This window comes from Polistes fuscatus, unplaced genomic scaffold (assembly GCF_010416935.1).
Source record: "Polistes fuscatus isolate 324 unplaced genomic scaffold, CU_Pfus_HIC Scaffold3, whole genome shotgun sequence".
NCBI lineage: Eukaryota > Metazoa > Arthropoda > Insecta > Hymenoptera > Vespidae > Polistes > Polistes fuscatus.
Genome location: NW_025113107.1, coordinates 16146453 through 16218541, shown reverse-complemented (window position 1 = coordinate 16218541; position 72089 = coordinate 16146453). Strand labels below are relative to the sequence as shown.

General features: G+C 43.9%; 1 protein-coding gene across 4 annotated transcripts; it reads right to left on the bottom strand.

The window, feature by feature from the left end:
- Positions 1-25503: 25503 nt before the first annotated feature.
- On the bottom strand, positions 25504-62047 carry LOC122519325 (putative uncharacterized protein DDB_G0277255). 4 transcript variants are annotated; one of them, XM_043638700.1, is made up of 6 exons: positions 58109-58387; positions 57748-57920; positions 57576-57638; positions 55779-57388; positions 30477-30629; positions 25504-27614 (listed from the first exon to the last, which is right to left on the bottom strand). In XM_043638700.1, the coding sequence occupies exons 4-6, from the start codon at positions 56967-56969 to the stop codon at positions 26538-26540; spliced, it is 2421 nt and encodes an 806-aa protein (XP_043494635.1). In that variant the 5' UTR covers positions 56970-57388; positions 57576-57638; positions 57748-57920; positions 58109-58387; the 3' UTR covers positions 25504-26537. The 4 variants fall into 4 exon arrangements, with proteins under 4 accessions (XP_043494635.1, XP_043494636.1, XP_043494634.1 ...); XM_043638701.1 differs by lacking the exons at positions 57576-57638; positions 57748-57920; positions 58109-58387 and adding an exon at positions 61095-62047 and having other exon boundaries at positions 55779-56179; positions 56345-57388; XM_043638699.1 differs by lacking the exon at positions 58109-58387 and having other exon boundaries at positions 57748-58101.
- Between the last annotated feature and the right edge of the window lie 10042 nt (positions 62048-72089).

The window sequence follows — 72089 nt, the reverse complement described above, 5'->3', positions numbered from 1 at the left end:
GCCAGCGGTGATGTGGTGGTGGTGGTGGTGGTGGTGGTGGGTGTTAGGAGAGGGTGGTAGAAACTCTGGGATGGGGGATAGAACGTAGTACTATGTCGGTGACTGCGGTAGAGCGGCGAGACGTGCAGGGGGGGCAGGGTGGAAGTGGCCGATGGAGTGAGTGAGAGAGAAAGAGAGAGAAACGAGGTTGGGTTGGGAGAAGGGGGAGCTTTGTCAGAAGGTGGATGGCATAGAGAGTGTGTGTGGGGGAAGGGAAGGGTGATGGGCTGGCAGGAGGGAAAGATACGCGCACGGAGGGTGGTTTTCCTCGGCTGAGATATAGGTACCACCGTCGACGCGGTCCTGTGTTATATCCTCGGCTAAGTAATACAAGGAAAAGTGCTACGAAAAGTTTACCTCTCTCTCTTTCTCTCTCGTGCTTACTCTTTCCTTCTTCTTTCTTTCTTTCTTTCTTTCTTTTAGACCCTCTTGCTCTTTATTTTTTTCCTTTTCACCTCTTTTCCACGTACACTTATATACACACATATGTATACGCAAATACACATACGCGCATACACACATACACATACTGTCTATTTCTTTTTCTTTCTCTGTCTATATTTCTATCTCATTTTTTGTTGTCTTTCTCACTCACCTATTTCTTCAGCAATTCTCTTCTCTTCTCTTCTCTTTCCTGCGGCACACAGTGGCGTAACAGCAGCAGCAACAACAGAAGCAGCAACGCAGGTGCACGCTACGATACACATTCCCAAGAGTAACCTGCCGCGTGGGTTCGTGGAATAGATAGATATATGACTTGGCCTTGTTGCTCCATCGAGAAAAGCGCGAAAAGCGGGAAGGAAACTGCGAATAAAGCGGATGGATTGAACGGAACGCGTAATTACGTGATAGACGACGTTCGTTTTCCTCTATCCTCGAACGAATGTACGAATTCCATCAACGGGAACTCAATCGCAATTGGCGAAACACGTTTTCGAATAAAAATCGAACATGGGACGACAACGCGACGCCCGGGATTTTATTTTCGGTGATTTATTTTTACCCCAATTACAAACCCCCCCCTTCCCACTTTCCACCCATCCCTCCTGTTTTTCGTTATCGGGAAAAGAAAAATGTTACGTGTACTTATTTTTTTTTGGGGGAGAGGGCTGGTTTTATCTCTCTCATTCTATCTCTCTCTCTCTCTCTCTCTTTCTCTTCGTCTCTCATTCAATGAGATCGTCATGGAATTAACCTGCCGATTAATTACTAGATCAGAGTGTTATAGTACAAAGAGGCAAGTAATTACCAAACGAAAGCGCAATTAGTAGCCATAAACGTAATTAGTAATTAAACCGCCTATGGGTTTCGAATCGCGTGAGCGACAAGTATATCGTGGAATATGGAATCGTTTAGCAATTACCGACGAATGCAATTGGTAATTAATTGTTTGCGTTGTTAAATCATTTTACAATTCCTCTACAAAGTTTCGTCTTATATTAGTATCATTCGTAATCACCGTACTTAGTTTTTGGCAAATATCCTTTTTTTCGTCTTATACCGATCGTTCAATAAAATGTCATTATATTTGATTATAAAACATATATATATAATAATTTTCATATAATAAATCTTTAAATTTGTATAAATATATTTCGCGAAAAGCAACATGATTAAATACAATTTTGATTTTATCGTTATACGTGTTGCATGATGTAATATATTTAAAAAAAAACAAAAAAGAAACTAATATACTTCATAACACTCGTTCTTAATTTCCGTAGCTCCTGTTCCATATTCCATTCATTTATAACTCATTAATTATATATGTATACATAAAACATCATAGAAGAAAACACTCGGAAGTCGTTAATGGGTTAATGGGTTCTCAATGGGTTCTCACTTTCACTACTTTTCTGACGACGATCGAAACGTAATGATTAATTACCCTCGAACTACAACACATACTCTCGATGCGAACCTTTTTTCAAATTTCACACGTTTGTAGGGTTCCATTAAAACCATTCATAGTGAAAACAATAAGACCTTTCTGATCCTAATACGATTAGTGGAAAACCATAAAGCTCGAAACTATTCAACCCCCCCTTCCTATACTTAAAACTTGTCAACCTTACTCGTATTGGGCTCAGGACTTTTCAACCGTGCTCGTGTTGGGCTCAGAACTTTTCAACTGTGCTCGTATTGGGCTCAGGACTTTTCAGCCTAACTCGTATTAGGCTCAGAACTTTTCAACCGTGCTCGTGTCGGGCTCAGAACTTTTCAACCGTGCTCGTGTCGGGCTCAGAACTTTTCAACCGTGCTCGTGTCGGGCTCAGAACTTTTCAACCGTGCTCGTGTCGGGATCAGGACTTTTAAACCGTGCTCGTGTCGGGCTCAGAACTTTTCAACCGTGCTCGTGTTGGGCTCAGAACTTTTCAAACGTGCTCGTGTCGGGCTCAGAACTTTTCAACCCTGCTCGTATTGGGCTCAGAACTTTTCAGCCGTGCTCGTGTCGGGCTCAGGACTTTTCAACCGTGCTCGTGTCGGGCTCAGAACTTTTCAACCCTGCTCGTATTGGGCTCAGGACTTTTCAGCCTAACTCGTATTAGGCTCAGAACTTTTCAACTGTGCTCGTATTGGGCTCAGGACTTTTCAGCCTAACTCGTATTAGGCTCAGAACTTTTCAACCGTGCTCGTGTCGGGCTCAGAACTTTTCAACCGTGCTCGTGTGGGGCTCAGAACTTTTCAACCCTGCTCGTATTGGGCTCAGGACTTTTCAGCCTAACTCGTATTAGGCTCAGAACTTTTCAACCGTGCTCGTGTTGGGCTCAGAACTTTTCAACTGTGCTCGTATTGGGCTCAGGACTTTTCAGCCTAACTCGTATTAGGCTCAGAACTTTTTAACCGTGCTCGTATTAGGCTCAGAACTTTTCAACCGTGCTCGTGTCGGGCTCAGGACTTTTCAACCGTGCTCGTGTTGGGCTCAGAACTTTTCAACTGTGCTCGTATTGGGCTCAGGACTTTTCAACCGTGCTCGTGTCGGGCTCAGAACTTTTCAACCGTGCTCGTGTGGGGCTCAGAACTTTTCAACCCTGCTCGTATTGGGCTCAGGACATTTCAGCCTAACTCGTATTAGGCTCAGAACTTTTCAACCGTGCTCGTGTCGGGCTCAGGACTTTTCAACCGTGCTCGTGTTGGGATCATAACTTTTCAACCGTGCTCGTGTCGGGCTCAGAACTTTTCAACCCTGCTCGTATTGGGCTCAGAACTTTTCAGCAGTGCTCGTGTCAGCCTCAGGACTTTTCAACCGTGCTCGTGTCGGGCTCAGAACTTTTCAACCGTGCTCGTGTAAGGCTCAGAACTTTTCAACCCTGCTCGTATTGGGCTCAGGACTTTTCAGCCTAACTCGTATTAGGCTCAGAACTTTTCAACCGTGCTCGTGTCGGGCTCAGGACTTTTCAACCGTGCTCGTGTCGGGCTCAGGACTTTTCAACCCTGCTCGTATTGGGCTCAGGACATTTCAGCCTAACTCGTATTAGGCTCAGAACTTTTCAACCGTGCTCGTGTCGGGCTCAGGACTTTTCAACCGTGCTCGTGTCGGGCTCAGGACTTTTCAACCGTGCTCGTGTCGGGCTCAGGACTTTTCAGCCTAACTCGTATTAGGCTCAGAACTTTTCAACCGTGCTCGTGTCGGGCTCAGGACTTTTCAGCCTAACTCGTATTAGGCTCAGAACTTTTCAGCCGTGCTCGTGTCGGGCTCAGGACTTTTCAACCGTGCTCGTGTCGGGCTCAGAACTTTTCAACCCTGCTCGTATTGGGCTCAGGACTTTTCAGCCTAACTCGTATTAGGCTCAGAACTTTTCAACTGTGCTCGTATTGGGCTCAGGACTTTTCAGCCTAACTCGTATTAGGCTCAGAACTTTTCAACCGTGCTCGTGTCGGGCTCAGGACTTTTCAACCGTGCTCGTGTCGGGATCAGGACTTTTAAACCGTGCTCGTGTCGGGCTCAGAACTTTTCAACCGTGCTCGTGTTGGGCTCAGAACTTTTCAAACGTGCTCGTGTCGGGCTCAGAACTTTTCAACCCTGCTCGTATTGGGCTCAGAACTTTTCAGCCGTGCTCGTGTCGGGCTCAGGACTTTTCAACCGTGCTCGTGTCGGGCTCAGAACTTTTCAACCCTGCTCGTATTGGGCTCAGGACTTTTCAGCCTAACTCGTATTAGGCTCAGAACTTTTCAACTGTGCTCGTATTGGGCTCAGGACTTTTCAGCCTAACTCGTATTAGGCTCAGAACTTTTCAACCGTGCTCGTGTCGGGCTCAGAACTTTTCAACCGTGCTCGTGTGGGGCTCAGAACTTTTCAACCCTGCTCGTATTGGGCTCAGGACTTTTCAGCCTAACTCGTATTAGGCTCAGAACTTTTCAACCGTGCTCGTGTTGGGCTCAGAACTTTTCAACTGTGCTCGTATTGGGCTCAGGACTTTTCAGCCTAACTCGTATTAGGCTCAGAACTTTTTAACCGTGCTCGTATTAGGCTCAGAACTTTTCAACCGTGCTCGTGTCGGGCTCAGGACTTTTCAACCGTGCTCGTGTTGGGCTCAGAACTTTTCAACTGTGCTCGTATTGGGCTCAGGACTTTTCAACCGTGCTCGTGTCGGGCTCAGAACTTTTCAACCGTGCTCGTGTGGGGCTCAGAACTTTTCAACCCTGCTCGTATTGGGCTCAGGACATTTCAGCCTAACTCGTATTAGGCTCAGAACTTTTCAACCGTGCTCGTGTCGGGCTCAGGACTTTTCAACCGTGCTCGTGTCGGGCTCAGGACTTTTCAACCGTGCTCGTGTCGGGCTCAGGACTTTTCAGCCTAACTCGTATTAGGCTCAGAACTTTTCAACCGTGCTCGTGTCGGGCTCAGGACTTTTCAGCCTAACTCGTATTAGGCTCAGAACTTTTCAACCGTGCTCGTGTAAGGCTCAGAACTTTTCAACCCTGCTCGTATTGGGCTCAGGACTTTTCAGCCTAACTCGTATTAGGCTCAGAACTTTTCAACCGTGCTCGTGTCGGGCTCAGGACTTTTCAACCGTGCTCGTGTCGGGCTCAGGACTTTTCAACCCTGCTCGTATTGGGCTCAGGACATTTCAGCCTAACTCGTATTAGGCTCAGAACTTTTCAACCGTGCTCGTATTAGGCTCAGAACTTTTCAACCGTGCTCGTGTTGGGCTCAGAACTTTTCAACTGTGCTCGTATTGGGCTCAGGACTTTTCAGCCTAACTCGTATTAGGCTCAGAACTTTTTAACCGTGCTCGTATTAGGCTCAGAACTTTTCAACCGTGCTCGTGTCGGGCTCAGGACTTTTCAACCGTGCTCGTGTCGGGCTCAGGACTTTTCAACCGTGCTCGTGTCGGGCTCAGGACTTTTCAGCCTAACTCGTATTAGGCTCAGAACTTTTCAACCGTGCTCGTGTAAGGCTCAGAACTTTTCAACCCTGCTCGTATTGGGCTCAGGACTTTTCAGCCTAACTCGTATTAGGCTCAGAACTTTTCAACCGTGCTCGTGTCGGGCTCAGGACTTTTCAACCGTGCTCGTGTTGGGCTCAGAACTTTTCAACTGTGCTCGTATTGGGCTCAGGACTTTTCAACCGTGCTCGTGTCGGGCTCAGAACTTTTCAACCGTGCTCGTGTCGGGCTCAGAACTTTTCAACCGTGCTCGTGTCGGGCTCAGAACTTTTCAACCGTGCTCGTGTCGGGCTCAGAACTTTTCAACCGTGCTCGTGTCGGGATCAGGACTTTTAAACCGTGCTCGTGTCGGGCTCAGAACTTTTCAACCGTGCTCGTGTTGGGCTCAGAACTTTTCAAACGTGCTCGTGTCGGGCTCAGAACTTTTCAACCCTGCTCGTATTGGGCTCAGAACTTTTCAGCCGTGCTCGTGTCGGGCTCAGGACTTTTCAACCGTGCTCGTGTCGGGCTCAGAACTTTTCAACCCTGCTCGTATTGGGCTCAGGACTTTTCAGCCTAACTCGTATTAGGCTCAGAACTTTTCAACTGTGCTCGTATTGGGCTCAGGACTTTTCAGCCTAACTCGTATTAGGCTCAGAACTTTTCAACCGTGCTCGTGTCGGGCTCAGAACTTTTCAACCGTGCTCGTGTGGGGCTCAGAACTTTTCAACCCTGCTCGTATTGGGCTCAGGACTTTTCAGCCTAACTCGTATTAGGCTCAGAACTTTTCAACCGTGCTCGTGTTGGGCTCAGAACTTTTCAACTGTGCTCGTATTGGGCTCAGGACTTTTCAGCCTAACTCGTATTAGGCTCAGAACTTTTTAACCGTGCTCGTATTAGGCTCAGAACTTTTCAACCGTGCTCGTGTCGGGCTCAGGACTTTTCAACCGTGCTCGTGTTGGGCTCAGAACTTTTCAACTGTGCTCGTATTGGGCTCAGGACTTTTCAACCGTGCTCGTGTCGGGCTCAGAACTTTTCAACCGTGCTCGTGTGGGGCTCAGAACTTTTCAACCCTGCTCGTATTGGGCTCAGGACATTTCAGCCTAACTCGTATTAGGCTCAGAACTTTTCAACCGTGCTCGTGTCGGGCTCAGGACTTTTCAACCGTGCTCGTGTTGGGATCATAACTTTTCAACCGTGCTCGTGTCGGGCTCAGAACTTTTCAACCCTGCTCGTATTGGGCTCAGAACTTTTCAGCAGTGCTCGTGTCAGCCTCAGGACTTTTCAACCGTGCTCGTGTCGGGCTCAGAACTTTTCAACCGTGCTCGTGTAAGGCTCAGAACTTTCAACCCTGCTCGTATTGGGCTCAGGACTTTTCAGCCTAACTCGTATTAGGCTCAGAACTTTTCAACCGTGCTCGTGTCGGGCTCAGGACTTTTCAACCGTGCTCGTGTCGGGCTCAGGACTTTTCAACCCTGCTCGTATTGGGCTCAGGACATTTCAGCCTAACTCGTATTAGGCTCAGAACTTTTCAACCGTGCTCGTGTCGGGCTCAGGACTTTTCAACCGTGCTCGTGTCGGGCTCAGGACTTTTCAGCCTAACTCGTATTAGGCTCAGAACTTTTCAACCGTGCTCGTGTCGGGCTCAGGACTTTTCAGCCTAACTCGTATTAGGCTCAGAACTTTTCAGCCGTGCTCGTGTCGGGCTCAGGACTTTTCAACCGTGCTCGTGTCGGGCTCAGAACTTTTCAACCCTGCTCGTATTGGGCTCAGGACTTTTCAGCCTAACTCGTATTAGGCTCAGAACTTTTCAACTGTGCTCGTATTGGGCTCAGGACTTTTCAGCCTAACTCGTATTAGGCTCAGAACTTTTCAACCGTGCTCGTGTCGGGCTCAGGACTTTTCAACCGTGCTCGTGTCGGGATCAGGACTTTTAAACCGTGCTCGTGTCGGGCTCAGAACTTTTCAACCGTGCTCGTGTTGGGCTCAGAACTTTTCAAACGTGCTCGTGTCGGGCTCAGAACTTTTCAACCCTGCTCGTATTGGGCTCAGAACTTTTCAGCCGTGCTCGTGTCGGGCTCAGGACTTTTCAACCGTGCTCGTGTCGGGCTCAGAACTTTTCAACCCTGCTCGTATTGGGCTCAGGACTTTTCAGCCTAACTCGTATTAGGCTCAGAACTTTTCAACTGTGCTCGTATTGGGCTCAGGACTTTTCAGCCTAACTCGTATTAGGCTCAGAACTTTTCAACCGTGCTCGTGTCGGGCTCAGAACTTTTCAACCGTGCTCGTGTGGGGCTCAGAACTTTTCAACCCTGCTCGTATTGGGCTCAGGACTTTTCAGCCTAACTCGTATTAGGCTCAGAACTTTTCAACCGTGCTCGTGTTGGGCTCAGAACTTTTCAACTGTGCTCGTATTGGGCTCAGGACTTTTCAGCCTAACTCGTATTAGGCTCAGAACTTTTTAACCGTGCTCGTATTAGGCTCAGAACTTTTCAACCGTGCTCGTGTCGGGCTCAGGACTTTTCAACCGTGCTCGTGTTGGGCTCAGAACTTTTCAACTGTGCTCGTATTGGGCTCAGGACTTTTCAACCGTGCTCGTGTCGGGCTCAGAACTTTTCAACCGTGCTCGTGTGGGGCTCAGAACTTTTCAACCCTGCTCGTATTGGGCTCAGGACATTTCAGCCTAACTCGTATTAGGCTCAGAACTTTTCAACCGTGCTCGTGTCGGGCTCAGGACTTTTCAACCGTGCTCGTGTTGGGATCATAACTTTTCAACCGTGCTCGTGTCGGGCTCAGAACTTTTCAACCCTGCTCGTATTGGGCTCAGAACTTTTCAGCAGTGCTCGTGTCAGCCTCAGGACTTTTCAACCGTGCTCGTGTCGGGCTCAGAACTTTTCAACCGTGCTCGTGTAAGGCTCAGAACTTTTCAACCCTGCTCGTATTGGGCTCAGGACTTTTCAGCCTAACTCGTATTAGGCTCAGAACTTTTCAACCGTGCTCGTGTCGGGCTCAGGACTTTTCAACCGTGCTCGTGTCGGGCTCAGGACTTTTCAACCCTGCTCGTATTGGGCTCAGGACATTTCAGCCTAACTCGTATTAGGCTCAGAACTTTTCAACCGTGCTCGTGTCGGGCTCAGGACTTTTCAACCGTGCTCGTGTCGGGCTCAGGACTTTTCAACCGTGCTCGTGTCGGGCTCAGGACTTTTCAGCCTAACTCGTATTAGGCTCAGAACTTTTCAACCGTGCTCGTGTCGGGCTCAGGACTTTTCAGCCTAACTCGTATTAGGCTCAGAACTTTTCAGCCGTGCTCGTGTCGGGCTCAGGACTTTTCAACCGTGCTCGTGTCGGGCTCAGAACTTTTCAACCCTGCTCGTATTGGGCTCAGGACTTTTCAGCCTAACTCGTATTAGGCTCAGAACTTTTCAACTGTGCTCGTATTGGGCTCAGGACTTTTCAGCCTAACTCGTATTAGGCTCAGAACTTTTCAACCGTGCTCGTGTCGGGCTCAGGACTTTTCAACCGTGCTCGTGTCGGGATCAGGACTTTTAAACCGTGCTCGTGTCGGGCTCAGAACTTTTCAACCGTGCTCGTGTTGGGCTCAGAACTTTTCAAACGTGCTCGTGTCGGGCTCAGAACTTTTCAACCCTGCTCGTATTGGGCTCAGAACTTTTCAGCCGTGCTCGTGTCGGGCTCAGGACTTTTCAACCGTGCTCGTGTCGGGCTCAGAACTTTTCAACCCTGCTCGTATTGGGCTCAGGACTTTTCAGCCTAACTCGTATTAGGCTCAGAACTTTTCAACTGTGCTCGTATTGGGCTCAGGACTTTTCAGCCTAACTCGTATTAGGCTCAGAACTTTTCAACCGTGCTCGTGTCGGGCTCAGAACTTTTCAACCGTGCTCGTGTGGGGCTCAGAACTTTTCAACCCTGCTCGTATTGGGCTCAGGACTTTTCAGCCTAACTCGTATTAGGCTCAGAACTTTTCAACCGTGCTCGTGTTGGGCTCAGAACTTTTCAACTGTGCTCGTATTGGGCTCAGGACTTTTCAGCCTAACTCGTATTAGGCTCAGAACTTTTTAACCGTGCTCGTATTAGGCTCAGAACTTTTCAACCGTGCTCGTGTCGGGCTCAGGACTTTTCAACCGTGCTCGTGTTGGGCTCAGAACTTTTCAACTGTGCTCGTATTGGGCTCAGGACTTTTCAACCGTGCTCGTGTCGGGCTCAGAACTTTTCAACCGTGCTCGTGTGGGGCTCAGAACTTTTCAACCCTGCTCGTATTGGGCTCAGGACATTTCAGCCTAACTCGTATTAGGCTCAGAACTTTTCAACCGTGCTCGTGTCGGGCTCAGGACTTTTCAACCGTGCTCGTGTCGGGCTCAGGACTTTTCAACCGTGCTCGTGTCGGGCTCAGGACTTTTCAGCCTAACTCGTATTAGGCTCAGAACTTTTCAACCGTGCTCGTGTCGGGCTCAGGACTTTTCAGCCTAACTCGTATTAGGCTCAGAACTTTTCAACCGTGCTCGTGTAAGGCTCAGAACTTTTCAACCCTGCTCGTATTGGGCTCAGGACTTTTCAGCCTAACTCGTATTAGGCTCAGAACTTTTCAACCGTGCTCGTGTCGGGCTCAGGACTTTTCAACCGTGCTCGTGTCGGGCTCAGGACTTTTCAACCCTGCTCGTATTGGGCTCAGGACATTTCAGCCTAACTCGTATTAGGCTCAGAACTTTTCAACCGTGCTCGTATTAGGCTCAGAACTTTTCAACCGTGCTCGTGTTGGGCTCAGAACTTTTCAACTGTGCTCGTATTGGGCTCAGGACTTTTCAGCCTAACTCGTATTAGGCTCAGAACTTTTTAACCGTGCTCGTATTAGGCTCAGAACTTTTCAACCGTGCTCGTGTCGGGCTCAGGACTTTTCAACCGTGCTCGTGTCGGGCTCAGGACTTTTCAACCGTGCTCGTGTCGGGCTCAGGACTTTTCAGCCTAACTCGTATTAGGCTCAGAACTTTTCAACCGTGCTCGTGTAAGGCTCAGAACTTTTCAACCCTGCTCGTATTGGGCTCAGGACTTTTCAGCCTAACTCGTATTAGGCTCAGAACTTTTCAACCGTGCTCGTGTCGGGCTCAGGACTTTTCAACCGTGCTCGTGTTGGGCTCAGAACTTTTCAACTGTGCTCGTATTGGGCTCAGGACTTTTCAACCGTGCTCGTGTCGGGCTCAGAACTTTTCAACCGTGCTCGTGTCGGGCTCAGAACTTTTCAACCGTGCTCGTGTCGGGCTCAGAACTTTTCAACCGTGCTCGTGTCGGGCTCAGAACTTTTCAACCGTGCTCGTGTCGGGATCAGGACTTTTAAACCGTGCTCGTGTCGGGCTCAGAACTTTTCAACCGTGCTCGTGTTGGGCTCAGAACTTTTCAAACGTGCTCGTGTCGGGCTCAGAACTTTTCAACCCTGCTCGTATTGGGCTCAGAACTTTTCAGCCGTGCTCGTGTCGGGCTCAGGACTTTTCAACCGTGCTCGTGTCGGGCTCAGAACTTTTCAACCCTGCTCGTATTGGGCTCAGGACTTTTCAGCCTAACTCGTATTAGGCTCAGAACTTTTCAACTGTGCTCGTATTGGGCTCAGGACTTTTCAGCCTAACTCGTATTAGGCTCAGAACTTTTCAACCGTGCTCGTGTCGGGCTCAGAACTTTTCAACCGTGCTCGTGTGGGGCTCAGAACTTTTCAACCCTGCTCGTATTGGGCTCAGGACTTTTCAGCCTAACTCGTATTAGGCTCAGAACTTTTCAACCGTGCTCGTGTTGGGCTCAGAACTTTTCAACTGTGCTCGTATTGGGCTCAGGACTTTTCAGCCTAACTCGTATTAGGCTCAGAACTTTTTAACCGTGCTCGTATTAGGCTCAGAACTTTTCAACCGTGCTCGTGTCGGGCTCAGGACTTTTCAACCGTGCTCGTGTTGGGCTCAGAACTTTTCAACTGTGCTCGTATTGGGCTCAGGACTTTTCAACCGTGCTCGTGTCGGGCTCAGAACTTTTCAACCGTGCTCGTGTGGGGCTCAGAACTTTTCAACCCTGCTCGTATTGGGCTCAGGACATTTCAGCCTAACTCGTATTAGGCTCAGAACTTTTCAACCGTGCTCGTGTCGGGCTCAGGACTTTTCAACCGTGCTCGTGTTGGGATCATAACTTTTCAACCGTGCTCGTGTCGGGCTCAGAACTTTTCAACCCTGCTCGTATTGGGCTCAGAACTTTTCAGCAGTGCTCGTGTCAGCCTCAGGACTTTTCAACCGTGCTCGTGTCGGGCTCAGAACTTTTCAACCGTGCTCGTGTAAGGCTCAGAACTTTTCAACCCTGCTCGTATTGGGCTCAGGACTTTTCAGCCTAACTCGTATTAGGCTCAGAACTTTTCAACCGTGCTCGTGTCGGGCTCAGGACTTTTCAACCGTGCTCGTGTCGGGCTCAGGACTTTTCAACCCTGCTCGTATTGGGCTCAGGACATTTCAGCCTAACTCGTATTAGGCTCAGAACTTTTCAACCGTGCTCGTGTCGGGCTCAGGACTTTTCAACCGTGCTCGTGTCGGGCTCAGGACTTTTCAACCGTGCTCGTGTCGGGCTCAGGACTTTTCAGCCTAACTCGTATTAGGCTCAGAACTTTTCAACCGTGCTCGTGTCGGGCTCAGGACTTTTCAGCCTAACTCGTATTAGGCTCAGAACTTTTCAGCCGTGCTCGTGTCGGGCTCAGGACTTTTCAACCGTGCTCGTGTCGGGCTCAGAACTTTTCAACCCTGCTCGTATTGGGCTCAGGACTTTTCAGCCTAACTCGTATTAGGCTCAGAACTTTTCAACCGTGCTCGTGTCGGGCTCAGGACTTTTCAACCGTGCTCGTGTCGGGATCAGGACTTTTAAACCGTGCTCGTGTCGGGCTCAGAACTTTTCAACCGTGCTCGTGTTGGGCTCAGAACTTTTCAAACGTGCTCGTGTCGGGCTCAGAACTTTTCAACCCTGCTCGTATTGGGCTCAGAACTTTTCAGCCGTGCTCGTGTCGGGCTCAGGACTTTTCAACCGTGCTCGTGTCGGGCTCAGAACTTTTCAACCCTGCTCGTATTGGGCTCAGGACTTTTCAGCCTAACTCGTATTAGGCTCAGAACTTTTCAACTGTGCTCGTATTGGGCTCAGGACTTTTCAGCCTAACTCGTATTAGGCTCAGAACTTTTCAACCGTGCTCGTGTCGGGCTCAGAACTTTTCAACCGTGCTCGTGTGGGGCTCAGAACTTTTCAACCCTGCTCGTATTGGGCTCAGGACTTTTCAGCCTAACTCGTATTAGGCTCAGAACTTTTCAACCGTGCTCGTGTTGGGCTCAGAACTTTTCAACTGTGCTCGTATTGGGCTCAGGACTTTTCAGCCTAACTCGTATTAGGCTCAGAACTTTTTAACCGTGCTCGTATTAGGCTCAGAACTTTTCAACCGTGCTCGTGTCGGGCTCAGGACTTTTCAACCGTGCTCGTGTTGGGCTCAGAACTTTTCAACTGTGCTCGTATTGGGCTCAGGACTTTTCAACCGTGCTCGTGTCGGGCTCAGAACTTTTCAACCGTGCTCGTGTGGGGCTCAGAACTTTTCAACCCTGCTCGTATTGGGCTCAGGACATTTCAGCCTAACTCGTATTAGGCTCAGAACTTTTCAACCGTGCTCGTGTCGGGCTCAGGACTTTTCAACCGTGCTCGTGTTGGGATCATAACTTTTCAACCGTGCTCGTGTCGGGCTCAGAACTTTTCAACCCTGCTCGTATTGGGCTCAGAACTTTTCAGCAGTGCTCGTGTCAGCCTCAGGACTTTTCAACCGTGCTCGTGTCGGGCTCAGAACTTTTCAACCGTGCTCGTGTAAGGCTCAGAACTTTTCAACCCTGCTCGTATTGGGCTCAGGACTTTTCAGCCTAACTCGTATTAGGCTCAGAACTTTTCAACCGTGCTCGTGTCGGGCTCAGGACTTTTCAACCGTGCTCGTGTCGGGCTCAGGACTTTTCAACCCTGCTCGTATTGGGCTCAGGACATTTCAGCCTAACTCGTATTAGGCTCAGAACTTTTCAACCGTGCTCGTGTCGGGCTCAGGACTTTTCAACCGTGCTCGTGTCGGGCTCAGGACTTTTCAACCGTGCTCGTGTCGGGCTCAGGACTTTTCAGCCTAACTCGTATTAGGCTCAGAACTTTTCAACCGTGCTCGTGTCGGGCTCAGGACTTTTCAGCCTAACTCGTATTAGGCTCAGAACTTTTCAACCGTGCTCGTGTCGGGCTCAGGACTTTTCAACCGTGCTCGTGTCGGGCTCAGGACTTTTCAACCCTGCTCGTATTGGGCTCAGGACTTTTCAGCCTAACTCGTATTAGGCTCAGAACTTTTCAACCGTGCTCGTGTCGGGCTCAGGACTTTTCAACCGTGCTCGTGTCGGGCTCAGGACTTTTCAACCGTGCTCGTGTCGGGCTCAGGACTTTTCAGCCTAACTCGTATTAGGCTCAGAACTTTTCAACCGTGCTCGTGTCGGGCTCAGGACTTTTCAGCCTAACTCGTATTAGGCTCAGAACTTTTCAACCGTGCTCGTGTCGGGCTCAGGACTTTTCAACCGTGCTCGTGTCGGGCTCAGAACTTTTCAACCGTGCCCGTGTGGGGCTCAGAACTTTTTAACCCTGCTCGTATTGGGCTCAGGACTTTTCAGCCTAACTCGTATTAGGCTCAGAACTTTTCAACCGTGCTCGTGTCGGGCTCAGACTTTTCAACCGTGCTCGTGTTGGGCTCAGAACTTTTCAACTGTGCTCGTGTCGGGCTCAGAACTTTTCAACCCTGCTCGTGTCGGGCTCAGAACTTTTCAACCCTGCTCGTATTGGGCTCAGAACTTTTCAACCGTGCTCGTGTTGGGCTCAGAACTTTTCAACCTTGCTCGTGTCGGGCTCAGGACTTTTCAAAAGTGCTCGTGTTGGGCTCAGAACTTTTCAACTGTGCTCGTGTGGGGCTCAGAACTTTTCAACCCTGCTCGTATTGGGCTCAGGACTTTTCAGCCTAACTCGTATTAGGCTCAGAACTTTTCAACCGTGCTCGTGTCGGGCTCAGGACTTTTCAACCGTGCTCGTGTCGGGCTCAGAACTTTTCAACCGTGCCTGTGTTGGGCTTAGAACTTTTCAACCCTGCTCGTATTGGGCTCAGGACTTTTCAGCCTAACTCGTATTAGGCTCAGAACTTTTCAACCGTGCTCGTGTCGGGCTCAGGACTTTTCAACCGTCCTCGTGTTGGGCTCAGAACTTTTCAACTGTGCTCGTATTGGGCTCAGGACTTTTCAGCCTAACTCGTATTAGGCTCAGAACTTTTCAACCGTGCTCGTGTCGGGCTCAGGACTTTTCAACCGTGCTCGTGTCGGGCTCAGAACTTTTCAACCGTGCTCGTGTGGGGCTCAGAACTTTTCAACTGTGCTCGTGTCGGGCTCAGAACTTTTCAACCCTGCTCGTGTCGGGCTCAGAACTTTCAACCCTGCTCGTATTGGGCTCAGAACTTTTCAACCGTGCTCGTGTTGGGCTCAGAACTTTTCAACCTTGCTCGTGTCGGGCTCAGGACTTTTAAAAGTGCTCGTGTTGGGCTCAGAACTTTTCAACTGTGCTCGTGTGGGGCTCAGAACTTTTCAACCCTGCTCGTATTGGGCTCAGGACTTTTCAGCCTAACTCGTATTAGGCTCAGAACTTTTCAACCGTGCTCGTGTCGGGCTCAGGACTTTTCAACCGTGCTCGTGTCGGGCTCAGAACTTTTCAACCGTGCCTGTGTTGGGCTCAGAACTTTTCAACCCTGCTCGTATTGGGCTCAGGACTTTTCAGCCTAACTCGTATTAGGCTCAGAACTTTTCAACCGTGCTCGTGTCGGGCTCAGGACTTTTCAACCGTCCTCGTGTTGGGCTCAGAACTTTTCAACTGTGCTCGTATTGGGCTCAGGACTTTTCAGCCTAACTCGTATTAGGCTCAGAACTTTTCAACCGTGCTCGTGTCGGGCTCAGGACTTTTCAACCGTGCTCGTGTCGGGCTCAGAACTTTTCAACCGTGCTCGTGTGGGGCTCAGAACTTTTCAACCCTGCTCGTATTGGGCTCAGGACTTTTCAGCCTAACTCGTATTAGGCTCAGAACTTTTCAACCGTGCTCGTGTCGGGATCAGGACTTTTCAACCGTTCTCGTGTCGGGCTCAGAACTTTTCAACCGTGCTCGTGTTAGGCTCAGAACTTTTCAAACGTGCTCGTGTCGGGCTCAGAACTTTTCAACCCTGCTCGTATTGGGCTCAGAACTTTTCAGCCGTGCTCGTGTCGGGCTCAGGACTTTTCAACCGTGCTCGTGTCGGGCTCAGAACTTTTCAACCCTGCTCGTATTGGGCTCAGAACTTTTAAACCCTACTCGTATTGGGCTCAGAACTTTTCAACCCTGCTCGTATTGGGCTCAGGACTTTTCAGCCTAATTCGTATTAGGCTCAGAACTTTTCAACCGTGCTCGTGTCGGGCTCAGAACTTTTCAACCCTGCTCGTGTCGGGCTCAGGACTTTTCAACCCTGCTCGTATTGGGCTCAGTACTTTTCAACCGTGCTCGTGTCGGGCTCAGGACTTTTCAACCCTGCTCGTATTGGGCTCAGAACTTTTCAACCGTGCTCGTGTCGGGCTCAGGACTTTTCAACCGTGCTCGTGTTGGGCTCAGAACTTTTTAACCGTGCTCGTGTCGGGCTCAGAACTTTTCAACCCTGCTTGTATTGGGCTCAGAACTTTTCAGCCGTGCTCGTGTCGGGCTCAGGACTTTTCAACCGTGCTCGTGTCGGGCTCAGAACTTTTCAGCCGTGCTCGTTTCGGGCTCAGAACTTTTCAACCGTGCTCGTGTGGGGCTCAGAACTTTTCAACCCTGCTCGTATTGGGCTCAGGACTTTTCAGCCTAACTCGTATTAGGCTCAGAACTTTTCAACCGTGCTCGTGTCGGGCTCAGGACTTTTCAACCGTGCTCGTGTCGGGCTCAGAACTTTTCAACTGTGCCCGTGTCGGGCTCAGAACTTTTCAACCCTGCTCGTATTGGGCTCAGGACTTTTCAGCCTAACTCGTATTAGGCTCAGAACTTTTCAACCGTGCTCGTGTCGGGCTCAGGACTTTTCAACCCTGCTCGTATTGGGCTCAGAACTTTTCAACTGTGCTCGTATTGGGCTCAGTACTTTTCAGCCGTGCTTGTGTCGGGTTTAGGACTTTTCAACCGTGCTCGTGTCGGGCTCAGAACTTTTCAACCGTGCTCGTGTGGGGCTCAGAACTTTTCAACCCTGCTTGTATTGGGCTCAGGACTTTTTAGCCTAACTCGTATTAGGCTCAGAACTTTTCAACCGTGCTCGTGTCGGGCTACGGACTTTTCAACCGTGCTCGTGTCGGGCTCAGGACTTTTCAACCGTGCTTGTGTGGGGCTCAGAACTTTCAACCCTGCTCGTATTGGGCTCAGGACTTTTTAGCCTAACTCGTATTAGGCTCAGAACTTTTCAACCGTGCTCGTGTCGGGCTCAGGACTTTTCAACCGTGCTCGTGTCGGGCTCAGAACTTTTCAACCGTGCTCGTGTGGGGCTCAGAACTTTTCAACCCTGCTCGTATTGGGCTCAGGACTTTTCAGCCTAACTCGTATTAGGCTCAGAACTTTTCAACCGTGCTCGTGTTGGGCTCAGAACTTTTCAACCGTGCTCGTGTTGGGCTCAGAACTTTTCAACCCTGCTCGTATTGGGTTTAAAACTTTTCTTCATTTTCTTGAAAACGTTTGAATATTATGTCTTACTGATCACGTAATGTATATTACTAATATTACTATATTACCTAATAGATTACTATAACTTTATAGAATTTAACAAAATATCAATTATATTAATAACTAGTTAGATATAATCTCTCAATTAATATTTTAATTCCTGTAAGAATAACGTAAAAGCATAGAACTCGTTCTCGTCGTCGTCTCAAGGATGAAGTTTCGAAGAAACGAGGCCGCAAAAAAAAAGTTCCAAACGAGGGAGAGAGAGAGAGAGAGAGAAGAAGAGTTTCTGTTTGTTCGAAATGTCCTAGGCACTTCTCGCGAGATCGTTCGGTTCGGTTCGGTTCGGTTAAGTTCGGTTTTCTACCAAGTTCTTCTCGGTTGAATCGTTAGCAAGACGAACCACTTTGGGGAAAGGTTTTCTTCAAGAAATTAGGAAAAGTGAAAAGTAAAGTCTTCCCCTCTCTCTCTCTCTCTTTCTCTCTCTTATATCCGAAGCCACTCTTCATCCACCTTCTTTTCCTCTTCCTCCTACCCCAAGCCCAACCCCAACCCCAACCCCAACCCCAACCCCTACTCCTACTTTTACCTTCTCCTCTTTCTTGGGCTCTTTTCCATCGTGTCATTAATATACCGTCGACTAAAGGTAGGGTGGTTCGAGGGTGAAACTACCCAAGAAGGGTTTCTACTTCAGATGTATCGTGTAACAATATAAATAGGCCTACGGGATTTCTCGCGGCTGTAAAAGCCTTAACGGGGTAAAGGAATATAGGTGGCAAGGTGAAAAAGAAAAAAAAAAGAAGAAAAAAGGAACACAACAACACGCCATCTTGAATTTATTTTCTTTTTCCTTTTTTTTTTTTCCTAAGAGAAAAAGTTTTACCACTTCGTACTTACTGTAAGGATTCTTTGGTGGTGATGGTGGTGGTGTGGTTTCTTATTTTAATCGATCTCATATATCGTTATAAGAGAAGAAAAAAACCAAATTAAAATTCATAAATGTTTAGTTATTTTTGTATAATTATATAAATTATGTTTAATTATTGTTTGTCCAATAAAATCAAATATCAATCACCAAAAAAACACAAGCCCGTAAACGTATATCAATTCGTAAATAAAGTATAAGTTTTGAAAATGGCGAATTAACCCGTCTGAATGCTACGAACTCATATCGTTTACGTTTTAAACTTTCAACAAGAAAAGACAACGCCTTGGTTCATCTCGTTTGGGTTCGGTGGGGGGATCCGGTTTAGGGTTCACAGTACGAAATGGTTATGAATTTAAAGTCGACGCAAAATGTCATGAATAGTTATTAAATAATGAAGAATTATCCAAGAAAAAAGATAAAGGAGAAAAAAAGGGCGTGAAGGGTAGAGTGGGATGGGAGTGGGGGTAGGGGGAGGATTGTTTGAAGAAGCATCGTCATCGTTATAGTCATCGTCCTTCGAAAAGCGATTAGCACTGGCGACGTTATTATAAAAACAGAATTAAATGATAACACAAAAGCATGATAGAAAGAGAAGACTGTGTGTCACACACAAACATACACACACCCAACACAGAGAGAGAAATATATATATAGAAATAAAGAGAAGGATAGAGAGAATAGAATTTCCCTTGAAGGAAGAAGAGATGGGTCTGGCAATCCATCCCTTCATTATTCGGGAATTAGTAACCCCATTTCGGCGTGGCTCTTTGTTCTCGCATCAGCCGTCCCTTTCTCACCACATTCTGACCCCTTTTATCTGCCTCGGCCGTGTCTATCTCCTTCCTTGATGAATTGTGCGAGACGAAACGATAAAAAAGCAGAAACGGGTTAGGATAATAAACTCGTCTTGTTTTGATTTTCTCTAAAACATATCTAAACACTCTTTCTTGCTTCCTTGCTTCCTTTCTTTCCTTCTTTCTTGTTTTTTTTTTCTTTTTTTCATTAATTTCGGATCGAACAATATAATCTACATTATTATTTTCGTATTAATACGAATGAAATACTCCCGTTTAATTTGAACCCGATTATAAAATATACGAACGGTGTAAATGGATCCCGTTAAACTTTCCTTAAGGTCAACTTTTGCCCTAATCGATCAGAACTCGGTCGAACAGATCGATCTTCTTACATTCCGTCGAAATCCGTAAGGGATTATTTATTTAAATTTAACCAACTCTATTAGGGTGGCTTCGTAGTTTAGATAGAGTGAAATAGAAAGAAACAGAGAGAGAGAGAGAGAGAAAGAGAAGGAGTTATGTCAGGGGTGGAGAAGAAGGGTAGGGGGTAGTAGAAAATAGGGAATATATATACCTACGGCACAGTACGGTACGAAAGAGAAAGAGAGAGAGAGAGAGAAGAGGAGAGAGAGAGGAAGCCGACACCTCGGCGCCAAACTCACCCTCCTGAGACTCTGCAGACTCACCTCCATCCCCTACCGTGCAGAGCAACCACCCCCCCGCGCGCGTAGCATCCCAATGGCAATCCCCGTTTCGCAAACCCGCACTACACCCCCATCCTCTTCTTCCAGCTCCAGCTTCACTCCGCCTCTCCACCTACTACCATCATCCTCGCTTCTCTTCCCTAACCCTCCTTCTCCTCCTCCACCTCCTCCTCCTCCTCCTCCTTCCCCGTTCCGTCCTTCTTCTCGTCCTACAGTTCCCTCTACCACCTTCCCTCATCCTAGCAACCCTCCTACGCTACTACTAGTCTCGACCCGACCATCCCAACCAACCAACCAACCCCAACCCAACCCAACCAACCACCCACCCACCCACCAACCCAACCAACTCCTACGTAGCGAGCGACCCTCGAGCTATCTCCAAAATCATCCCTTACATTCTAGAGCCGGCGTGCTATCCTCCATAGAGCTGCTCCGAGTTGGACGTCGACGAGGGTGAGTGGAATGAAGAGGAGGAGGAGGAGGAGGAGGAGGAGGGCTGGAGGTGGTAGAAAAGGAAGAAGAGGAGGAGGAAACTGTGAGGGTGAGGGGGGAGGGGCTGGGCGCCGGGTTTGTACGGCAAAGTAGGAGAACGAAACGAGGGTAGACACGGTGGGGAAATGGAGTCTGGTTGGTGGTAGTGAGAAGAAGAAGAAGAAGAAGAAGAAGAAGAAGAAGAAGAAGGATGAGGGGAAAAACGTAACGTACGTGTTAGATAGAAAGAGAGAAAATGAGAAAAGAAGACTTTGGGATAGCTAGGTATACTGGATACAACGAGAAAATAAGAGATCCTCCCACACGAACAACGATACGAATTACAATGGGGCCACACACAGAGGACGGGGGTCGGTGGGTGGTTGGTTGGTTGGTAAGGGGAGGGTGCAGAACAGCTACTACGTCCGCTTTCTTGTCTGCTGCTTTACTCGCAACCGGACTACTAGGCGAGGGTGGCAATAACCGAAACGGTTGAATTTGAAGGAAGGAACGGGAGAGATCCTTCGGGGGATAAGTCCGAGGTTTGTAGGGTAAGATCGTTGTTTGTCAGAACACACTAACACTACCTTATGTAGTATATACACTTACGTATATATATACACCTGTGTACTGTATATGTATCTACCTATCTACCTATTTATACACAACCCAATAAACTGACAAACACGCGATTCGCAAGCACGATCATCGTCCAATACGAATTTCTACGAAAAATTTGACAAAAGTTTCTCTACGAATATATTATATATATATGTATGTATGCGTATGTGTGTATGGTTATAGAAGAAAATTCGTTCGTTTAGTACAACGGAACATGGCATGGGTTCACGTTCAAAGAATGACGATAGATTTTCCTTTTTCTTTGCTTAGGTGCGAGAAAATAGGTCCCATTGTTCCGTTCCTATTCGTTTTTCTTTTTTTTTTTCTTTTTTTCCCTTATTTTCTACGAAAAGCTAATACCCACCACCACCACCACCACTACCACGACCACCACTACCACGACCACCACTTGCCACGTAGGTTTTTCTTTTTTTCATCGTTCGAGAGCAGACCGTGATAGAGTTCAGGGTGTCGTACTTCTCCTCTCCGCAAATCCGTTGCCAAAGAACAATGCACGTCAACAACCATAACGTCGTCGTCGTCATCGTCGTCGTCGTCGTCGTCGTCGTCGTCGTCGTAGTCGAGCAAAAACCTTGGACCACTCGCCGTTAATCGTTGATTCAAACCGAGATATCATCTCCTTCAGTTATTTGACGATTGGAGACGATCAAACGCAGTAATACGCAATGATCGTTGTTGATTTTTTTGTTTTTTTTCTATTCTTTTCTATTTATTTTTTCCTTATCGAATATTCGTCGAAGACAAAATTGTCTACCAATGATACGAGAGTATATAGAACGTTATTTTTTTATTAATAAAAGAATAAAAAAAAAACAAAAGAAAGAAACGCGAAAGAAGAAACGTAACTGCAATTATCGTATTTTAAATGAGCCGATACTATTTTTAATTTTTCTTTTCTTTTCTTTTCATTTTTTTTACTCTCTTTCATGCAAATTCGTTGAAATCTAATTATTTCACCTAGGACAAAAATGTATTACACTTCTTTCTGTGTAAGAAATTTCTTCTTACGAAAAGAAATGGTGCAGGACTGTTAAATAAATGAAAATTCTATTAATAGTCGTATTTTGTGATAGTGCTGATAACGAGACGACCCGATCGATAACAACACGTTTTCGTCCGCGTTCGAGTATACGAAACAGTGACACGATGCTAACCAAACCAAACCATTCGTTGAAATCTCCGGTTAAAGATGGCCATAACACTACAATTCTTTTTATTTCTCGATGAGAAATAAAATACAAAAAAATGAATGACAAACATTTTTATACAATCCAACCGACCGATCACTTATTCTATTGTCTAACAAAAAAAGAAAACTGATGTGTGTACCGTAAGAAGTTATACTTCTTTACCAAACGAATATAACCTCTATAACCTCAAAAATAACTTCAAAAAATAACTTCAAAGAAAAAAAATAATAATAATAATAATTATATATATAGAAAAAATAAAAAAAAACTGGTGTGTGTACTTATGTACGCACGTAAGAAGTTATACTTCTTTGGCGTACCAAAACGAATATAACCTCAATATATATGTAATATATATAACCTCAAAAATAACTTCAAAAACTAACTTCAAAGAAAAAAAATAATAACAATAATTATATATATATAGAAAAAATAAAAAAAATAAAAAGAAAATATCAAAATATAGATATCAGTCCACACTAAATATAACAGATAATATATCGAATTAGTTTATGCTTCAACGGCCATGGCGCTGTGATAGCATTAATTCCCGCTCAATCATTTAAGTAAAGCAGCGCTGAGTACGATTAGTATTTGGATGGGTGACCCGCTTGAGAAAAAAAGGGGAAGAAGAAGAAGAGAAGACAACTTCACGCCGTAAATTTGAAATCGCTTTGCCGCGCATCGTAAACATCGACAAACTTCGTGGTGTCGATTTTTCGTGTCGCTCAGACTAAAATCACTCCCATCACATTTTCTCAAACGCGCCAAAAGAAGTATAACTTCAAAATAATCTTCACATAAACATAATAAATAAATAAAAGATAGAGAAAGTTAACGAAAAATTCAAAAGAAAAATACAAAAAATAGGAATGAAAGGATCAATCAAATCTGATGGAATCCATAACAAAATTCCAAAGTAATGAACAAAGCACGAAGCCCTGTACAGATTGGTATCCAAGGTAGAGAAAGGGTAGAAGAACGACGATCGTTGAAGGATAAAGAAGAATAAGAAGAAGAAAAAGAATAAGAAGAAGAAGAAGAAGAGGGTATAAAGCAAGGTTGGTTGTATGAACGAACGAACGGAACGGTCGGTCGGTCCTGTGCAGGGGTAAAGCCACGAAATATCCGAAGAAAAACACGTTTCCAGGGGCGAATCGATAGCAACAATACCGCGGTAAAAGCTCACGGGGGCCTCCGGCTTGGCAAAGTAGTAGTAGTAGTAGTAGTAGTAGTAGTAGTGTAGTAGAAGTAGAAGTAGAAGTAGAGAAGTGGAAGGAGAAGAGTAGAAGAGGAAAGTGCGGAATCCGGGTGCACTGATGTGGGGGGGCGGGAGGTGGAAATGGGGATGAGAAGGAACGAGAAAAAGAGAAAGAGAAAGAGAGAGAGAGAAAGAGAGAGTATTACTGGAGAGAAGAGTAGAAATAGGAGGAAAGGGAGAAAAGGGTGCAAAGGGGTGAGAGAAGTGTGGAACGAGGGAGCCTTATTGGAATCGAGGGTTGGGGGTATGAGTTTTCCTAAGGTCTGAGAGGGAGTCCGTAGGAGAGGAGTATAAAGGGAGAGGGGGATGAAAGAGTAGTAAGAGGAAGAAACGAGAGAGATAGGTGGTGATGGTGGTGGTGGTGGTAGGGGTGGTGGGAGTGGGTGCAAAGGGAAAAGGGGGTGCTGCTTGATGGAACGAGGCCGCGCTACAACGTTGGCAACAGCCAGATGGGTAAAGACTGTAGTACGTTGCCACACTACCTATGGTGGTGCCACGAAGAAACGATACTGAAGTGGGGGCAGGTGAGTTTGCTCCTATCATCTTCTCTCTTTCTTCCACACTTTACTACCCTCCTCTCTTGTATTTTCTCTCTCTCTCTCTTGCTCGTTCACACACACACACATATATATATGTATATATACTACTCTATCTCATTCGTTCTTTCTTTCTCTACCCTTGTTCTTCTTCTTCTTCTCTCGATCCTTTCACTCCACCTTCTCCTTTGTTAAAGGCAACACGATGATTCCGTCCCCTTTGTTCGCGATATTAAAGTACGTCAAGCGCCGTAGCGACGACGACTGCGTTCTCCTCTCTACTCTACTCTACTCTACTCTTCTCTTCTCATCTCTTCTCTTCTCTTTTCTACTCTTCGCGAGTAGAAGTGTCAATTGCGTTCATTGTTCGCTCATTGAGCCATAGGATCGATCGTTTCGTCTCTCTTTTCTTCATTCTGACTTTCTTTCTTTCTTTATTTATTTATTTATTTATTTATCTCTTTCTTTCTTTTTCTTTTCTTTATTTTCTTGCTTCCTTTTTTCGCGAACGAACGAACGAACGAACGAGCGAACACTCGGTCGCAGATCTTTCCGATTTTATCTCCCATCCACCTGTCTTTTTGTCTTTCTTTTTTTTCTTGTTTTTTTTTTTTTATTTCCCCCTTTCTCATCATCCCTTTCGTCTGGCTAAAAAACCTAGCAGGTATATAGGTACTTCCGTATTACTACCTATAGAGAATAAAGGTTCATAAGGAGAAAGAAAAACAGCAGGGGCTTCTTTTTTCGAGCATTTCGAGTATTTTATGTATATTTTCCCAATTTTCACGTGTCTTTCTATGTGTGTGTCTGTGTGTATGTGGGTGTATGCGTTTATTAAATATAATATATATATTTTCGTATATATACATATTATATTTATTTCATCATGTATGTATATATATATATGTATATACATATATATATATATATATTTTATGGAAGTTATTATAATAATAATTCGTAAAATATTTTAACCATTGTCGCAATAGTTATTAAGAAAAATAAGAATAGTAATAATAATATTTATACATACATACATATATATATATAGAGAGATTTTTATTATTATTATTATCGACAATGTTTCGTACAATTCGAGTTAATTTATTTCTGTCTCTCGAATCTTAACGATCTCTACGTTCTATTTGTATTTTTTTGTTTGTTTTCGTTTTTATTTTTTACAAGAATCCTTTTTTATATACAAAATAATAGAATATCTAATGCGATAAAAGATTACACATCATGTTTCATTATTATACTTTATTTTTCTTTTTCTTTTTCTTTTTCTTTTTTGTTGTTCCTTACTGTATTGTTCGTTGACGAAAAATTTACTTTTCGTCGCATAGAAGGAACAACAACACTTCTTCACGACTAATATCGAACTTTCTAATTAAAAAACGACTTTATTTTATTTTATTTCGTCATTTCGCAAGCATAATCGTTAATAAGGCCTAGGTACCTTCGCCACGATTTTCGTAATCTAACGACGCATAAAAATTGCTATGATCACACACGAAGTATTAATAATTCTAATATCTTGAATTCGCGACTGATATCCTACGCGAGAATTATCTCTTAGAATAAACGGATATATCGTAAAGTTTCCGTCCTTTATTAAACACTAAAATAAAACGAAATAATAATATTAATAATAATAATAATAATAATAATAATAATAATAATAATAATAATAAATCGCATGGGATTATTATACAATTAAAAAATCGTTGGACAGTAGTAGTGATTAGAAAATTTTTCTTTAGAAAAAATGGACGAACTTTGAGCATCTCTCTTTCTCTCTCTCTCTTAATTAATTATAACAACAATTCTAATAAATAATCGTAATCCTTGTACTTGTAAATATTATCTCACACCAACGATCTAAAATTATATATATATATAAATATATAATTTTCGTTTTAATTCCATTTAAAGAAATAATAAAAAAAAAAAAAAAAGATCGTATAGGTCCTAACCTATAAAAATAAAAATAAAAATAGGATCGAAGAAGAAGAATATTCAGCAGACGATGATTAGTTTAGTACGAGTGATTGGAATATTTATCCGTAGATTTCGCGCTCATTGTCGGATGACCTCGCTCGAGAGACATCGACTCTTATTCTAAAACAATTGTGTCTATTTTAGGAGCAACTGATATCCAATAGGATATCAGGAAACCCACCACTACCACCACCACCACCAGCACAACCACAGTTTTGTCGGTGGTTATGGGTGGTAACGTTACGACGACAATGACAACGAACGATGAGGATTCACAGTCGTACGCCATTTCTCGAGAGAACTCACGAATTATTCTATTCGTCCTATCGATTTCTATATATCGAAATCAATCGATTCTAATTCGATTCGATAGACGTGACGGGGTCTGAAAACACGTTTCACGTTATCGGATATAAACGTTGACGATAAATATTTCATCTTTGGAAAGTCTTGCTAACAAACGTTACCCAAGGTGAGTTTAACTCGAACGTTTATTCTTATTTTTGTAAAAGTTAAATTAAGGAAAAAGATTATTGAAAACTTGAATAGCAAATTAATCTATTTTTATATATTATATATATATATTTATCTTTCTCTTTTTTCTTTTTCTGTTTCTTTAATCCAAAAACGAGAAACTTTGAGATCGTGATTTATCTATTGGAAAGATGATAATTTTAAGGTTAGGTTTCAAAATGGCTGAACACTAATTAAGAATGATAGTTTTGCCGAATGAAAGGTATTAGACGCGTGAGTTCTAAGGACAAGAAATCTGAGATATGTCCTTTGAAAGCTTTATCGAGATCAAACCGATTGATATGCTAGAAAATAGGAGTTCACAAGTGATGCTCCCCGGTTTGCACGGACACCTCGGAACCTGTGATCATGGGGCCGGATATGATGTGAGCTGATGGTAATACGAGAGGATTCGGCATTGCGATTGACGGTCTGAGCCTTTCGTTTAATGCTAGCATCACTTGGAAGTGTAAATCTTGAATGGTGGCTAATAAATTGAGGTTTGTGTCGATTAGACCTGCTGCGGGTGAAAATCTTTCACCCTCGACGTTATCCGCGTCAATTTCCATTGCAGTGATTTTCTGTTGTTGCTGTTGCTGTTGTTGTTGTTGTTGTGCTTGCTGTTGTTGTTGTTGTTGTTGTTGCTGCTGCTGCTGCTGCTGTTGTTCTTCCTCAGCTTCCTTTAATGCCTTATTCTTTTCAGCCATCCTTTGCTGATGTTTTAGGTACGAGGTAGTAATGGGAAGACTGTAGTCGATGGGCGTGTTCTTGGGATCCAATCCCGGGCTCCAAGGCCTTGGCAACGGTTGACTCGGCTGTGGAGATGGAGTCCGACCCTCCGGCAGCATCCTCTTCCTTTTAGACGAAGCCGAACTCCTTGAACTCGCCCGATCAGATTCTGGAGTTCTTCGAGATTCTGGTAGAATTTCCGTACTCGATAGGAATCCACCATTCGTTGGTTCTTTTTTTAATAGATTGGTTATACTCAAAGGATTATATTTCTCTTCTTTATCCTTATCATTTTTCGTCTCCGTTATATTTCCAACGATATTATTATTCTTCAAATGTTTTTGATGTCTATAATTGTAAAGATTTTTACTTTCTGTCGAATCTCTCGATTTGTTATTGCCATTATTATTATTATTAGCATTGTTATTTTGAGACGTTGAATTAGACGTTGCCAAACCAGTCGTAGGACTCAATCTCGTTGACGTAGACGTTGTCGTAGTTGTTGATCCCGACGTAGACGTTATCGTCGACGAAAGAGCAACTGGATGCGATGACTGATTAGACAGATTGGTAGGACTTGGTGTTCTTGGTCGTCTTTGACACTCGGTACATCCAAGAAGGAATCGTGTAACAGCTTCTCTCGGAAGGAACGCGTACGTCTCTGTGATCTGTAACAAATATCAACAGAGATTGACGATTTACAAACGTTCAAAAATACTGTCATTCTTATTAATATTGATTTCTAATGTTTCAAACAATAATCAATTAATATAATTAACTCGTCGTAGATAAATTTGTTGTTTTATATAGGAATCTTGAACAATGTAACATGAATAGCAAATTTTTCAATTGTTAAATTGATTATTTGATTTATCAAAATAATCCTAACAGTGTAGAAAAATCAGTTATATGATTTTTCTCTATCGAATTATTAGAAACAAGTATTCTCATGATTAGGAAACGTCAAATATCGGGAAGACTCTTCGTTCGTTCGTTCGTTCGTTCGTTCATTGTTTTACTCGAAACGTTACTTCCTCCCCCCCTTTACCTGAGGAAAATTCATGAGTAGTAACGGTACTTTGATGTCTTCGCGAGAAGGTATTCAACCGGAGGGATGTTCTCTGGCTCTTAATAGGAAACGTTTCTCTCTGGAAGGGGACGAGAAGGGTGGGCGGCATAACTTAATCAACGATAGGAGTTTCGTTGCTGGGTAAAGTAAAGCTTCGTCCTCGTACAAACGTACAACGTACTACGTAACTAAGTATAAGTATGTGTATGTGTATATATATATATATATATAGGTATACTGTTCTCTGGTAAGCACGTATGACTGTGTTATATGTATGAATGTGGTGAAGTAATTCGATAAGATTTACTCGAAGCTCGGCTGCCAAGAACGGGATGAAGAGAGGAAGAGGACTCAGTTAAGAAACTGAGATAATGGCTTTTGGATCAACATGACACAGTGGTAAACTTACGGCGAGTCGAGAACGACGGCTTTACCGTCGTCTCTCTTCTAACTTTGATAGAAAATACGTAAGCTCCGATGTAACGTAGGAAGTAGCCCCCCCGAGGCAATACTTATTGTTTAGTTACATATACATCATGCGAATGTTTTTCATTAAACAACGTTTTCTTTTTATAATACTATTACAATATATTTTATAATAATTATTATATACTTGTTTTTTGTTTTCTATCGAAGTGAATGATCGAATGAATTGTCTTCAAAAAAATACTTAGGAGTGTGTTATGATCATCAACTTAAGGGTTTGTGTCTCAGGGTTTTTGTTTTTATACTTATTCCTATCAAATGATTTTTTTTGTTTTGTTTAAAATATTCAAAACCTAACGCGAAATTTCACAAATCAATGTTCAACAAATAAAATTCGTGTCAAATAATTTCTAATCAATAACACAATACAGTTAAAAATATTTCATTTTAATATTTTCCACGATATTCTATAAAAATCCCATATATGATTATTAAAATAAATAATATATTAATAATAATATTTTAACTGTTCACACGAAGAAATAATAAATCAAATGCCAAATCGATACGAAAAATCTTATATACCTTTTAGCTAGTTGCGAACATTTTCCATTACAAATAGAAATGAACGAACGTGTTGCGAAACGTTTAGCAAGTTATAGTTTGTCGAGGAGTGGGCGGGGATGGGGGTGGGGGGTGTAGTTTCCCTAGTCGATGATTCGTGCTCTTGTAGTAGACGACTTAAACGTAAAATAGTATCACGCGGCTACGACGAAAGGTGGGTTTCTACGTGTAACGATTATACATACATATATAAATAGATATATATATATATATACATTTAGAAATATATATATATAGTAAATGTAAAGGAACGTGTATGTATACGAGATGTGTACGAGTAAGCAGGCAATGCAACAAGTGTCCTGAGGTTTTGAATCACAAGCAGATCGCGGCGAGCGAGAGAACGCGCGGAAAGCTGTTGGGTGTGAGATAGAGAGAAAGATAGATAGATATAGATAGATAGATAGATAGAAAGGAGAGAGAGAGAGAGAGGAGGAGTAATAGTGGGAGGGAAGCTTGACGATTGGAGAGTCTCCGAGTGGAACGAAGAGGAATAGAGAGAGAGGTCGCCTCGTCGTATTTCGTGTCCAACGGAAAGAGACGAAAACCCGAAACAAGAGAGAGTAAGAAAGACAGATTAAGAGAAGATATATATATATATATATAGAAAGAGAGAGAAAGAGAGAGAGAGAGAATAGATATGATACCCTAGAGAGAGGTTTCCGCGAATGTACGCCGGAACATGTGAGATGACGTGTGGTATCGAGTGTTCGACGCTTGAATGCCTCGATTCCTTCCCCCCAGAGAACGGTAAATATCGTGTGTCACGCACAACACACACATACATACATACACATTCACATAACCATGGTTAAGAGTTCTGGTAACCATCTCCATACGAAAGATCGAAACCAAACGGATCCCTACTATATTATTCTCTTCAGGGTTTTTCTATATAGATGGACAGCGGGAGAGTTCTTTGCTCCGTTCATTGTCAGTTAAGAAGTCCATTTAAAAATGGCGGACGTCTCGAGATCATCTGTATTTTCCCGCTATGTCAGATATATATATATATATATGTATATGTGGAAGAGAGATACGTTCTTTTTAGATTCGTTAAATAATTTTTGTTTATTTTGATATATTTAAAAATTATTTGATATTATATATTTATATTTTGATGTATGAATATTAAATGGTTATCGGTAAGATTACAGAAGAGTAGTAGTCGACGAGATAAGTGATTTTTGTTCGAGTTGATTAAACAGTAATTATGAAAATTAATGAAGTTTTCGTGATACCTATATATATATATATGTGTGTGTGTGCGTATATACTAAGGTAAGTATATATACCTTCGTACATGCTACTACTTGTAATCAAGTACGTGTCTCTGTGTATAAGTATCTTCCATCGAAGATAACTGAATCGTTAATGAACCACTAATGAAGCAATTTTAAGTGCCACTCACCGTCCGATAGGTGCGCTTTTGACCGGCATGCTTCCCAGGACGACCCTCAAGGTCAACGTGGACGGCATGAATAATATCGAAGAAATTCTCCACTATGGCGACCTTCTTGTAAATTCTTCCTGGTGGAACCGTACCCTCTGCACCGTTCAATGCCTGAAATTCAAAATAACAATCCAATTTTATTATAATCTGTTATGGTAATGTATGATTAAAAAAGTGGGACGTAATTAGCTTATCGTATTCAAAAATTTCTCTAAAAATTTGTTTCCCCTTTTTTTTCTTTTTTTTTTAAATTATTAACATTCTTACGCATGATTCATTATGCGTGTAACGTAAAAAATGATAAATTCGTAAGATATTTTATTTTACGTTAAAAATATCGATAATTTTTTAACCTCCAAAGTGGAACAAAACGGTATCGCCACCTAGTAGTACAAGTCGGTAACTGTTCATACGTCAGTGGAAATAGTAGAAAACTTCCCGATCGGATCGACAGTGTCTTCCGAGTTTTATCATCTCTACTGTAGATGGCAACACAGATTTCTGTTTCGAAATAAATGAAAAGTATAAAAAAAGAAAACTATTCGTGTAATTTAATTCAATGAAATTCTATTTAAAATATCTTCAAAAGAAATACCACACATAAGAAAAAGAAAACGATATTATCTCTATGTTATTTCGAATGTTATCCAGTGAATCTTCCTTCTACGACTAGATGGCAGCACCGTCGGGTATTCAAAGAAATTCGTTATAATAACGGAATTTTTCAAAAATGTTCCACGCGAAGCGCATCAGAATGACATAGTTTCTTTCTCTCGAATGCCATACTTAAACGTAATTTAAAGTTAAGGAAAAAGAAAAAAGAAAACATTTCAAACTATGCGGATTTGTACGATGACGAAGAAAAATTCATCGGAAAAAGATTTAATACGACTGGCGACGAAACGACAACGACGACGACGACGACGACGAAGACGTCAACGACAATAACGAGGACAATACGCGTTAAAAAAACATTATCTCTACGTAAGCGTGTAAAATATTTTCTCAGTGAAACTTGAAGTTAAATATTACGGAAGTTTTTCTTCTTCTTCTTCTTCTATATTCTTTCGTAACAACGTGACTATACAAATAATTTGCGGAATTACGATTTCCGAGTAGAAATAAAATGGCGAATTCGAAGAAATAGCGACGACCGCAGGCAGGCAGGCAGGCGCTATCCTCGGACAAACTTGGCGACCTTAAGGAGTTCATCCCGCATGCGCGACATTATTGTATTTGCCTGAACACCTGTTGAAGGATAAAGTTGAACTTGTGGAGCTTACGGTTCGGCTAAGTGGTTGCGGTCAGGCAAATAACAATACACTGATATCCATCCGAGTGGTATTTCAAGCTTGCCTTGCCTTCGGCAATTGATTCGTCGAATCATAGACAATAATTTCTTATCGAATGATAATCTCTTCTTCTAAAAAGATACATCGCTATTGATTAAAAATACCATTCCTTATTATTTCTCATAGCTATTTTAATGAAAAATTAAAGAAACATTTCACATTGATCTACAAATTTACGAATCAACATTCGTCCTAAACACTGAACTTATTACTCAATCCACTTGACCAATCCATTAAGTAATCTATCCCAAAAACAAAACAAAAAACACATTCTTCCCAAAACTAACGACACAGAAAAAGAAATATATATATATATCTATTATAAATCGATTAACCTTTTAGGAATATAAACTTCGTGAAAAATCTTTTTTCGTCGAAAAAAAAAATGTTAACATAAGTGAACAAAAAAAAACAAAAAAAGAGAAATCGAACCCTCTTTAAATCTATCGTACACTCATATATATATAATACGTACACGCTAAAGCTTGTATATGTAGACTTAAACGAGTCGACTGAGTATACCGTTCGATAGTCGAAACACACACACACCTATACAAGCAAAAAGAGAGAGAATATGCGTGTGCAAGTTACACGGAAGGCGGATTCTTTGAGGCAGCGCCGCTTAATGATAGCCTGGCTACGTACGTACGTACGTACACACGTTATATATACATACGTACTATTTTCCATGTGGCATTACACACATATATACATCTATATATCATACAAACCCATACATACCTACATGCATAGTACATACACAAGGATGGATAGGAGTACGGGAGCAGCACCGGGGTGCGTTTCACGGTAGGATACACAGAAGCGTGAGTTCGGTATCCTGTCGCCTGTCGGCCACCCGTGTCACGCAGTACGTGTAATGGGCTATGACGAGGAGAACCCAGCGTACGGAGAATCCAAAAGCATGGACTAGAGGGAGAGAAGGAAGAGAGAGAGAGACAGACAGAAAGAGGGGGACCACCACCACCACCACCACCCCATCATACCACCGTTTCCCTTCTCTTCTCTTCTCTTCTCTACTCTTCTCTCTCTCACTCTCTGTCTCTGTCTGTCTGTCTCTTTATATCCTCCTCCTCCTCTCCACTCTCTCTCTATCGGCGCACCTCGCTATCGAGGTCAAAAGCGTTTCACACTAAATGCGATACCTTACGATCGTCGACCGGAAGTAAATCGGAGCGTTAATCCCCGCGCGTTCATCGATTTTCTAACTTCCGCCCTCGTCAGAGTTTTAGAATGTTCAGTAATGATCTCTGCATTTAACTAGATGATATAACTAATCAATTTGAAATCGTTAGCAATCGTTTGATTTTAATTTGATCAAATGTTCAATGTAGATAGGGGTAAAATGAAAATGAAATCAAACTATTCCGAATGTAACAACTCTAACTGAGTCGTTAACGATAATTCCCAATCGGTTATTGAAATATCGAAATTTCATTGTAGAATATCTAAGACTCTAAATTATAACGATTAGTATAACTTCGATCAAACGACATTTTTCTATAATATGCGACTATTATTATTACACTTCTATATACTATTATTATGATTATTATTTCTTATTAATCTTTTTTCATCTTCTCTTAGATTCCATTTGATCTCTAACAACAACAACAGCAACACTACAACCGATCCCAAATATCGAGACCAAATGCATGCCGGGAATAAAGGAACGGGTACATTATTCGAGAATCCCTTTTCGAGAGCTCGCCGACAAATGGACCACGGAATTCCGTATGGAACTCACACGTTCTCCTCGTTGAAATCTCTCTCCCTCTCTCCCTCCCTCTCTTCGAATCTTTCTCTTTCCATCTACCGCATATTTTGCCATCCGTCTTCGACTCTAAGATATTTGAAAACCGGTAGCCCTCTCTTTCTCTTTCTCATTCTTATACACCAGAGACACAGACACATACATAGAAAAGGCACACACATATATTTAGAAGTTACACGCACACAGATATACTGGCACAACACATGGTTGGTCGCGCTTTAACTAGCACCTTCGTTTCCCGGCACGTTCGAAGTTGTTACGAGCCGTGGCTTCCTCAAGGCACCGTTGCCTTTGCTCCTTCTCTCTCTCTCTCTTTCTCTCACTCTAACTCTAACTCTCTCTCTCTCTCTCTTTGCTTTCATCCTCGCGAGGTGCCGAGGATCGATGGGCTAGAAAGTCGCGTTTTGCCGCGAATAAAATCGCATTGCGGAAAGAAGAAGAGTGCCGGTTCTAAACCTCTTTTAAAGAGTTCCTCCTGCCTCAGAGTACAACCCCCCTCCCCCCACTGCGGGCCTCTCTTATTTTTACTCTTCTTCTTTTTCTTCTTCTTTTTCTTCTTCTTCTTCTTCCATCTGGCCGCCGCCGTGGCTTGGCGTCGTTTTCCACGGATCCAGCTTTCTATCCAATCCACTTGAGTAAATTTCGAGATCGCTATCGTATTTCTTTCTTTCTTTCTTACTCCCTATCAATTTCAATCTAAATCCCTCTTTTTCTCTCAGTGTTTCTGTTTCTTTTTGTCTATACCTAAAACCCCACCCCAACACCCACCCCACCCCCATCACCATTCTAACCATATACATCTTTATCAATACTTTTTTTCGTCTCAGCAAGAACAACGCAACAAGAACAATAAGGGTAACGGGAAGTAAAAAAGTATTCATGTAAAAACAAAAGAAAGAAAAAAAACAAAGCGCATCGATTCTTACTAGGTTGCAATAAATAAACGTGGCTTAGTCTTTTATGGTGATTATAGAATTGTTATATCCGATAAATTACACACCTTTGTTCGACGATGATTATTGGAATCGAGCTTTGTTTCTTTATCTTTTTCTTTACTTTGAGAAAACTTTATCTACTACCTTTCTCTCTCTCTTTTTCTTACATACATTCTTTCTATTATTCTAGTACAGCTTATTGGACCGAAGAACGGAAGTTAGTTTTCTATTTATACGATCACCGAACGACGTAGTAGTCTTCGTCGTTGGTAGCCGATTCGCTTTGGGAAAAACAGTTTCGTTTGAAGTGAAGGATGAAAACGCATATACGATTATTCTGACCATAGACATAAATTCCTGAACGGATAAAGAATCAGAGGAAGAGGATAGTTTGTGTGTGTGTGGTGGTGGTAGCTGCGAAAAATGGGACGCAAGTATGCGCCGTAACGCAACCCGGATATGGCGGGTATTTTAAAAAGGCCGTGGCGCACGAGTTTGCATTTTAAACGAATGCCGATGACGACAACGACGACGCTGACGCTGAACGCTGACGTTGAACGCAGACGCCGACTTTATCCGACGCCAACCAACGCAGTGTTGCTACTGCTACTGCTGCTGCTGTTGCTGTTGCTGCTGCTTCTGCTGCTGTGGGAGAGAAAAAACAACAAAACGTGGGCAGGCAAACGCGCTGGCGAATCGGATTAAAAAAATTCACGAGGGAATCGACGTTTCATGGAGCTGCTGCTGCTGCTGATGCTGCTGCTTCTGCTGGTGCCGGTGAACGTGCGCGTGGGAGTACTCTTCTCTCTCTCTCTCTCGTAATATATATTTCTATATATGTATAGGTATATGTATATACTGGGTGAACCAAGCCAACTTTCACACTTTTTCCACGTTTTTCAGTTAAAATGCAAATGTTGATATCTATCTTTCTTTATTATTTTTATTCCCCCTTCCTCTCTATTGCATATCCCTCTCTACTACTTCTTCTTCTATTTCTCTTTCCTCTATCATTCGTCCATTTCATCCAACGATTCGTGACTCGACCGAATATCAAGTGTATCATACACGTATACGAAAAAGAACAAAAAAATTCCTATAAGAAAGTGTAGAGATTTTTTGGAAAGACGAAAATATGTTTGAAAAATCTTTGAAATAACTTCGAAAAAAAGAAACACTATATTTTATTAAAAAGTAAATAAAGTAAAGTTAAAGTAAAGTCAAATAAAAGTAAGTAACAACGATCCCGATAAACTAGTTCGAAAGCTATCAGATACCGTTGCGCAACAATGACGACGGCAGGAAGCGACGGCAAAGTGGCGCGGTGTCGTTACGAGTAGCCCGTTAAAAATCCTCAACGAGGTCGAATTGCATCGATTACCGTTGACCGGTGCAACGACGCGAATTGCGATTGAGTTCGACGGGCCAGTGAGTAGTGAAAAGAGGAGGATGAAGTGAATGAGTACAAATATAGACAGAATTTCAACTCTATCTATAGATAGATATTTAACTGTAGATTTTTATTGGAGATTGATCGGTCGGATTCGATTGATCGAAGTTTAGAAGTTGGTCTAAGGAGAAACGTTTGTTTCATTTTTTCTTTTGTTTTTGGTTCCTTGTCCTTTCTCCTTAACTTCGCAGCCTCGGAAAGCGTGTGATTGGGTTAGTTTTGGTTTGTTGGAACGGGACAGAACCGAGGCGGGCCACCCAGTAGCCATTTAGACAAACGACCGGCCCCTGTTGAGTGCTGCGGGATGCCAGCAGCTCTCCGGAGGGAGAAACCAATGGGGAACGATATAGCGAAAGAGAGAAGGATAAGAAGAAAGAGAAAGAAAGAGAGAGAGAGAAATAAACGAGAAGGATATACACACGTACCTGAGAAGAGGAACAAAGATAAAACACGAAATAAAAAGAAGATAAAAGAATGAGAAAGGAAAATCTCTGAGTGTGAGAGAGAGAGAGATAAGTTGGATCAGCGAGGTCATGTTCGAAGAGGAAGATAAAAAGTATTCGAATTTGCGGAACAAAGAATCTCCTCTCTCTCTCGAGAGAGAGAGAGAATCTTCTTTTTATATTATTATTATTATTAATCGATCATTAACACGATGATCGATTAGTTTGATCGTACAATGGTTGTTGTTGACCGATACTGTTTCTGAAGAAAAATTCGAATTCTCAAAATAGAGATGAAATTACGTCTTACGTATAAATACATATACATATATATACACACACACACACACACACATAAATATAGTAGACAGGGTTCGTCGTACTCGACGTAGCCAGAGAGAAGAGAACAAGCTTAAACCGAATAAATTATTACGCCTTCGTCGTCGTCGTCATCGTCGTCGTCGTCGTCGTCGTCGTCGTCGTTCAGGGTTCCTGCCCCCTCCCCCCTGCCCATGAATGCCCCCCTGCCGTTAATCGTAAAGAGCCGACTTGGCCGGGCCGCCCTACAGTCACGAAGATTCATATCTGACTCCGAAGCCTTCCAAGTTCTCTCCCTTCGTGGTGTGGTTCGGCTTCGAACGGGACCCTTAAGCCCGAAGCGGGACGGGATATCTGGACAATAATTTTACGCTTTCGGGCAGCCCATGATTTCTCTCTCTTTCTACCTACTCGGTTGGACTAAACTTCGGCATCTTCTGACTCCCACCACTCTCTCTCTCTCTCTTTCCATCTCACTTTCTCTTTATCCCTTTTCTATCTGTCTGTCCTTCTTTCGGATCTTTCCTCTGTACCTTCTTCTTCTTCTTCTTTCTTCGAACGGAGGGGTTCAGCCTCTCGACAGCACTTTGAATCGTTCGCCTCCGGTGGTAGTGGCAAAAGAAGAAGAAGAAGAAGAAGAAGAAAGAGATAGAGAGAGAGAGAGAGACTGTTGAGAGAGTCACGAGAATCTCTGTATGCGTATTACGTGTTGTCAATGTGTGGGTGTATGTATGTGTGTCTTGGATAAAAGAAAAAAAAAAAAGAGAGAAAGCAAGAGGAAGGAAACAGCAAAGCCGGGTCTCGTCGGCGGAAAGTGGTAGAAAGAAAGAACGTTGAGAGAGTAGGATGAGGAGAATGGTTAGAGAATGGGGAGGGGAGGAGGAGGAGGAGGAGGACAGGAGGATCGGTTAAGAATCTCCGGAGATTCCACGCATGGAGAGAAGCCTGGAACGGGCCGGGCTGGGCCAGGCCGGACCAGGCCGGGCCCTGGCTGGCTGGGCTTCGTGTCCCGGCTGGCCCAGCGGCGGCAACGGCAGCGGCAGGCTTGTTGCTCGCACGGAAGGCAGCTGCCAGTCGGCTTACCGCCACCACGCATTATATCCGATCAAATGAAAGAAAAATACAAGAATGAATGAGAATGGGGAAAGGATAGGATAGTGGAACGTGCGTTGTTGCCCGGATGAAAACGAATAAAAACCGAGCATCGATTGCAGATGATCTACGATGATAATTGAGCGTTGAGAAGATTTTAGGCAAGAAGAAGCTTATTACAAAACCGGAACCAAAATTGGATGGAACCAAAATTCCAACAAACTGACGCGTACATTACACGATTTCAAATATAATTATAGATAGAATTTTCACGATAAAAATAATACATTAACTGTAAGCTCCTGTGTGTGTTGTGTGTGTGAGACTAAACGTTGGGAAAGCGTAAAAAGGTTCGAAAGGTGGGCGGAGGAGGGAAAAGAGAGAAAAAAGGAAAATATGGAGCAAGATACGGAGAGGGTGAGCGCGAGGGTGAGTGGGTTAATTTGGAGAAGTCTAAAAGGTCGGCCTGGTAACGGATAGGGTCGCGAACTCTTAGACTGCCTCTGCCAGAGAGCAATTCAGAATCTTGGAACAAGACCAGAAAGCATCCGGGAAGGAAGGGGGAGGAATATAGAAGGAACAGGGGGAGGGGGGGAGTGTGCTTCCTAGATACAGGGCTATTAGAATCAAAGATTTACGACATCAAAGAACTTTCTTGGTGCTCCTTCCTTCCTTCTTCTTCTTCTTCTTCGCGTATGAAGCAGAATAATAGAGAGAGAGAATAAAAAAGAAAAAGAAGAGTGTCTCTGTTGAGAGTCTGGAAACAAGAAACCTATCGCGGAAGATGATCGTATAGACGAAATAGCTGAGATATCAAGGGATCACGCAGTAGCAGCAGCAGCAGAAGCAGCAGCAGGAGCCTACGTTGCTAGCTCACATAGGTCATTTATACCGTCCCCTATCTCTCTCTCTCTCTCTTGAACGATAAAGAGAGAAGAAGAAATCGCGTAACTCGATATATCGATAGGAACGTCTCGAATAACGTGATACCGTGGAACGTGAGGGATTGGGTTAAACGTTCGAAACGCGTTGCTGCTACCGGATGCTGGGATGCGCGCCACCATGAGAAACGTATCACAGAAGTGACCATGCTTTTGTCTTCCTCCTCGTACCATTCTCTCTCTTTCTCTCTCTTTCTCTCCTTCCATCACGTCAACTATCCCTATTTGCGCGTCTCCCTGGGCTGCTAAAAAAGGCTTCCATTGTGGAACGAGCTCGCATTTCCACCCTCGGTGCGGTGACACTAGAAGCCAGGGGCCATGAGGTAGAAAGCGCGATCCACAGTCAACACGAAGAGTATAAGCTTCCACCCTTTACCCCCTTAACGCCCTGTCCACCTACCAAGCCACAGCGCACGTAAACCATCCCTATAGAGCTTGCCATCAGTCTCATTCCATTCTCTCTCTCTCTATCTCTCTCCCACTCACTCTTACTCTGTCTGGCGTGTCGAATTTCTGTTTGCGTTACCGTGTCACGCATTAAACCCTGCCCGTTCGAATCTGATGATGCCACCGAAACTACTCTAGCCCATTCTCTCTCTCTCTCTCTGATCGTGCATTTCTAACTCGGCCTTCGATCCTATCACGAGTGAGCTTTCCAACTCACTCACTCTCTCTCTCTCTCTTTGTCTTTCTCTGTCTCTACGTCATAGGAGCAGGAAACGTCACGGACTAACGCGAGTACTCGTCTAAAATTACGAAGCAACGTCGGCGCCGGGTTAACGGGGAAAACGATCGAAGTGTCAACGTCACAGCACCAGGGATAAATATAAGAACTGTTCATGTAAAACTCGTTAATTCGAACTATCCTAAAAATAATTGGATCACTCTTGAACATTGGATAGTATATATAGTTCGAACCATTTTGAAAAATAAAATAAATATCTATCGTTATTGAATATTATTAAATACACCACTAATCAGTATACCTTAACGGGTTTTACCCAATAAGTAATCTTTCCGAAAAGATATTTCTTACATATTTCAATTGGTTCATCGTGAAAAGCCGTGCATATGTAACTGCAACATGATTTAGTCGAGTGTTCATTGTACGTAAGTTAGTTGTTTGGCAAAGTCAAAGCCAAGGAACGGGAACGGGAACGAGCCCAGCCAAAGGAACGAAAGGAATTTGTGTGAGGAAAAGCAAAGAAAGATAGAAGAGGACAAGAACACCTACGAATAGTAGAACTCTGACTGACTGACTGACTCACTGACTGACTGAGACCGTGTCGAAGGGAATACCGAAGTGGGCGTTCGTTCTCTTTAAAGCGCTTGGCTAAGCAACGACGAAGGAAGAGGAGCAACTTTCGTGTCAGCGAAGAACCAACCGAGGTCGTTGCTTACTTAGCCAACCTATCTATCCATCTATCTATCTATCTATCTATCTATCTATTTATACATCTTCTTCTTACACTGGGCCCGGTTGAATCCAACCTAGATCAACAACGAAAGTAATGAACAAGGATTCCTCCTTTCTCGTTGAGAACTTTTTTCCGAGGGAAAAAAATAGCAGCAGTGTGGTGGCTGGTTGGTTGGTTGGTTGGTTGGTTGGTTGGTTGGATGGGTTGGTAGGTAGGTAACGTTCCCGGTGGTATTCTTCAACAAGAGAGGAGAGGAGAGGAAGGAAGGAAGAAACTGAAAACGGGACGTGGCGTCGGACGAACGGAGGGACGAAGGGGGGCAAACTCTCGGCTAGAAGCGGCCGCTTTTGCCTGAATTAATCTCTTAGCGGTGGTGCTGGGTACTGGTGGTGGAGGTGGTGTGGTGTGGCGGCTCCAGGAAACGGCGAGCCGCACCCCAACTTTCAAACGAGGAAAAAAAGATGAAGAAGAAAGAAGCGGAATATGTAGGAAGGGAAGAAGAGAACGTTGCCTAGGACCGTCCGAGAATTGACTGTGCTTGATGTAACGTTAAAAAAAAGGAAACCCTCCCCCCGCGCACCGTATGCAGGTTTAGGGCAGCTGATTTTTTCAAAAAAAAAAAAGAAAAAAGAAGAGAACCTTCCCCCTCCGCTAGAAATATTCTTTCTCTTGAAAGATCTATAATAACGTTTAAAATTATTACATTTAAAATTTGATCGTTAGAATATTACGTCGTGCGAATTCTGCTGAAAAGGTATATTTCCAAAAATCAGATTTCTCGTTCTAAAATATATCAAAAGTTAAGAAAAATGAACAGACCAGCCGATCCCAGCAATAATATACAAAATCTACATTAAAAAAGAAAAACAAACGTTGTCCCTAGTTTGTTAAACATTATCAAAGATAACTATTACTAGGCCACGATAAAAAATAAGATACGTATGAAGTTAGTGTGATGATAATAACGTTGTCGCGTATCGAATGATTAAGATCGTGTCACGATGAGGAAAGTAGCTTTTGAAGGCGGTCCCCTGATGGTGTGGTCGTAGGTGTGTGTAGCCGCAATCTCTTGCGGCTGGTTCGATCGTGGGGTATCGTCGTCGTGTCTCGTATCGGAACGTCTGTCTTTCCCTCTCTCTCTCTCTCACTCAGTCTCTTGCTCAGTACACCTCAGTGGTGGTGTACAGGTTGCAGCTGCTACCGGGCAAGTACCACACAGGAATGGATGAAGGAGGATGAGGTGAAGAAGGTGGCAGTGGTGGTGGTGGTGGGGGTGGTGGTAGCTGTTAGGTGCCAGGATATCGGACATCGTGCATGTAGGAGTATGTCATTACTGTGACGCCTAGGTAGTAGGCACAGTGCGACGTGACGCATTGTTTGAATCGAGGCGAGTCTAGAGAAAGAGAAAGAGGTAGAGAGAGAGAGAGAGAGGAGACTAGAAGAGGAGGAGGAGGAGGAGGAGGAGGAGGAAGGAGGGGGTGAAAACGGTAGTATAGTAGTCGAAGGGAGGAGAGAGAGAGAGAGAGAAGAAAGGAGGGCGTCGGCGTCGAAAGGGACGCGCGTACGATGCGCGTGCGCGCGAGCGTGTGTGCGTGCGTCTCATTAACCAGACGTTTGCGTTCGGCCGGCAAGAGAGAGGAGAGAAGGAAGGAGGAGGCAGTGGACGATGAGGATGAGGAGGAGTAGCAAGAGGTGGTGGTGTGGTGGAGGGCAGGCAGGGTCGAGCACGAGGCCGGGCCGGGCCAAGTTTTCCTCTCTCTCTCTCTCTCTCTCACTCTCTCCCTCTCGTTCGCACCAACACGTTTCCATCTCTATCCTCTTCAGGCTCCCTCGAGTATTCCGTCCGTCCGTCCCTCCCTCCCGCGCTCCTCCGCCGTCGCGTTTCCCCTTCCCTCTCTCTCTCTCTCTCTGTCCTTCTCTCACTCTCTCATTCTCCCTATCTTCTCTCATTCTCTCTCTCTCTCTCTCACACTCAGGTTGGCTCTGTATCGCCGGCGCTCAACGCAGGGAATCAACACACCGGCCAGCCGACCGACCGATTGCGGGCTGCTAAACGCCCGAAGCCACGATCCCGCAAGCGGCGACGCTTATACCGGGTGACCCCGAGGGCAGCGTTCGTTGCACCGTACCACTCTCACCCATTCCGCCGCACTTGCATAAAGCACATGAGAGGACGATAATAACGATGACGGCGGCACCAATCGAATCGATCGGCTCGATAAAAGAGAGAGAAATATGTGTTCCTTCGAAATCCCCGTCTACGGGAATCTCCTTTCCCCAACCCCCTCTCAACCCCTTCCCCCAAAACCCCCAAAATTCCCCGCGCGTTTATATTCCCACTAGTAGGAAACCATTCTCTCTTGAGTGCCGTCGTATTCGTAGACGGAAACAGAGAATCTTTATTGAGGTCAGTTTACTGAGAGAGAGAGAGAGAGAGATGGCTTTTCTTATTCGCAATCTGTAAAAGGACGAATTTAGACCAACCCCCCTGTGCCCGTAGGATTTCCCTTCCGTCAAATTCGAATCGAGTTCGTAATTAGGCAAAGAGAGATAACGGAAGTTTCTTTTACTGTTCTACCACCACCACCTTCCTTGCTTCATCGTGAAAAAGACGTTGACTTTTTATTTCTCTCTCTCTTTTTTTTTTCCTATCTCCGTTAAATATATATTGGGACGGGGATAAAGTTTATTCGTATTTTTAAATGCAAAAGAGTAAAAAAAAAAAACTTCAAAAAAGGACCGAGTTTCTCTTTTTTCGTATTTTTTTTTTTATATTATTATATAAAACTTATTCGAACCAAATATGTGCCGTTTTGTTAGATCCGTTTTAACCATTTTCGAGATAAAACTTATAATCCCGCCACTGTAGAACTTAATTTCATCGACTTTTTCCGCTGAATGGTCGACCAGAGAAAAGTTTGCCCGGAAAATGTTCAGATTAAGAACGCTTGAAACCAGCTTTATGCCGCACGTACTGATACTGCATCACGTTTATAAATATTACAAATGTTTTTAACAGCCCGAGTTGTGTTGTATACACTTTTTTTTCTCTCTCTCTCTCTCTTTTTTTCTTTTTTTTTTTTTTGTAATAAAATTTCAAAATGTATCGAATTTCTTCGATTTCAAGCCGTAATAACTTTTAACTGTATAAACAAAATCGTAACGTTTTTTTTTTTTCTTTTTTATTTAATTACTCCATGATATGTCAGCTTTCAAACGCACGCGAGTATTGCCAACAGATCCGATTAATATTATCAGCGTGGGAGCGGGGGGGGGGGTATGGGGGTCTATGCGATTTTTAAAGCCATTTTACAGGAAAAAAAAAAATACGAAAAAACTTCTTCCCCGATCCAATAATATAATATACCTATATACAATATATATATATATATATAGTATATGTAACCACTTGAAAAAGTTTTTTAACATCTTTGGCGATTTGCAAAAATAAAAAAGGTCGATTAGAATAAAAAATAAAAGACAAAAAGGGAAAAAGAGAGAGAAAGGTTTAATAAACGATATTACGAGGATTGAAAACGATCATCGAATGAACGAAAAGCGTACTTCAGTTGGTAGAGCTTCTAGGTTAGTTTCTTCGTTCCTCCGTTCCTTCGTTCATTCGTTCATTCGTTCCAATCCCGTAATTCTCCGCTCGTTGGATTACACGGCCGGCGTAAGTTTTACGAGGCATCCCACGGCTGCTGCTTGCCTGCCTGCCTGGCTGCGGTGGAAGTTCGAAGTTTCGCGCGTTTGGATACCCCAGAACCAACGACGACGACGACGACGACTACTACTTCTACTACTACTACTACGAAATGGTAGTAGACGCTTACTGCAACGGAAATGGGAGAGAAGTGCGAGGGTGGAAAGAGAGAAAGAGAGAAGTAGTAGTAGTAGTAGTAGTAGTAGCGTTGGTTTCGAGGGTGGAATGACGGAGAAGCGACGACGGAAGCAGTGGAAAGTTCTGCGAGCTAGTCGGAACGATGTGGGCGGGGGTGTAGATGTAGATATAGGTATAGGTATAGGTATAGGTGTAAGTATAGGTAGGTAGGTAGCTAGGTGAGAGACGGAGATGGATATAGATGGAACCCGAGCTAACAGCTGAAAGAGAACGAGAAAACGAGAGACAGAGAGAGAGAGAGAGAGAGAGTGAGAGAGGGAAGAGGAAAACAAGGAGGGTGAGAGACCCCGACGAACTGACGTCAGCGACTAGAGAAAAGTTAGGAAGATAAGAGCGAAGTGGCGCAAAGCGAGCGCTCCTAAAGCCTTCCTCCCCACCTCCACCTCCTCCACCTCCACCTCCTATTCCTCCAGCCCCATCCTTTCCCTCTTTATATCCGCCCCTGAGATGACATCTGCCTCCTCATTGCGTCTAGGGTTAATTCGCTTGGGTAGATCGCTCCCAATGTGGACTCGAGGATGCGCCGCTGCTGAAACGAGCTTCGACCCGTCGGCAACTTTTACTAGACAAAGATCTACATGCCGTGACATGTGTGTATGGGTGAGAGAACGAGAGAGGAAATGTCGAAAGAGGGACAAGGTTACCCCCAAAGCTTTCCTTTTGGGCTTGGAATCCGATTAAACGTAAACCACCATCCATTTCTACTGCCCCATGGTCACCTTTTCTATCGTTTTTCTTTTTTTTATGTTGACCTTTTTACAATCCCCCCTTCTCTCTTTCTTTATTCCTTTCTTTTTATCGTTGTTGTTGTTTTGATTCTGACACCTACGTGAAATTTCTTCACCTGGCCCGTTCCTTTCGGCGCTCATTTTAGCTCTGATTTACATTCGGCTTAACGCGCCCGCGACTCTCTTCTAGTCTCCCGTTTTTCATTCTTCAGAAAAGAGAGATATATATAAAGAGAGAGAGAGAGAGAGTTTAAATCTCTCGCATAAGAAGAGCATTTGCTCGTACGTTCTCCTGAAATTTATTCTTTACCTTTATCTATCTCTCTTCGGAATTTTCTCTTTTCCTCGTGTCCCGGTGACATTCTTACGCGTTTTACGTGTTATTTTGTATAAGGATCGTTTTGTTTAACTTGATTTAATGGATAGTAGTGTACAACAACTAGTATACTTCGTTTGAAATACTCAAACCGTACGAATCGATATCAGTTGTACGATACCAACAACCTCTACCTAGCTAAACATATCAGTAGAAAAATGTTATTAAAAATGTTCCTCAATAATCTCACTCTCTCTCTCTCTCACTCATCTCTAAGTTTCAGGATAAGCTATAAGAGAGGAGTTCGTATTTTATTTATATTTTATTACACGCGATTAATCTCTTATCGTAGAAAAATGTCCAACCAAAGAAATGTAGATTTCTTCTTTTTATTCTTCAGATAAACGAATCCGGGCAAACAAATTGTTCCGTCGTAGCAATATCAGCTTATTTCGATTTTCTTTCTTTTTTTTTCCTCCCAACCCAACCTCCTCCTCTCCCAACCACGACATTATTCCTCTCTCTCTCTCTCTCTTTCTCTACTTCTTCTCGCCTGGCAACGTTTAAAACGTCGCTCGTATTTTAAAGTCTCCTCTCCTGCCTGCCTTTCCCAACGCACGTTGTATACTAACACATACGCGTATGTATGCTCTCGTGGGTGTATTTGTCCGTGGCACACGCATCCGGCCGCGGCGGTCCGGGCAACACAAATTTCGTAACCTCCCCTCCCCTCCTCTACCCTTCCCTTCCCTTCCGCCCTCTCCGCCGATTATTCCACGGCCAACTTGGCCGACGGATTTTTAGGTTCGAACGCGTCCACGTGATTTTTACCTCGTGCCAACTACTACTACTATTATTATTACAACTACTATTACAACTACACATGGGACAGATCGATTTTTGTTGTCGGTTCAAACCCGACTACTACTTGGCATTGTCCTACAAAGTCAGAGACACAGACGGGATGACTATTTGAAATACGATAAGTACGTAGAAAAAAACTTGACACGTAAGGTGCGTGTATATGTATGTATGTGTGTGTGTTTGTGTGAGGGTTACCGTGAAAAGCCTGGAGAATGCCATGATTCACGTGAATCATATGTCCGAAATATTAATGTACAAGAATAATTGACATCTCGCAATGCGAATCTTGACGTTATCCAATTACGGTTCTGTTTCAGGGTAACGCGTCTAATGTCTTTTGTTTTTCGATCTTTTGATGATAAAAAACACAGACATCAATTTTATTTTAAATATCTTGTTACGGATTGAAGAAAATGTCATAATTTATCACAATATAATATCGTTGTATAGTAACGAACGAAAGTATTTCGCATTCCTTTGAAAAGAATATTATTGGGGAAGACTGGGGACTGGTTGGGGGGGCTGGGGGAAGACTGGGGGCTGGGGGAAGACTGGGGGCTGGGTGGGGGGCTGGGGGGGACAGAGGGGAAGCATTCTAGTCGATCTCTCTCTCTCGTAACTTGAAAATAAACGCGAAACACATGGGTAACATTTTATCCGGATACCTTCTCTTTGAAAATAATGCAGAGCTTCGCAGCGTAATTACCGCTACCGTTGTTGCTGCTGCGTTGCACGGTTGCTCTCGTCGGCTGAACTGAACTGAACTGAACTGAGCTGAACTGAACTGAGCTGAGCTGAGCTGAGCCGTGAGTTTCTTAACTGAGTTTTGAAACAACAAGCCTGAGATATCTCTCCTCGTACATGTCGGCCACGTGAAATGCCTTCGAGTTTCTAACGCAAAAGAACTTTCTTTGCTAGACCTCTCTCTCTCTCTTTATTTCTATGTTTGACGGAATAAAAATCGTTCAAACATTTTTCTCTATTTACTCTTTCCCTCCTATTTTCACGTTAACGAGGTTCAACAACGTGAACTTCGAGACCCCCCCCGATAGTTGCGTTGTTTCTGCTACTTTGCTGCTGCTGTTGAATTTCGAGTAATTTTAAGCACGGAATAGAAATAAAGTAAGAGAGAGAATATGTTAGAGAAAGGTTCGAAATGATCTTTTATCAAATGAGATCGATCGATCGTTCTAAATCTAATACCATTACTTCGATTTATTTTTTGTATTTATTTACCTGCTAGGCAATACGAAAGTATTTGTTTTAAGGTGAAAACAATCGTCATACATCTAATTTTATTTTACCCTCCCTCCGTTCCTCCCTACCTTCCTCATTGTGAATTAACTTCATTTTCAACATAAACCCTGACGCAGGGAACCAACTGTTTGATAAGATTGCTTGTATTAGGACTATCGATCGAAGATAAGGACACTTTATTATCAACTCTGGTGAAACCGTTAACGCAATAACTAGCATAAGTGGAGTAGAAAGAAAGGCGGAAGGAAAATAGAAAAAGGAAAAAAAGAGAGGAGAACAAAAATAGGAAAAAAGAAAAAGAAAGAAAGATAGATCAGTTCAGATAATTCGAGGAATTTCAAGAAAGAAAGAAAGAGAGAGAGAGAGAGAAAGAAAGGTTAGATCATGATGGCGATGGTGATGATTGCGATTGGTGATGGTGGTGATGGTGGTGATGGTGGTAGTGGTAATGGTGACGTAGTAGTAGTGGAAAGGGGTCGATAGGTATCGCGATTTGCCGCGTGGTCGAGTTATCGGCTAGGTTTTATCGACGAACGGGGAACCACAAAGAGTAACAAAGAGGGACAGAGATGAAAAGATAGAGATAGTTAGATAAAGAGAAAGAAAGAGAGACTGAGCGAGGGTTAGGGAGGAGTCTCTGGAGAAACCGCGTGAAATTCGCGTGTGTAGGCAGGTTCACCGACTACGCCCACGAAGATACTACAACACTCTTATACTCGGATAGCCACTTACTTTCTGCTCTGTGATCGAAGGGATAGGAATCAAGCAAGGCGTGTTCTATCGTTTTCATCTCGTGCGCCCTTTTCTTAACGAGCTACCTCCTCGCGGCTCGGATTCTCGAACGAGTTATCGAAGGCAACAACCGAGGAGGAGGTGGAGGAGGAGGAAGAAGAGGAGAAGGAGGAGGAGGAGGAGGAATATACCGATGTGGTTTTCTGAAGGATGAAGAACGTGGAAGAAGAGAGGGTGAAAACCAGTCAAATGAAAGGGTAGGATGGTATAGTGATGAAAGAAGAAGAAGAAGAAGAAGAAAAAGATACTTTGATGAGAGAGGGATGAAAGTGTAGACAAGTTCCTAGTCCTTGGCGCCTTACAGATTTACAACAAAATTACTTACAATTCTATCTCTCTCTCTCTCTCTGTAATAATTAAGTCTCGTTTTGATTTTACAAACAATATTAGAATTATAATAATAAGAAAATATGTTGACGCATATATTAGGAAGACATAAAAACATATGATTTCAAAACTGACGTTGTAACAATAATAATAGTTGATAGTAGTAATAATAACTAGAGAGAAAAAGATAGAGAGAGAGAGAGAGATAAAGAGGGACGCAGTGGCGAAGAAGGACTACAACGACGAACCGACCAGGGGAATATAGGGTCTATTTTTGTCGGGTGGCGGCGGCGGCAATGGTGGTGGTGGTGGTGCTGCTGCTAGTGGTGGTGGTGGTGGTGGTGGTGGCAGGACAAAAAGCCTGCGGCTTCTACCCCACCTTCCTGTACTACTTCACTCTTTCCCCACCCTACCACGGTTCTATATCTCTCTCTCTCTCTCTCTCTTTTCCCGTTTCCTTTTTCTCTCTTTTCTTTCGGCCGCCGCCGGTCTCTCTCTCCCGTTCTCTTCCTCTCGTCTCTTTTCACTTCATACTCTTCTTTTTACACCAGCATGTCGAGCCTCTCTCTTTCCCTCTCCCTCTCCCCCTATCCCTCAGTCTCTCTCTCTCTCTCATTCTCTTTCATCCAGTTCCCTCTTTTCCATATCAGCGTTCGGCTTCCGTCTCTCTCTCTCTTTCTCTTTCTCTCGAACGAACGAACGAACGAACGAAACGAACGAACGAAAAGCCGTGCACCTCCTCACCGACACCGCCGGTCTTTTGCCGGCTCGCTCTTCTCGCTTTAGCAATGTGCAAAGCGATATTGCAAGAGTAAAAGAGAAAGATTAAACACGAACGAACGAACGAACGAACGGTTGCTGCTCCGACTTTAGAGAGAAAAAGAAAGAGAGAGAAAGAAAAATCAGGGACCAGGTCGGTGTATGTGTGTGTGTGTGTGTGTGTTCGTGCCCAGGCTAAGTGCGAGTGGGAGAGAAAAGAAAAAAAAAAAGAAAAAAGAGAGAGAGTAGTCAGGGATACCGGGCGGCGTGAACGTCGAGGGACATCGGGACGATGGTAGAAGATGGGACCGAAGAAAGATAGAAAGAAAGAAAGAAAGAAAGAAAGAAAGAGTAAGACGAAAAGGAAAGGAAAAATAAAGTAAAAAAAAAAGAAGAAGTACGAAACGTGGCGTGGGTCGTCGTCGGCGGCGGCGGGATGCTTCGAACAGAAGAGGTAGAGAGAAGGGACGGAAGGAGGTAAGGAGGTAAGGAGGAAAAGAGGAAGGGAGGGTTCGAGAGGATGAGGAGAAGAGTAAAGGAGCGAAAGAACGACGAACGAACGAACGAGCGAACGAACGAAGAGACTCCCTCAGCGGACCGCTACTAATTGCCGCCGGTCGCTCCCGGCTACGGGCCGCTGAGCATCGCACCACGCACAACGCCCGGACACGGTTACGTTCCGTGGTTTAGAGACGTGACTCTAGCTAAGCAATACGCCTGCCCGTCTGCCCTACCCTTCCCTTCCTTACCCTACCTTGCCTTGCCCTGCTTATCCTGCCTACCCTGCCCTACCCTGCTTGCCAGCTTGCCTGCTTGCTCGCTTGCTTGCTTGCTTGCTTGCTTCCTTCCTTGGGCTGCTGTTTAGCTCACTCGGTTGGACTCGGTTGGACTCTGCTTGCTTGCCTGCATGCATGCATGCATGCATGCTGGACTTTTGCGTACTCTCGTGGTGTACAATTTTCCCTTATGGTAAGAGGCCCGCATCCCGGGCCTATGACTTCCATTAAAAGATTTGAAGAACTACGTTTACTACTCTATATTTTATAATAATCCTGTTTATGTGATTTTTTTTTTAGAATTCGTAATTACCATTCCGTTTTCGTCGCACGCTAGATTTTCTTCTTTGTTATCTCTTTTTTTTTTCTAACGTAAATTTTTATTGTTTAGATGAATCAAAAGTTCGTTAGTTTATTGTGAAATGAATCAATTTAAAAAATGTATGAACTTTTGGTTTATCTTAATATCTTCGATTAACCATACAATTGTTAATCCAAATTTAACGATACATAAATATTAATTTATATTATAGAATATAAAAATATTTAAGCTATGGATGATAGTTTAGATCCGAGATATGTTTTGTTACCGTCGCGCAAAAAGAGAAGAAAATTTCTCGTCCTCTGTACGACGTCTAACCTACCTACCACCTACCTACCAACCTCCTGCATTTTTGTTTTCCTTTAAATCGTAATTACGAATGAAAAGAAGGAAATTCTTGCACGGCCCTCTAACCTCGGTTCACTTCAGACAAGACCTCACGCGTTCTCTCTTTTAGTGCGTGACTCAGCGGGACCGAAACGACACAAACACACACACACACACATACACATATTACCGTACGAAACCACCCTCTTCGTTACGTCCCCTTTTTCGAGAACAGCCGTTCTCCTCCTGTTCGAGACCAAATGCAACCAAGCGTTGAACCCCGGTTCACTTTCTCTCTCTCTCTTATTCTTTGCACTACTATTATCAAGACTCCTATACTCGTGACAATAGACAATGATAGAATACAACGTGTGTATGTATGCGTTCAGTCTCGTACATACACCCATTATCGTTGCAAAACTATAACGATAATAATCGAGAAACCTTGGAAGGGCCCGTAGAATATTATACAAGCTTGAGCATTTAAACAGGTGATGAAACATATTTGAAGTGTACTTCTTGTTGCTGCTGATATAATTGCAAGAGTAGATCCAATCAAATCTTGACATTTATTTTTCCATCCAATATCCTACTTCAAGCAAGCCTATAAAAACTGAACGTGTTCTATGACTGTAAAACTAATTCGATCGGTTGTTCGAATAAATCGTTGTATTTCTTCAAAATGTTGAATAAAATTATGAAATTAATTGGATTTTTAATTTTGCATGTAGACTACTCTCTCTCTCTCTCACTCTTGGACTACTACTCTCGCGTCAGGGATTCCCAAACGAGCGTTATTCGTATTGTCCGAAGTTCTATTCTCCTCTTTTTTTTTTTTCATTTCCCTTCCTATTCCTCTCTCTTGCATCCGTGAGAGAGATCCACTATTTTATTCAACGAGGGTCAGGTACATGACCTTGGGGGTAGGAGTTAATCGAGTTATACCCTCGAGCGCAGGGTGACAAATTATCGGCACGGTCAACTTCTTCCTCTCCCTTTCCCCCTTTTGTCTTTCAACTCCTGTGTTACTATCACCTTCAATCCCACCCTTTCTCCCTCCCCCGACCACCCCCGACTTCCCTTCTCTCTCCCTTTTTTCTTCTATCAATTTTTCTTTATCAGCATCCTATCGATCTCCCATCGACATTCTCGTTTCGTTGACTCGTTCGAGATAACACCGAAAAGATTAAGAAGAAGTAGGAAAAAAAAAGGATGATCTAACGTATCTCGAATAAAAATTAACGAAGTATCGTTTATGAGATGATTTACGGAAATAAATGAAACTAACTTTGGAGAGGATTTGATCGTATAAATGTTTTCCGAATAAAGTAAAAGAAAAGAAGAACAAGAAGAAGAGAAAAAAAAAAGGAAAGAATAGAAAGATAAAAGATGAATGTGGTACCGTTGTCCTGTGAAAGCTTTGAACCACGAACCCCCCCCTTCCTCCACCGTTTTCGCGACTCTTCTTTCCCATTCATCGGCCATTCATCCTTCTTTTGCGGAAATGTCTCACCCAACTCTATGGTGGTCTCCTCCCCCATTGCGGACAAACAACTATTTCTACCTACTCTCACTCTGACAAAGGTCCAAGGATAAAGAATGAATAGGTGTGGTTAGAAAAAGAATGCCGGACTATCGTCCTGAAGCAGGATTCTTCGAAAATCGGATGATACTCAAACGGATGGGTCAACGCAACAACGAAAATTACCGAAATATACCACGAGAACTTCGAACTTTTGATCACATTTGCGCCATTTTTCAAAATGGCGTTAATTCGCGCGAAACAATATGGAGGAAGCACAAACGGATCGAAGTACAGAAGATAACTAAAGAGGAAAAAAAAAGAGAGAGAAAAGATAAGGAAAGAATTTACAAACCCGGTGATCCAGAAACGAACGAACAGATTTCCGGTTTTAAGTCGGAATGACTCGAGTTATTCGAACGTAAGAATTGAGAGAAGTGAATGTAGTCGTCGAACAAAAGAACAACATAACCTCTTATCGAAGAAAATCGTGCAAAAAAAGAAAAAAGAAAACAAAAAAAGAAGTATAAAAGTACGTTTTTAAAAATTCCTCCCCGAAAAAAAGAAAACAGCATCGTCAAGAAGATAAACAAAAAAGAAAAGAAAAGAAAAAAAGAAAAAGAAAAAAGATCTTTCGACTCGATTATGCACGATTGCGATTGTTCTTTCCTTTCTTCGAGATATTATCCGAAACTAAAAATAAAAGAAGAACAAAAGAACGAACGAAAAAAAAGAAACAAAAGAAAAAAGTATCTTCCGAGGTATCCAGTTACTATCGTCAGTTGTTCGCGACTCCTCTCTCGATATATACGCAACCCGAATATGCGATCACGCACACGCCCGCCCCCGTAGGCTCGGTTCAGTTTGTGCGCGCGCTTAATGCACACACACTTAAATGCGTGTAAGGGTGTACGTGAGTGCGAGAGAAAGAGAAAAAGAGAAAAAGAAAGAAAGAAAGAGAGAGAGAAAGAGAGAGAGTGGCAACCAGGCAAGCAGGCAAACAGGCAAGCAAGCAGGCAAGCACAAACCAGGCAGGCAGGCAGGCAGGCAAACCCGTGTAGTCTGTACTTGTACGGGACCTTTAGCGGCTCGTGTGAGTCGGGACGATCAATGACAAGCGCTCAGTCTCTCTCTCTCTCTCACTCTCTCATATATATACGATTCGGCCTCCTCTACTTCGTCGCGACGGAGGCAGCCAGCACCGATGGAAGCAAGCGATCTCCCTTCGGGCCACGGGCCTGTGCAAGAGAGCTCCCTCTCAATCAAGATAGACGCGCGAGAGGCTTAGCACCGAGAAAGGGAGCGAATGCGAGAGAGCGCCGCTTGAATTTCTTCCGACGGTAAGCGTAAAGGAACGAGAGAGAGAGAGAGAGAGGGAGAGAGAGAAGAGAGAGAGATTGGCGGCCTGTGGAAAGCAACGGGTAGGAAAGAGAGACGGATAGAACGGGAACAGCTGTGTGCATGAGAAAGAGAAAGATAGAAGACTTACTGCTCGGAGTCTGTGCGATGGGGCGACTGGGACCAAACGGGAAAGACAGAGAGAGAGAGAGAGTTGGCTGCTATATACAGGAAAGAGAGAGACCGTGAACGGAGATGTGCGAAGTAGAGGGAGAGTCAGAGGAAGAGAGATAAAGATAGGAGGTTATAACGCGAGAAAGAAGGATAGAACCTTGAGAGAGAAAGAGAGAGAGAGACGGTGGCCTCCGTCAGAGAAGAAGAGAGGAGAAATTCATAGTAGTGGTGTGAGTTGTTGAAGAAGAGAGACGGTGAACATACCGCCACAGCCTGTCTGTGCCTCTGCTTCGGAAAGTGACTAATGACTAGTCGACCAGACCTACTCTTCTACCACCCAGCGAGAGAGACCGAAGTGCCCCTACTGAGTCCGTCCTTTTCACTCTCTTTCTCTCTTTCTCTCTTTCTCTTTCTCTTTCTCTCTCTCTTCTTCTCTACACCTTTCTCTCTATCTCGTAGCCCCAGAGCAACGCGGTGTAGGATATAGAAACACGAGAGAGTAAACGAGCAAGCCAAAGCGTGAAAGAGTAAAGAGAAAGGAAGATGGAAAAAGAATGAAAGGAGGAGGATGAGGAGGAGGAGGAGGAGGATAGCAGCAGCAGCAGCGGGCGCTGCTGTTATCTCTCGCGGCCCTCAACGGACTACGACGACGACGACGACGACGGTCAACCGTGAAAAATGACTATAGCCAGGAAAGAAATATTTTACGGGCGCCGTATGGACGCGTTACACGAGCCGCGGTTACGTACGCATCCTCTTCTTCTTCTTCTTCTTTCAACCCACTTTGCTAAATGTAAGAGTATCCCTTCTTCTTCTTCTTCTTCCTCCTCCCCTCCCCCACCTGCCCGTTTCTTTTCCTTTCCCTTGCCTCTATCCAAACTTTTCATACTTCTCGCGAAAGATCTGTCCCGACCCCAGGGACACCACAGTCGAGTGCATTACAACCAACTTTAACTTATCTATCGATCGTACCGATCAACGACCGAGGAACACTCGTTGATACCACAGAGGAAAAAAAAAGAAATATAAGGAAAAAGAAGCTTCCTCTTCCTCCTCCTCCTCCTCCTCCTCCTTCTACGTTTCGAAGCTTACCTATACTATAAGCGGGCCCGCCGTTTCATTCGTGAGAAAGAGTAAACGTTTCCGGCGTTACTTCCGCGCTTGGAATCCCACGCCTGTGGCTTCCTACTACCGTAGTAAAACTCAAACTACCGGTAGTGAATCTATTGCCAGTGGATCCACCCACCCACCACCACCACCCTCATATCCGAAAAATCCTCCTAGAGTTTTCCATCGAAAACATTTGCAATACACTGAATTTCAATATCGGATATCTCGTAAAAACAAAATAACAACGACAGAAAACATGGTTGATGATGATTATGATGATTATGATGATGATGATGATGATGATGATGATAATCCGTAGCGAGATTTATCGATAAAAGTGATGAGCAACCAACCCGTTCGTTCCGTTCGTTCCGTTCGTTCGTTTTTACATTTCTCAGAAAGCATAAGGAGTAGTAACGCGCCCCCCCCCCTGGAAGAGCATAATTTCTCTCTGTTTAATTAGATGCAATTAAGCGTCCACCTTATCTTAGCACGCCGCAACTCTTTTCCTAAGAACCCAGTAGTGGTCGTACCCCAAGAAACTAACTCTTCTTCTCGTCGCGTTTTTTCTTTAACGTGCCGAGAGATAAATTCCTAGCTCGTAAACTCGCGCTCCTTATTTCCTCTTGGCAAGAGTAAGAAAGACAAAGATATATAAAATGGGAGGGGAGAAAGGGAAAAGGGAAAGGGAGAGGGAAAGGGGAGAGGGAAAAGAAATAAAGAAAACTTCCGTCGTTTCTTGATCCTGGATAGTCGCACTCGCGATTACATCGTAATCATCGTCTTTGCTAATGGCTCGTAACGATCTTTTCTTCGTATCTTCTTTACTTTGACACGATTCGAACTTTAGAATGGTTATTATACTACTTGCAACAATGTATCGTAAAGCTTTCATTTCTACATTATAGATTTTATTCCTTTATCGTTTGACTTAGCGAGTACCTATGATGAGATATTTTGGGAAAAGGTAGAAAAGAAGCAAGCGTAATCGTTTGAAATTACTCACTTTGTTATGCGGCAACTGTGTAGGCACGTATAGAGGAGGATCCAATCCGGGATTGGTAACCGCGTGACGTCCAACGATTCTGTCCGCCGGTTTAGCGTCGTAACCTTCCGGTTGGCCGATGTGGAAGCCCTTGCTCTTTACCCAAAACCTGAACTTACTGTTCTCTGCACTGTTCACTTCCTCCCCTCGCAGAGTTCGCAAAATACGCGCATACTTTTTGATCGTGATCGTTTTCGTCTTTGCCAAGTCACCGTAAGTCTTTATCACCCAGGGCTGATAGGCATTGAACATGCCATCATTCTGAAACTTCTTCGGTAGTGCCACGCTATCCGTCTGGTTTTGTTGCCCCTTTTGCTGTGCCGAACCGTAACCATTCGCATTCACGTTCGCCGACGGGATACCTGGAAATGCCATCGTCTTTACACCGGTGGAATTCGAATCAAGATTCGTGCCGGTGGTTTTATTGGTGCCGTAACCAGAGGCCAGAGAGTTCGTGGCGTTCGAAGAGCCCAAGGAACCGCTGGTCATGTTGGATATATCGAGATAAGACACCGACGAACTCTTACCGAGATTCGTCGCGTTCCCAACGAAGGTCGCCATTGACGTAGACATGTATGGTGGTATCGATGTCGTCATGCCAAGGTTGGTGGCACAGAGCCCGCTACCTTGCCCGTTCGTCATGGCTAATCCCGTGACTGCAGCATAAGTCGACACGTCCGACATGTTCGAAGTGGCCGTTGACCAGTTGCTCGCTGGAACGTTCGAAGGATGATCGCCATTGACAACGTTCGAATTATTATTACCGGATGATGATGATGATGACGAGGATGACGATGACGATGACGATGACGTCTTCGTTTGATTGCTAGATCTGGAAATGGAACTCCCACGACTCTTGCTCGAAGAATTAGTCTCCGTCAGGGAAACTAATCCGGAATTATTCGAGGCTGACGACGAGCTCGAGGAAGCATTGCCCTTGCCACCGCTGGTGGTCGTACCACGTGACTTCTTTGTCGGTGGCTCCTCTCGAGAACCATTCACCGAATTTAGGTTCCCCTGAGACGGACTATTGTTATTCTCCGATCTGGAACGTTTGCTAGAGGCAGAAACGTTCGTGGAAGAATGACCAGAAGGCGTTGGCGAATTGTTCACCGGTACCCTACGGCGAAGACCCATCGTCGCAGTCGCCATAGTGCGATTAATGCATTTAGAACGCACGTGCGCGCGATCTCGTTTGCTGCGTGCCTTCTCGTACGACGACGACGACGACGACGAAGTTCCTGACAAGAAAACCGACTCTTTAGTTAGTTCGGAGCATTCGTTCTTTCGTTCTTTGGTTCGTTCGTTCGTTCGTTCGTTCGTTCGTTCGTTCGTTAGATCGGCACGACTGACTTATTCACGGTACTCTTCAATTTTTTCTTTTCCTTATAGAATCCCAACGACTTCCGATCACGATATCTACCAGCAATTATTCCGTTCGTCGGGATGATTCAGGAAATCTGTTCCAATCGATACGAACGTAAGAAGAGAAGAGACGTGATTTTCTTTTCTTTTCTTTTCGTTTCTTTTCGTTTTATTTTTTTTGTTTCCACAGAAGGAAATCCCGTGTCCTGAAAAAGAAAAGAAATAGACGAGACGTGAGAAGAGGAAATTAGCTATGCGCGATTAAGCGGCGGAAACGTTTAAACGGGGGCGTCGCTAATGGACTGCCAGCAGCCGAGTAGGCGGGGGCTACTACTGCTGCTGTAGGAGGGGTAGATTATAGCTGCCAGAATATAATATGTGGCAGAGATTCACCTGGAAAATTGACTTTCGGTCCCGATCGTTATTCCTCGCGAAATAGACTCCCTACTGCAGAGCCTACTTTGCCAACAAACAGCGATTACCACCAGCGGAACAAAAGATTACTTTTCAAAAGCTTACAATGGAAAATCATTATAGCATATACACCACACATATATATATATACCTAGTATATATTTCTTTTTTCTTTTTTAATTCTCAATTGACTTCCGAATGGAAAGCAAGAAAGTCAACCTTGTCTCTCTGTGCATTGTTCCTCTCGTATATCGCATAACTGTTTCGAAAGTTGTCGTCATCGTGCGGAGATCGTTGGTTGTTGGAAACGAAAGGTCGCGAATCCTCGAGAGAGAGAGAGAGAGAGAAAAGAATGATAAAAGTATTTTACACGGAAGAAATAACGTCTCTTTGCGAGTATAATTTGCGGTATGATAAAAAAAAAGAAAAAAAAAGAAAGAGACAAAACGTGAGAGGAAGAGTATTAACGCAAATCTAATTTAATAAGACTGATCGAAGCCGTCCCGACGCACGATAATAGTCGGGCTTAATGGCCTTGCCGCGATGTGTCCGCACGTTCCTTCTTCTGATGGTGGTGGGCGCGAAAGTGACACTCGCTGCGGGAAGCTAAAGGCAAGCCAAGTTAAGACTCCGCCAACTATCAAGACGAGAATGGGCATCAAGTATCTCAAGAAAATTTGTTAAACCTAAGCCGACTCGATCAAAGATCACTCTCTGTCTCTCTATCTCTCTATCTATTAACACTCGATTATAAAATTTCTAATATTAATCAATCTAATCGAACAAAAGCTCAACACAACTAATCGTAACATGTAACAAGATATTTGTCGGAGTTGAAAAGTTTAGAAACTAATTGATTCGAAGATAAAAAGGAAAGGGGCAAGAGAAAGGTCGGAAGTGAAAGAATTTTGGTGGTGTAGTCTAAAATAAAGAAAGAAAGAGAAAGAGCTGTCCCGGGAAAGGCAGGCAGGCAGATTGTAAGGTCTCGGGGCAGCAGCAGCAGCAGCAGCAGCAGCAGCAGCAGTACACGAAGCCGCGAGTCACGTAGAGGCGCGGGATCGGCAAGTATTATGGCGCGCGTCCCTACACGCATATACTGCTCCACCTCCTTTACGAGAGCTTCACCTCCAATGTATCCTCCACCACCTCCTCCTAGTCCTCCTCCAGCAGCAGCAGCAGCAGCAGCAGCACCACCACTACCACTACCACTACCGCTGCTGCTACTGCTGCTTGCACCACCTCCACCAGCGGCACCACCACCTCCACCAAGAGACCGGAGACCCCGACGCCGCAACCGCCGTCGCGTTATACGTATTACGCGGCAAGCAGGCAGACACAAGCAAGCAAGCAAGCAAGCAAGCACATATAACGCAAACGGCTGCCGCGCACCGCACCGACCCGGTGTCACGCTACGTGCTTCCTGCCCGCAGGCCGTGGCGCGACGAAAGGCCTTATGTCCGCCCGCCTCGTGGGACGCTCGTGATCGCAATGTGTAATCAAGCTCGCCACGGCTGCTGCTGCTGCTGCTGCTGTGTATTACCGCGTAAAGCGTATACTGCGCATAGGCTTCTGCCTTACTCCTCCTATATACGTATATAGGTATATATATATGTGTTGTGTGCATGTGGATGCACGTATGTGATCATCCAAGCATATCTATCTATGTACGCGTTCATGCATATATATATAGTATGCATCTACATAAGTGTATGGCTAATATATAGAGTAGACTAATTCATTTTTAGTTAAAAATGTTCGAAGTCTCTTTTTTATTGTTCAATCTAATCTGAAGAAATCTCCTCTAAGGATATACCTTTTAATTCAAACAATGTGACACACCTGATTTATTATTTGAGCTTTTACTTATGTATGTATGTATCTATGTATGTACTTATATACGCGACGGGCCAATGCCGCACCCGAGAGTCTTTTTGCGATCGATTTCCCGAGCCGGCAGATGATACAATTATAGAAGCCAACGTGGCTACTCTATGAGTCCTATCTTTGGAACGAACAATGGATGCCCGTAGGATAAAACCGATTGAGCAGAGCGGGTAGTTCTCGAGATAGCTTTTCGTGCGATCCGTTCACTCGTTCACCCGTTCGGCCCGTTGTTGTTAACGGCTTTCACATCTCGACGATCTCCGTTAATCGATCGTAGAAAGCAAACGCGATGAGATGTTCCTATATCGCGATATATCATATCCTAGTTTGTCTCAAAATCTTTCCACCTGGAATCTATCGATACGTTCGATACAATGATTTTAACCGTTATTATTATTATTATTATTATTGTTATAAACGATAGACATCAAGAAAATAAAATGATCGTAAAACTACAAGATGTACTTTTTTAAAACATATTAGGATGAACCAGAAGATTATTGTTGTGTTGTTTCAAATAGCTCAGGAATTTTCTTGAACGTCAATAAAAATTACTGTACATATGCAATTCGAAATTATTATTTATTGAAAAATTGACGAACTTTAGGTCCACCCTGATAGATGAAAAGGATTGAACGAAATGGGAAAGAAATTGGAACGCATTTGTACAGAAAAAAAAAGAAAAAAAAGGAAAAATCTAGTCCCCGATAGTTAGCAAGTAAGTGCCTTTCTCGTGGTTATCCGTTAGACAGTAACTACGGCCACGGAGAAAACGTTGGAGGCACACGAGCGGTAAGTCTCGTGCGACGATAAGTTGAATTCCCAAACGGGCGGGTGTGGCGACCGGCCCGCAGCGGGTACCGGAACGGATGCCGCTATCTTCACCGTCGGCTAACACGTATCCTCTCCTCTCTCTGCTTCGTTTCAACCGCAACTTTTGAGCCACGTGAAGAGATTAACCCGTCGTCGCGTTTTTTTTTTCTTCTTTTGTTTTTCTTTTTGTTTTTTTTTTGTTTCTTTATCACAACGCGAATACTTCTTTTGTTTTTAACGGATGATGATAATAATAATCGTTCGAAATGAATAACGCTTAACGCAAATGTTCTTTTGTTTTTTTCTCTCTTTTTCTTTCTTCTTTTATTTAATCGAAAACAAAACGAAAAAAGTAAGAAAAAGATTTCAACGCACGTAAAGAAAGAAAGAAAAGAAGAGAAAAAAAAGAACCAAACGTATTCCCAATTTTTTTCGTCGAACTTGAATCTTTCGATGAGGAGAATTGATCAGACGAATGCACAATATATAAATATATCGCACGATCTTCGATAACACGAAGATACTTATCACTAAAGAAATAAATAACCATTGATCGTATGTGTGTGTGTGTCTTGCTAAACTTTCGATCTATATGATCACTTCTGTTAACTCGAACGATGATCGTCGATCGATAAAAACATCAAAATATACACGACGGAATGAAACTCAACGAACTTTCGACCGAAGGAGATTGACAATTTAAAAATTGACCGCACAGGAGAGAGACGAAAAATTAAAATTAAAAAAAAAAAAAGAAAAAAAAGAAGAAGAAAAAACGGCACAAGAGTTGATGACACAGACCTGATTATTAGCTGGAGGCTTGCCGATTTCTTCTTTTCTTCCTTAAATCCGTAGTGGCGCGTGTTCACGCTCAGAATGTGTCACTCTTTCCTTCTCTGGCTTTTCGACTTTCGAACGAACGCACGCACCCCTCCGGAATCGTGAAAGGAGGAAGAGAGAGGATGATGGTAAGTGGAGTGAGGTCGAGATGGTACGGGAGAAATAAGGAGAGTTGAGCTAGTGAACAAACGAGCGAGCGAGCGAGTGAGTGAGTGAGTGAGTGCTGAGTGAGTGAATGAGAAGGAACGAGGGACAACCACCACTCTTGTGCGTCTCGGCCGACGTCGCTTGAGACCTCCTCTCTTTCTTTCTTTCTTTCTTTCTTTTCTTTTCTTTTCCTCCTTTATTCCTTTTTTTTCTCTTCTCTTTCCTTTCTGTCGGAAGCTACCATCTCACACGCTTAGGATTCGGGCGCACGCGGCAAAGTCGACTCTTGTGCACGGTAAGATCGCATGAGGAGGAAGTAAGAGGACTAAGAGATAGTAGAATGGGAGGTGGGGGGAGGAGGAGAAGAAGAAGAAGAAGAAGAAGAAGAAGAGGAAACGAAGGTGGAAGGAAGAAGAACGAACAACGGCAGACTCGGTGACTCGGTGGCCGAGCGGTATCTCACCCGCGAAAAGCGTCCCGCGATCAGGTGACAGCGGGAGTATACACCGGCAGTGTTCAAGTGTGATAGAAAGAGAGAAAAATATAGAGAGGAAGAGAGAGAGAGAGGGAGAGAGAGAGAGTGGCCGCAAGTGGGAGGGAAATGGGTCTCCCTCTCTCCGTCTAGTAGGAAGGACGGTGGAGGACGCTTGCTCGGCATGCGCGCGCGCGAGAGAGAGAGAGAGAGAGTGAGTGAGTGAGTGAGTGAGTGAGGGAAAGGGAGGAGAGAGGGAGAGGGAGATCGAGACGTCTGGCGGCGTGAGGAAAGAAGGGAGGAGGTGGAACGTACGGGAGGTTAAATGCGCCCGCAAGCAAGCAAGGGAATGAGCGAGCAAAGAGGAAGAAGAACTGAGAAAGACGGAGGAGGCGAAGAAAGAGTTTGGATAAAAGGAGGTGGAAATGAGAGAGAAAGAGAGAGAGGGATAACCAGCACTCTCTCAAGTACCAAGAGTGTGTGACTGACGGCAAGGAAAAGAAACGATTGAGAAAGAGAGAGAGAGAGAAAGAGTGGGCGATAAGGATGGCCCGAGTTACTACTGAGTGAGCTCACAAAGTGAAGAAGAATAGAATATGGAAAGGGAAGAAGAAGAAGAAGAAGAGGAAGAAGAAGAAGAAGAAGAAGAAGGAAGACGCGTGGTATGATGGTGTGAACAGTAAGGGATGAGGTAAAGGTGGTAGCAACGTTGAAGGTGGAGATGAAGGTAGAAGTAAAGGGAGTTAGAGAGGTGGGAGATCGGCAGTCAAGCTGGCAGGCAGGCAAGAAGGCCGGCTGGAGGGACGGAAGGGCTCCCTGATCGCTTCTGAGTGCAAACGGTTCGACGTGCGGTGGGACACTGGCAAGCAGTCGGGCGGGCGGGCTGGCTGAAACTGCTGTGGATAGCGGGTGGCGAACGGCGCGGTGCGATACTACTCTACGGAACGGAACGGAACGGGATGGGACGGGACGGAACGGGACGGGACGGAACGAGACGGGACGGGACGGGACGGAACGGGACGAGACGAGACGGGACGATGGGCCGCCGCCGAGAGAGAGCCGGGCCGGGACCCCTATCCACACCACGAATACTATACAGGCTCGCACGTGGATGCGCGCGCGCACACACGTTCAAGGGGACCGCCACCGTGTGCGCGCGAGCGTAGAAGCCCAAACGAGGGAGCGAGAAGTAGAGAAAACGAATGAGAGAAAATGAGAGAGAGAGAGAGATCTGATCCCGATGTAGGGGGGATCCAACAACGCGTACCGGAGAACGCAGTGGCGCACAGGCGCGTGCTCACACAGATATCGTCTAGTGGTATTTGTCGTCATCGTCGTCATCGTCGTCGTCGTCGTCGTCGTCGTCGTCGTCGCGTTGCTGCTTAGTGGTGTCAGTCCGATGGCGACAACGGCGACGGCGACGGCGACGACGAAGGCGACTGAACGAGAGACGGAAAAGGCGAACGTAGCACCAGCAGCAGCAGCAGCAGAAGCAGCCAGGCTCAGCGTACGAGCATCGTTCCGATGCTACGTTACTACGCCAACGGTTCTGCTGCTGCCTGTCCTCGGCTCAACTCGGTCTCGCTCGGGCGTTAGCACTCCCGTCGCCTCCTCCTCCTCTTTCTCCACCTCCTCCTGATTCCTCTGCCTTCGCCGCCGCCGCCACCACCTCCTCCTCCTCCTCCTCCTAGTTTCTCTGTCGTTCGAGCCGATGCTCTCTTCCGCAAGCGCGCGTGGACCGTCTCTCTTTTTTCATATGCGCTTCCGTCTTTCTTTCTTTCTTTTTTTCTTTCTTTATTTCTTTATTTCTTAATTCCTTCCTTCCTTCCTTTCTTCCTTAACTTCCTAGCTTTACTTCTTCCCCCCTTCGTTTTTTGACTTTTCTCCTCTTGTTTTTACTCACGCGTTAACGCTTACTCGATGCCTTTCTCTCCCCCTCATCCCTTCCACTGGTTTTTCTCAAATCCCCCAACTCCAGCTCCCACCCAACCCCCTTTTCAACCGTCTTTCTTTATTTCTTTCTCTTTCGCATCCTCCCTCGTGTTCTTCTAACCTTACTCCCTCTCTTCTCCGATACAAAGCCCACCACTCTGAGCGAGGCTTGCCTTCGTTTCTTTCGCTCTAACTTTCCCTCCCTCCCTTCCTCCCTCCCACCTCTCCCTCACTCTCTCTTGCCCTTTTCCATCTCTTGCACATGTGCGCGTTTAACGTCGAAGAACGGTAGCATATCGTCGCTCGTTCTCTTGTCGTCTGCTGTTGCTGCTAGTGCCTGCTTTCCATCCTGCCTGCCAGCCTGCCAGCCTGCTACGAGCTTTTCACAACTCGACGAGGAACGACGTTTCGAAAAAGAAAAAAAGAAAGAAAGGAAAAAAAAGGACAAGAAAGAGAAAAGAACGATGAAAAGGAGAAGTGACGAGGAAGGACAGAAAAGACAGCTCGAGAACCCTGTTGGGGAATATAACGAATGTCTGCTACCTTCCAACGTCAGAAATCCTAACTTCGTTCGGGAATTATTTTCAAGAAATATTATTCGTGATTTTTGATCGTTCGATAGATCCAACAGTATCGACAAATCCTAACGATCGATTGAAAAGATCTATTTTAATCTATGTTAAATTTCGTATAACATATCGTTTATCCTAAAAAAAAGAAAAGAAACAAAAGACAAAAAACAAGACCGGTCAACAAAAGTTTCTGAACGTTAACTTTTTCATTGAGGAAAAACTAGCTTTCGTATCGTCGTATCCTTAAAGCTCAACAAATATGACGACAATAATACATTCGCAATACCTTCACGGATGATCGACTCTCTCCTCCTTGTACTTTTGGGAATTCGTCGGTGAAAAGGCTCAGAGCTGAGACGCTTAACTATTCCGACCAAGTATGCGCCCACACGAAGTCGACGAAGTAGTTGGTGAGTCCTCCAAGTTCCCTTAATCTCGGCCACCTCCTCTGACCCCGCCCCCGCCCCCACCCTAACTCCCTTCCCTTCCCTTCCCTTCCCTTCCCTTCCCCGACCTACCCCCGAAGCCACGGAGATGGAGACGACCGACTTCGTGGAAGTGACTTTACCCACTTCAGAAATGCCTTTTTCGTATCGAAAAACTGCACTACTTTCTTCGTTTTTACCAAACGTTCAATATATACTTTATATTAATCTTTTGAATATTCCTTCTTAAGGACAACGACAATTAATTTGAACATTATCCTTACGATAAGCGTATCCTTCCGATTGAGGCTAACAAAAAAAGAAAAAGAAAAAAAGAGATCTTCCAAAGATGACTTTGGGTCTAGGCGAATTCGGTTAGGCGAGACAAACGGCACTCGTAGGATATTAAAGGAAGGGTCCAGGAGAAAAATAAAAGAGAATAATAAAAGGGGGAGTGAGAACGGGATACAAATGTACGCAGTGGGAGGGCGGCGCCCTTTTTTTATACCGGACACGAGGTGAAGAGAAGAGGGGCCTGGGGGAAAGGGAGCGAGGGGAGGGGTCCAGCTGTGGTCTATCCTTGTTCGGGATACTCTAAAGGGGGTCGAGGATTATTAAAACGGAGAAGAGAAGAGAAGAAGTGGTGGGGGGACTGGAACTGTTACGGGCCTCTCTACTGCGTTCCGCAGCCTTTGCTAGGAAACCGAAGCAAGCTTGGCTCTTCCCCACTCAACCCTCTCCCCCTCTCCAACTCTCTTTCCCTATCCCCACTTTCTCTGTCTGCCTGCATGTCTGTCTCTCTTTCTCCAACTCGCTCTATCTCCCTCCTCCTTTATCGTCCTGATTCGGTATTCAAGCTCGAGCTGTGGTGCATGCTCGGTGCATAAAATACCCCCTACAATGATCCCAATCAACCGTGGCAGTCATGCGAGGATCTCACCAATCAGGACTGCTTTGATGCCAAGCGACAAAAACTAGGCGCTAATTCAATACGGATTTCTGTTTCTATATCGATTTGTGCGATAAAACATCCCCTGTCCTCTGCCCCCTGCCCCCTTACCCTGAACGATGCGTAGCATTATTATTTACCCGCAAGATTTGGAATTTTATGCGTTGCATTGTCACGTCTTTTTATTCGCAAACGATTAACCATTTAAAACTGACCGATTGATGACAATACGCGTTCGTCGATATCGAATTTATTCCGCGATTTCGTACGAAAAAGATGTTTTCGCTATGAAATATTTGAAATTCCTAAAATTTCATACCATTTTCGAATATATAAGAATACTAGGATCTTTCAAGTATCGACACCTTGCTAACTTCTTTGACACCTTGGCATATATATTCAGCATACAAAAAGACACAATAAATCAACAACCAGCACGTGTCTCAAAAACGGACTCTCTACCTGCGAACAGAGTTTCAGTCTCTTTCTAATACTTTAAGGGGACCTTCGACTATTGTCCCGGCCAATAAACTCTTCTTTAATGCTATTAGTATACCCGGGTACCGTATCCGGTCTATAATCTCAACCTACAATCCATTTTGGCAATTTGAAACGTGTAATTGCATTTGATATACAACTTTTATTTCGGTTGTTCGTATCGAAGAAAAATAGGTATAACTTGGATAAGCAGTTACCTGTTTCTTTTCTTTGTATTTTCGGGGCCTGGGAAGGGGTTTCGGAGAGGGGGTAGAAATTGCTGTATCCTTCTTGTCGTATCGGTAAACACAATCAACCGAGAAACTCCACAATTACCCTTATCTTCTGCTATAGCCTTGCATGCTGGAAACTTTGGCGATACTTTCTTTCCTGGATTATCGTGCCCGTCTTGTATACTGATGCAGCAGAACCACCACAACCACCACCCAGCAACATTCCCAACCGTCCTGGAAAAACCTCCGCGCTTTATACTTTATACGAGCTTAAAGAATTCCCTAGATAGGTCTAAAAGTCTCTCTACCGTACGAGCTTATAGAACTTTAATCACGAATATTGGCTTCTACAAATTACAAACCTGTAAAAATGAATGAACGTAAAATCCCGTTCCGTTTTTTCCTTTTCCTTGGATTAATCGACGCTCCCGTTGATTACCCTCGAATCAGAGTGGCTTGAAAGATATCTTATCTCTCCTAGTGGGTATACTAAAAACCTGAAAAATTAACTCAAAAACACTTGGCAAAATTTTATTATTTTATTATTCTCTTTTTTTTCTTTCTTTTCAATAAGAAAATTCTAAATATACCCTGTGAAATATTGTTAACCGTAAACGTTGTGTTAAAATCTATTGTAAATAATAATATAAAATAAAAAACAAAAAAGAATAGTTGATTATTCTCTGCAAAGAATTAAAAAGGGTAAATCTGTAAATTGTTCGACTGTGTTTAATTGTTGAATTATTTATGCTCTTTTGTGTAACCTAACGATTAACGTATTTAACGTAATTAAATGGCAAACGAATATAAATAATCATGAAAAGTCACGAAACAAAAAGTCAAGATTTATCATCCCCTCCCCGTAGCTTTGTCGGTATCATTAACCACTCTTTATGGTGGTAGAAGTATTCAAACTGATTTTCTAACGAATTAACGTAAACTAATGAAATTCTATTGAATAATGTTTAAAAGCGATATACTGTTTTTTGGTGAATTAATATAATGATTTTACGATGAGAAAGAATAAAAGAAAATGAAAATTAGACAAACATAAAAAAAAAAAACAATATCAATTTTTGATACAAAGGATACGACGTTTAATTATTAATTGTCTCGAATTTTCTCCAAAGAGAATATTTGAGACAATGAAATCTGATCCACTGTTCCAGTTAATCGACACTATTTTTACTCGTTCGAGTATCGAAAGACACCACACCACTTGCTGAAATATTCGATGAAAAGATTATTATCATTAGTTTAATCGTTCCTCCCTTTTCTTTTCAACACCATTAACTATAAATATGCACGGAAAAACAAAAAAAAAAGAAAAACCGTATTAAAAATAATATTAAATAATAAATATTCGTTTCTGTTTTCAGCGTCACAATAGTTAAAAAAACTGTATATCATCAATTCGATGGATATTTAAAAAAAAATCAAACAAAAAGTTGTCGTTTTTGTCACTGAACTTCGAAAACACTCGGAACGATTTGAAACTGTTGGAAAATTCACTGAAAACGTAATCTTCGATATTAGTGAAAGTTCATTGACGAAAAATAATTCGTCGTTTGATCGAAACTTTTTCGTAGCAGCGTCCAATAACGTAGCGTCTCACAGACTGGCACGAAAAATGCTCATTCCCATTTCAAACATCGCAACTAGAATTTATTTTTCCTCTTCTCCTCCTCCTTCCTTCTTTCCTTCCTTCCTTCCTTCCTTCCTTCCTCCTTGACCAGGTCCAGACAACAAACCTCTTCTTGTTGTACATACATGGATTCGCGTACCATGGACCAGTTTTCTTTCTTCCTTTTTTTTTTATTTCCCTTATCCCGTTTTATTCTCACGAGAGACGGAAGAGAGAAGAAGAAGAAGAAGAAGAAGAAACGGATGCTGAGAACTGGACAACGGTCAAGTCTCGTGTCCCGTTCATCGTATCACGGATATACACGAAGTGGACACAATCAAAAAAAAACTTTCGGCCAGTACGCAGCAAAGGGGGATGATGATGAGGGCAAAAGGGGGAGAGAGGGTAGGATATAAACTGTATAAAGAAAAGTAGAGAGAGAGAGAGAGAGTGAGAGAGAGGATGAAAGAATTTCACGAGATCAAAAAGGGGTAAGGAGGATGATTCTGGTTTGATTTCTACTCCAGTCCAGTTGAGATGCTGGTTCCTCGCGTGAGAAAAGATCACTCGATTCGACCTTTCGATCTTTCTTTCTATCTTTTTTCAAACCCTTCCGCGATTTTCTAATGCTTTCCTATACTATGAGAACTTTTCCTCGGTAACATTGCTTCGTAAACTTTTTCCAACCCGTTTAATATTTGTTTTTTTGCACAAATTTAAATAATTATTATAATATATGTTTGTGAAAAGAAAAAAAATGAGAGAAAAAGATCAAAAAACAATTGCGAGATATTATAATATAGATTTGAAAATGCAACACACGGGATATATTATTAAAAATAAATTATTCGATGTATAAAATAAATGAATCTGGGTGTGTGAGAGAGAAAAACAAAAAGATCATCGGGCTAATTTATTTCGAATTTAACTTTTCCCATTTTAATAAACCGAAAAAGCTAGCAAGCTAGCCAGCTAGCTGGCTCTCTCATTACAGATTAACGTACATATTACATAACCGGGAGTGAAATTAGCCTAACAACACAATGCGCAACACGCGCAAGTAATTCAAACGATATTTACCTTTAACGCAATGCACGACCACCTGAAATCTCTTGGGTGAGGGTAATACGATTGGACACGGTATATGCACACACCCGGGGAGTGCCATCCGAAATAGTCCGCGAATTCCCTTTTTCGACTGAACCGGACTACTCCTCCCTTTCCACCCCTTTCCACCCCTTTCCACCCTCGACCTACCCAATCGAATCGAATCGAATCGAATCGACTCCACATCCCACGATCGTTCGATGCTCGAGATTTGTTTCTCGGGTTTGACGGGTTCCGAATCGAGAGAGAGAGAGAGAGAGAGAGAGAGAGAGATGAGAGTAACTCTACCACGAGGAGCAACAGATTGCTACTCGTCTGTATCCCTTTTTTGTCATCGGAAATAGAAATCATTCCTTGTCGCTACTTGTCACTTAAAAATTCCCCTTTATTTCTTGTTTTTTTTTTTTTTCAATTGACCTCTCGACATTTACTTTATAATTAATATTACAAAATATAATATAATCACATAAAAATACTTAAAAAATAAATTATATATATAATAATTATTTGTATACGTATTTTAAAATTTCTATAATGTTTTTCTAATTCCTACGATGTACCAATGATATATATTCAAATTTGCTACGACCATACTAATTCATATGGAAATCGAATAATATGATTTTATCGATCCCTTTTATTTTATTTTCTTGATTTCTTTTTAAATAAATCTCCGGAGAATCACACACCGTGCGACCGATGCATACGCGGATTTTTTCTTTTCTCTTTTTTTCCAAACGTATTATCGGAAGATGTTAAAGAAAAGAAAAAAGAGAAAAGAGAAAGAAAAAAGTATCGGACAAGAAAAGTATCCCCTGGAGAGGGGAACCGGACCGGACCGGACCGATCCTCGCGTTGGAATTTTCGTAGAAATTCTCGAGTGATCGTTGAAAGGAAGGACGTATTTCTCGTTCGAGTCAGTCGGTCTAGGGATTTAGTATAACATAGTCAGTGGATAAAGATAGATGTTTTGTTGATGTTGGTAGTAGTTGTGCGGTGATACCGTTGGTGATAATCGTGGTAAACGCGTTTAAGGCTACCGCCGAATGGTGGCCCGTCACCTTTATCGCGACGCATATTTGCGAGCTTCTGCAAATGCCACCTCTCTCCCCATGCTCAGCCCAAGGCCCTTTCCCCTGTTCCTTTCTGTAGTAGTATTTCATGTTAGAAAGAGAAAACTGTCTCTCACGAAATGAAACCGAGTGAGAGAATGAAAGTGAGATGAATAGATGAACGGAGAAGTTGAGTTGGCTCGGGGCGTCGTACGAGCCACCACCACCACCACCACCACCACCACCATCGCTGGTAGCAACCCTCCTCAGTGCCACCGGTTAGACCCTACGGCTTTGAGGGATGATGGAACGACGGTGGAGGGGCTGGGAAGGGTGAAGGAAGGGAGGGTGGCAAATAGAGTGGGACAGCGCGAACAAGGGTGCCCTGACAAAAGACCGAAGGACCCATAAGCGAGTGAAGGTGGTGCGGGCGGAGGAAGTTGCCAAAGAGAGAAAGAGAAAAAAAGGAGAGAGAAGAAAAAGGAGGAAAAGGACAAAGAGGAAAAAGTGAGAGAGAGAGAGAGAGAGAGAGAGAGAGACGAAGGCAACGAGCCGGGCCGAAAATTCGAGGGCGACGGAGTAAATGGAACCCGACGAGGACGAGATCGGGGAAGTTGCGAAACGGAGAGGGAAAGGGGAGAAAGAGAGAGAGGGAGGGCGGGAGGGAGGGAGACGTGCCGACTAACAGAGAGAAAAAGGGGGAAAACCCGACGAGGTTGAAAAGTTCAATTGCGCGTATTTTCGCAGTGACGTCTCGCAAATCTTGCGACCGTATCCTCCTTTACCCTTACTCCCGCCCCTCCCCGCCCCTCAGCTCTCCCCTCAGCTCCCTCCCCCCTCCTATCACTCCGATTTTTTTCTTTCTTTCTCTTTTTCCCTCCCGTTGCGCGTTCCTTTTTCCAACGTTCGCCCCCTCCCCCTTCCCGTCGAACCCGCCAGACGGAGGAAAAGTGGGATGACACTCGACGCACTACCTCTTACCACCGCAAATCCACCTCCAGCCCCTTTTCCCCCTCGATATTTAGCTCTGTGCCTAGCCACCCTTCTCTCAATCTCTCTCTCCCCCTCTCTCCCTCTCATTCTCTGTCTCTCTTTCTAGCTCGTTCACTCTTGACATCAAATCCTCTCGGATATACGCTCGGCCGATCGTACCTACGACGGATTAAACGCGCTTGTGTAGGCCCTCTCTGCTTCCTCCCTCCTACCCTCCCACCCTCAGTCCGTCCGTCCGTTCCTCATCTACCCTCCACGGTTCCCTCCCACCATCCTTTGCAATCCTCGCAAACTGCATATACGCAGTATATACGCCTATCTACTACGAGCACTATATTCCATGCGTCCGTCGTCTACCAACCGGACCCTGAACAAAAAAAAAGAAAAAAAAAGAAATCAAATAGAAGAACAGGAGGTGGACGAGAGTTGCTCATATTTTCTTTTTCTTCTTCGTTTCCCCCACCCCCCCGTTTTTACTCTCTCCTCAACTCCCCCCACCCTCACCCACTTTCGTTCTATTTAACTAATTTTAATTTATCTTTCTCTCTCTCTCTCTCTCTCTCTTTCCTTATGTATCTTCTCTTTTTCTCTCTTACATACCTCTCACCTGTCATCGTTATATATATGTATATATATATATATATATACTCTTTATACTCTCACACCTATACTTTTACCTTATTATAATCGATTTAATTAAGTTTCACGTTTAAAGCGTCGTCGTACACGCTCTTTTGTTAAACATTTTAATTAAGCGTCTCGCACATTTAGACCGCTTCAGTTTTCATCCACTCATACTACGTTACTACGATATTTCTCTCAGTCTCTCTCAGTCTCTCTCTCTCTCGTTCTCTTTCTTTCTTTTTCATACGCTTTCGTTACTGAGAATCGATCGATACAACCGCGGAAAAGATTAAACGCCGATTTTCCATGATTTTCAATCGGAAAGCTCGTTGATCGTAGCCCCCGTCTA

Coding starts and splice junctions, on each gene's coding strand:
- LOC122519325 (XM_043638697.1), bottom strand. CDS start 56,969: ATGGCGACTGCGACGATGGGTCTTCGCCGTAGGGTACCGGTGAACAAT. Junction 30,630..55,778: donor CACAGTTGCCGCATAACAAA/GTGAGTAATTTC, acceptor TTTGAATTTCAG/GCATTGAACGGTGCAGAGGG. Junction 27,615..30,476: donor AAAAGCGCACCTATCGGACG/GTGAGTGGCACT, acceptor TATTTGTTACAG/ATCACAGAGACGTACGCGTT.